The sequence below is a fragment of the Chiloscyllium plagiosum genome, unplaced genomic scaffold, assembly GCF_037043375.1.
Source record: "Chiloscyllium plagiosum isolate Xiang-an unplaced genomic scaffold, Cpla_swu_hap1 HiC_scaffold_40, whole genome shotgun sequence".
In the NCBI taxonomy this organism is placed as follows: Eukaryota; Metazoa; Chordata; class Chondrichthyes; order Orectolobiformes; family Hemiscylliidae; genus Chiloscyllium; species Chiloscyllium plagiosum.
Window position 1 is genome coordinate 10632865 of NW_028270178.1, and position 72089 is coordinate 10704953.

Below are 72089 nucleotides of genomic sequence, written 5' to 3' on the forward strand. Positions count from 1 at the left end.
GTTTTGGGTCTGCATGTGCAGGGGATAATGTGGAGGACTGTCCTTCTCAATCACGTCCCTCACCCTGAGGCATTACTCAGTGATCATCAAGATTAAACGCCACTAGTCAACTCCATCCCGATCGCTCAGCAGGACTCTGGTGACTTGACATAGTTGTCAAAGTTGAATGAAAAGCAATTCTAAACTTGTGTCAGGATAATGTCAAATATATTGGTTTTGTGCATCTTTATTCTGTTGCCTCAACAGTCTCCTGCACTACTACATTGTGGTATCATGTTATTTCATTCTGTGCAGTTGTGTATATGACTGAAGTGTTCATCAGCAGAATTTCTTCATCAATTCCTGAGGAAAAGCTTATGTTTGAAACATGGACACTCCTGTTCCTCGGATGCTGCCTGAATGGCTGTGCTTTTCCAGCACCACACTTTTAGACTCTGATATGCAGTATCTGCAGTCCTCACGCTCTCCTAAGTGATTAAATTGAAAAACGCTATTGGTGTTCCTTGTTTGGGGATACATTCCCAGGCAGAATGCACTTTAAGACTGAACCCTAACAACATTGTATTACAAAGTGCGACTTTGCCATTGAATGTGTTTTGAGTGGAGTTGGATGCATAAATTGGAAGCGTCAAAACCAGTTCCTTATGGTTCCTGTACGATATATCAGAGTACATCTATAATCATCCCATTCTCACACAGAGTAACATTTTCACAGATTAAGTCCTCAGATCATCTCTGATTTCTACCATATTTTGCTTTATTGTGAAGGTAGAAAACTTTGTTTTCTATCTAGAACGATTTGTTACCACATTACCATATAACATATTGAAAGTTATTTATTGCCACATTACTATATAATCTAATTGTAATTATATGTATTACCACATTACCATATAATATACTGATAATTATAACAGTTACCACATTACCATAATTTGAAGTGCCAGGCTTTACAACGTGCAGAAATGTATTTGATTGGTCTTCAAGTAATTTGTTCATTTCTTGCGATCCTTTATTTTTCTAACCCTATGTACGTATCCTGACCTTCATGTCATCATCAGAACTGAAATCACTTTAATGCTTCCCTCTCACATGGTAGCAATGTCCACAATACCTTGGAGAGAGTGAGAATAGCAGATACTGGAGAGTCAGCTGGGGGAAAAAACACAGCTGGTCAAGCAGCATCAGAGGCGAAGATTAGATAGCTGTACTTTGTTTTTTCTTTGGTGGTTTTGATGAGTCTTCTGTTGATGACATCCAGAATTCAAGAGGTACATTTATGAAGACAAAACTCTGGAAGTGGGTAACAATTTTCAAGAGACCAATTGGATCACTACTCGGCATTTTCTTATTCATGGAATAAATCCACCACCCATTGAATTGTCCCAAATGTGTAACCTCAAAGAAAGGGAGTTAGTCTTGTCAATACACTTGCCACTTGCAGTTTTATTGTTTGATGTGAAAAGCAAATTGAAATCATCGGCCTAAATACTGTTCTAAGCCTGTTCATGCAATCATCGTTCCATCATTTCAGAAGAAACAATTCTGAGTTTCCTGATTTCATTTGCAGCTTCATTAAACTTGTTTTGCTACCACGGATATCTATTGACATGTAATCTTCGGTCGCCCATTTCTGTGGCTATGGGGAATGATCCAAGAAGGATAAGGGCTGACAATGTGGTGCTGGAAAAACGCAGCAGGTCAGGCAGCATCCAAGGAGCAGGAGAATCGACGTTTCGGGCAAGAGACCTTCTTCAGGGCTCGATTCTCGTCGATTCTCCTGCTCCTTTGATGCTGCCTGACCTGCTGTGCTTTTCCAGCAACACATTTTCAGCTCTGATCTCCAGCATCTGCAGTCCTCACTTTCTCCTCCAAGAAGGTTAAGGGTCTATTACATGAGAAAGTAATGTGAATTTGATAAAATAAAATCTCCTGTACAGAGGAAATCAGAGTTTAAGATGGAATCAACCCTTTTCTGTTCTGCTGCCTAATATTATACTGCACTTGTGCTTCCTGGGAGCATTTTATACCAACGTCCCTTTTATATAGAAAATATTTAAAAGCAAAATGCTGTGATGATGTAGCTTTAAAAGAAGCACTGAAGCTGCTGTAGAAATTGCTCGGGTCTGGTAGCGCCTGTGGAGAGAGAGAAGCAGAGATAAACTTTTACGCTCAGATATGGCTTTTCTGCAGAACTCTGCAAAAGCCAAATATGATCCAGTGAGCTGTGATGCCCGCTAATATCATGGTTATCATTATTTAAATTCAGTCTTGTTTCCGACTCAAAAGTTCGAATTGCTAAAGTACAGCATTTGCCACCTAGATTCAGAAACGAACATTGTTTTATCAGCAATTTCCAACAAAATTCCTTTCTGTTTCTTCCAGTTAATTTATTCGCAATTGTGATCCTGTCCCGAGAAAAATGCGGAATCTCCACCTGTACAAGGCATTACATGGTTGCCATGGCAACGACAGATCTGCTGTTCGTTATTTTTGAGATCATACTCAGCAAAGTGGAAAATGATTATTTCCCGTCAACGTTCCTGAACATCACCTCTGTGTGTCGTGTATGTTATGCCCTACGTCGTGCAATCATCGACTGTTCTGTTTGGTTCAATGTCGCCTTCACCTTTGATAGATTTGTTGCTATTTGTTGTCAGAAGCTAAAATTGAAGTATTGTACCAAGAAAACTGCGGCTGTGGTTCTAGCGACATCAAGCATTCTGCTCTGTTTAAAAAACATTCCCATCTACTTTAGATTTAGACATTCAAAGATTATTGACCACATAGCATGGGGTTGTTCTAATTCGAAAGCATATTATACTGATCCTGTGTGGAGAGGATATAAATTATTTGAAAAGATTTTAACTCCAATATTCCCATTTGCTTTAATTTTGTTACTCAACACTCTAACAATCAGTCAAATTTTAGTGACCAATCGAGTCCGTAAGAGATTAATGTGTCAGAACAAGGGTGAGAATCACAGGGACCCAGAGATGGAGAGCAGGAGGAAGTCAATGATATTACTCTTCACCATATCCGCCAATGTCATATTTCTGTGGTTGTGGTACATTTTATATTATTTTGATGCTGATAATGCCTTGGATAGTGATGGTAAATATACATTTAAACATGTCGCATATATGCTCCGCAATTTAAGTTGCTGCACAAATTCTTTGATTTATGGAGTGACTCTGCCCAAGTTCAGAGAACACGTGGTGAATGCAGCGATATATCCACTGAAATTTATTGTTCAGTTTATTAATCGGAAAAGGAACCAAGGGGAGGTCAAAGATTAAACTTCAGGTAATGAAACTGATCTCTTGTGGATCTGATGTGAAGGTCTTGAAGGACACAATAATTGCTTTGCACGATGGGCATTTAAAACTGATGGGTTCGAATTGAATCAGCATCAATTCTGGAAAATAACAATTTGCAGTGCTCATCAGACAATGACGGATATACGAATTAATAGTGGGTGATGAGCAAAAGGAATCTTGTGGGATACCAAGTGGAATAAAGCTGGAGCTATTGACCATATTATAGTGTCGGTGTCTCTGAGCCACGTGACGTGGGATAAATCCCAACTGCTCCAGGACAATATAAAAGCATCTCTGAAAAGTTTGATCGGAAACAAAACAGTGATATGGGTAGGGTGGCTCAGTGAAAAGAAAGAACAGTTTGCATCGGGCATGATCTTTCGAAGGTGGGAAAGGTTTAGGTGGATGTCTCATTGCGTGTTCCATGGTAGCTCAGGAATAGACAGTCAGTCTCTATTCATCCTCCATGGACTGGGATTTCAGCTAATTTCATCTGGTAAGAAAGTAATTTACTTAGAAAATAGGAACATAAATATTCCTGGCAGAGGAGTAGGCAATCTGGCCCCTCGAGCCTGCTCCCCCAGTTCAGTCAGATCATGGCTGATGTTTTTGTGGCCTCAGCTCCACTTACCCGCCCCCTCACCATAACCTGGATTAGTGGTGCTGGAAAAGCACAGCAGTTCAGGCAGCATCCGAGGAGCAGTAAAATTGACGTTTCGGGCAAAAGCCCTTCATTAGGAATGCAGCATCCTCAGTCATTGTTTATTCCCCTCACCATAACCTTAATTCATTTACTGCTCAAACAATGATCTATCTTAACTTTAACAACATTTACCGAGAAAGCCTCAACCACATCAATGGGCAGGGAACGACACAGGTTCACAACCCTCGGGGTGAAGAAGTTCCTTCTCATTTCAGTCTGAAATCTGCTCCCACTAATTTTGAGGCTATGCACTTTTATCCTAGTTTTACCCGCCAGTGGAAACATCCTCATCTATTTCCTTGATAATATTATATGTTTCCGTAATATCCACTCTCATTCTTCTAAATTAAAATGAATATAATCCCAGTCTACTCAGTCTGTCCTCATAAGCCAACACCCTTAATTCCAGAATTAATCTCTTGAACCTCCTTAAAAAACTCTTCTTGTGCTAGTACATCCTTTCTCAAGTAAGGAGACCAAAACTGCACACAATATTCCAGATGTGGCCTCACCAGTACCATTTCCAACTGCAACATAACCTTGCTGCTTTTAAACTCAATCCCTTTGGCAATGAAGGACAACATTTCATTTGCCTTCTTAATTACCTTTTGCACCTGCAGACTAACCTTCTGTGATTCATGCACAAGGACACCCAGGTCCCTCTGCACAGCAGCATAATGCATAATGCAATAAGTGCATACGCTATTTCTCCCACCATCTCTTTTAACACCCTGGCCTGAATTGCATTAGGGCCAGGAGACTTGTCTACTCTTAGCTCCATTAACGTGCCCAACATTATCTCTTCGTGATAATGATTGATCAAGATCCACACTTACTCTCATCTCTTTGTCAATTTCTGGCGTGTTATTCATGTGCTCCACTGTGAAGACCAACACAAAATACCTGGTCAATGCCTTGGCCATTTCCTCATATCCAATTACAAAATCCCCCCATCATCCTCTAAAGGACCGATGTTTACTTCAGTCACTTTTTTTTTGTTCAGATGAAAGTACGTACCTCTCCTGTCACTGGCTTCTTTGTGTAAATGTTATTGACTTTCAGTCACGGACGTTTGCCTCCGTGGGCGTTCGGTTTCCATTTTCATACCGAAGCTCTCTCTCTCTTATGTTGCCTGACTGTCATTGTTAACATCTGGCAGATCCAGCTCAGAGGCTTACATCAGTTACCGGAAGACGAGGTCAAGATGGGGGATCTGGTGTGTCAGAGATGGGGATGAGAAATGGCAGGAGTAGTCCCATTGCTTTGAGGCTTCTCCGTGACTTCAGTCCTCTACGTGCAAACCGTACCAGGATGATCTGCTCCAAAGGCTCATTGTTCACATTTTGAAACAAGGTGACACTCCACAAAACACAGACACGGCCTCTCATTGATCCCTCTGTGACAACATGTAATTCCACTAGTTGCCTTTCGAAAGGCAACTCGAAAACTGAAAGAACTGCAGGTGCCGTAAATCAGAAACAAAGACAAATCGTGCTGGAAAAGCTCAGCAGGTCAGGCAGCATCTGTGAAGAGAAATCAGAGTTAACATTCAGAGGAAAGGCCATTGGAATCAGATCGTTTTCAGCACCTTCTGCTTCTGCTTCTGTCTAAAAGTGCTGCCCGACCTGACGGCTTTGATCTCCAGAGCACTGCCTCATAGATCATGACAGGGTCAAGTGCGCTCTTCATCTGGAATAGGATTGGATTCAAATGGATTGGATTAGATCAGATTAGATCGATTTGGGACTTGATTAGATTATATTGTATTAGATGAGGTTATATTGGATGTGATTTCCTGACGAAGGGCTTTTGCCACAACGTCGATGCTCCTGCTTATTGAATGCTGCCTGACCTGCTGTGCTTTTCCAGCACCACACAATTGATTCTAATCTCCAGCGTCTTGTAGTCCTCACTTTCGCTTAGATGGGTTTGACTTAGATTGGATTAGTATGAATTAGGTTTGGAATAGATTGGATAAGATTGGTTTAAATACTAGAATTGAGAAAGGGGAAAGGAGGATGCAGATGTGGTATGATAAACACACACAAAGAAAACTAACAGATTCGGGTCATGATTTAATATCAATATATGGTTTAATATTCAAAGAATATTAATAGATTCTGAGCTTGTTGAAAACAAGGCATTGGAAATAGCAAGAAATCCCAACAAATGGTAGATTTAAGTGAACTGTGAAAGTTCCATTTCATTGACATGGCAAGTAGCACTGAAATGCAGAGCTAGAAAGGCATGAATAACTTGAATTATTAGAACAATATTTATATTCGGACAAAATAGAAAGGAGACCATGAAAAACGAACTATCAGAATTAGGAGATATCCAGTCTTCATTGAGCATAGAACATAAAAGAATACAGCACAATCAAGGCCATTCGACCCTTGATGTGGCAATCCTTTATCCTGCTCTAAGACTGAATTAATTGACATACCATTCAATTTACTATCATCCTTGTGACTATCCAAGAATTGCTTAAATGTCGTGAGTGGTTCTGCCTCGACGTGAAATTAAGTCTCTCCATACTCTTTTGCCATCTTCTTGTAAGATTATAGCAACAACACTAAGGTCGTGTGCATCAATGGTCATCGAATACATGAATGGCTTTGCGCAATTGAGTGTTGCTCACATAGGGCAGTGGGGAATAAAGATTTTAGGCTTTGAAATTCATCCTCACATTCATTCATCCACTAAAAAATTCTGCATTTCTTCAAATCGACAGTCAGTGGAACATCTTTATGAACGATGTAGGGAACATTTCAATTAGATTTGTTCTCACATCCTACATATCCATGTGCAATGGTACAGCCTAGGAATGTTACTTGGGTTTTTGCGAATTCATTGTTAGCCAGGTCTATCACCAAACTTGTTTCCTGAAGTTGATTGAACAATTCTGCCAGATGCTCCAAATGCTCCCTCCATCTGTGACCAAAAATCACCAGATCATTGATGTACACCACATGATCAATTAATTCCAAATTTACCTTAATACTTAATCTTTGAAATGTGGCTTGTGCATTTTTCACATCAAATTGCTTGACTAAAAACTGGGTGAAGTCCATTTGGTGACATGAAACATGGCATATCATTTGCTTTTTCAGATAAAGTTACCTGTTACCATCCTTTGATTAAATCAACATGAGAAATATAAGTCACTTGCCTCTCCTTCTCAATACATTCTTCAATTCATGTACATAGGTTACAAATGCTTTGGATTTTCAAAGGTCCACACAAAACTGTTGGATCTCTTATGGTGAACTCCATTCACTGCAACTCACTTTGATTATGTCACCATTGAGCATGCTTCCAATTACTTTTGGAACATGTGTGAATTTTAAAGAGTTAAGCCTGTACAGCTTTTGCTTAATTGGAAAAGCACTTCCATATCTACATCATACACAATCAGTTTAGTACTTCCCTGTTCAGATAAATTCAGATAAATGTAGTACTCCCACAGAGGGAGCCATGAGATTCTCCTGGCTCTTTTTGGTGGTGTTGATTTTCCTCTGGAAGTGAATTCAACAACTTGTTCCAGTTTCTGAAAATGTCCTTATAAGAGACATAGAGTCATAGAGATGTACAGCATGGAAACAGACCCTTTGGTCCAACCCGTTCATGCCGACAAAATATCCCAACCTAATCTAGTCCCACCTGCCAGCACATGGCCCATATATCTCCAAACCCTTCCTATTCATATACCCATCCAAATTCCTCTTAAATGTTGCAATCGTACCAGCCTCCACTACATCCTCTGGCAGCTCATTCCATACACGTACCAAACTCTGCGTGAAAACGTTGCCCCGTAGGTCATTTTTATATCTTTCTCCTCTCACCCTAAACCTATGCCCTCTAGTTCTGGACTTCCGACCGCAGAGAAAATAATTTGCCTATTTACTCTATCCGTGCCCCTCATAGTTTCATAAACATCTATAAGGTCAGCTCTCAGCCTCCGACGCTCCAGGGAAAACAACCCCAGCCTGTTCAGACTCTCCCGAAAGCTCAAATCCTCAAACCCTGGCAACATCCTTGTAAATCTTTTCTGAACCCTTTCAATTTTCATAACACCATTCCAATAGGAAAAAGACCACAATTGCATGCAATATTCCAACAGTGGCCGAACCAATGTCCTGTACAGCGACAAGATGACCTCTGAATTCCTATACTCAATACTCTGACCAATAAAGGAAAGCATACCAAACGCCTTCTTCACTATCCTATCTATCTGCAACTCCACTTTCAAGGAGTTATGAACCTGCACTCCAAGGTGTCTTTGTACAGCAACACTCCCCAGGACCTCAACATTAAGTGGAGAAGTCCTGTTAAGATTTACTTTCCCAAAATGCAGCATTTCGCATTTATTTGAATTAAACTCCATCTGCCACTTCTCAGCCCATTGGCCCATCTGATCAAGATCCTGTTGTAATCTGAGATAACCCTCTTCGCTGTCCACGATACCTCCAACTTTGGTGTCATCTGCAAACTTACTAACTGTACTTCTTATGCTCGCATACAAATCATTTATGGAGAAAGTGAGGACTGCAGATGCTGGAGATCAGAGCTGAAGAAGGGCTCATGCCCGAAATGTCGATTCTCCAGCTCCTTGGATGCTGCCTGATCTGCTGTGCTTTTCCAGCAACACATTTTCAGCTACAAATCATTTATGTAAATGACAAAACGTCGAGGACACAGCATTGTTTCTTGTGGCACTCCACTGATCACAGGCCTCCGGTCTGAAAAACTTTCCTCCACCACCACCCTCTGTCTTCTACTTTGAGCCAGTTCTGTACCAAACGACTAGGTATCGCTGTATTCTGTGAGATCTCACCTTGCTAATCAGTCTCCCATGGAGAACCTTGTCAAACGCCTTACTGAAGTCCATACAGATTACATCTACCCCTCTGCCCTCATCAATCCTCTTTGTTAATTCCTCAGTAAAACTCAATCAATTTTGTGAGACATGATTTCCCACGCACAAAGCCATGTTGACTATCCCTAATCAGTCCTTGCCTTTCCAAATACATGTACATCCTGTCCCTCAGGATTCCCTCCAACAACTTGCCAGCACCGACATCAGGCTCACTGGTCTATAGTTCCCTGGCTTTTCCTTACCACCTTTCTTAAACAATGGCACCACGTTAGCCAACCTCCAGTTTTCTGGCACTTCACCTGTGACTATTGATGATACAAATATCTCAGCAAGAGGCCCAGCAATCACTTCTCTAGCTTCCCACAGAGTTCTAGAGTACACCTGACCAGTTCCTGGGGATTTATCCAACTTCAACCATTTCAAGACAGCCAGCACTTTCTCCTCTGTAAGTTGGACATTTTGCAAGATGTCACCATCTATTTCCCTACTGTCTATAACTTCCATATGCTTTGCCACAGTAAATACTGATGCAAAATTCTCATTTAGTATCTCTCCCAATTTCAGCGGCTCCACACAAAGGCCACCTTGCTGATCTTTGAGGGGCCCTATTCTGTCCCTAGTTACTCTTTTGCCCTTCATGTATTTGTGAAAACTCTTTGAATTATCCTTAACTCTATTTGCTGAAGCTATCTTATGTCCCCCTTTTGCCCTCCTGATTTCCCTCTTAAATATACTCTTTCTTCCTTTAAACTGTTCTAAGGATTCAATCAATCTTTCCTGCCCTTACCTGACATATGCTTTCTTCTTTTTCTTAACCAAACCCTCTATTTCCTTAGTCATCCAGCACTCCCTATACCTACCAGCCTTCCCTTTCATCCTGTCAGGAATATACTTTCTCTGGATTCTCGTTATCTCATTCCTGAAGGCTTCCCATTTTCTAGCTTTCCTTTTACCTACCCCCCCCCCCCCCCCCCCCCCAATCAGATTGTGTAAGTTCTTGCCTAATACCGTCAAAATTGGCCTTTCTCCAATTTTGAACTTCAAATTTTAGATCTGGCATATCCTTTTTCACTATTATTTTAAATCTAATAAAATTATGATCGCTGGCAAAGTGATCCCCCACTGACACCTCAGTAACCTGCCCTGCCTTATTTCCCTAGAGTAGGTCAAGTTTTGCATCTTCTCTGATAGGTACATCCACATACTGAATCAGAAAATTGTCTTGTACACACTTCACAAATTCCAATCCATCTAACCCTTAACACTGTGGCATTCCCAGTCAATGTTTGGAAAGTTAAAATCCCCTCCCCTACCACCCTATTATTCTTACAGATAGCTGAGATCTCCTTACAAGTTTGTTTCTCAATTTCCCTCTGACTATTAGGGGGTCTATAATACAATCCCAATAAGGTTAGCATCTCTTTCTTATTTCTCAGTTCCATCCAAATAACTTCCCTGGATGTCTTTCCGGGAATATCCTTCCTCAGCAGTGTTTTAATGCTATCCCTTATCAAAAATGCCCCCCCCCCCCTCCATTCTTCTGCTGCCTCCCTTTCTATCCTTCCTGCAGCATTTGTATCTTGGAACATTAAGCTGCCAGTCCTGCTCATCCCTGAGCCACATTGTCCGATTTAATTCTAGCAATGCCAAAATCAGTATCTTCTGAATTTAGTTCTTCACGCTATGTAGCAAAAATTAACATATTTTGCATTTGGTATCCTTCCCCATCAAAATACCATTTGAACAAAATCACACAACACACTCTGTGTGAGTTTTCCTTCTATGTTACACAAATCAATTTTTGTGAACGGTATGGGGAACTCGTCAATAAGATTTGTTCTGACATCCTCTATGAATATCTATCCATGTCCAATGTTACGACCTAGTAACATGACTTGGGTTTTTGCAAACTCATTCTTTGCCAGCTCTATCATCAAACTCTGTCCTGAAGTTGAGTCAACAATTATGCCAGATGCTCCAAATGTTCCTTACACCTGTGGAAGGAAGATCCTGCTCATATCTGGCAGATCGAATATGTTGTCTCATTACCATTATAATAACAATATGAGGATCTGCTAACCATGGTGGACACTGACGCTGGGCTAATCTTAGCTTTTCAAACAACCAAAACAAATCAGAGTAACACTGTTAAGGGACTAGAACAGTTGATATCCTGCTATGGTGAACCATCAGAAATTAAATTGTACACTGCCTCACACTTTACAGGTCAACAGGTGTAGCAATGGACAGCAGGCAGTGGGATCCATTGGATGTTCCACATTCTTTATTACCCTCAAGCAACTGGCCTTGTAGAACCATGCACATTTATTATGGATAGAAGCTTCTGCGAATGATTAATCAGTTGGCAGCTGCTGAACCTAATCTCACGAAACAGGCCACTGTAGTCAGTAATATCATTATGCACCGTATTTTAAAATTATTCATCTTGATGACGGTTATTTTTATTGCAGTTTTTAATTTTCTGGTGTAGGTTACATGCTTTCAGTATACGTTCTCATGCAGCTATCACTGATTTGTGCCTGCATTTGGAGTTGTAACGTGCACCGTCAAGTATCATCAGCAGTGCCATTGCGTTAAGGACTTCGATGGTGTGGAATTTGTGAAATGCATCCAGGAAAGTTTCGTCAAGCAGTATGTAGAAAGTTCAACTCGGGAAGGAACAAATCCTAAAAATAAGTTCGGAATGGTAATGATGATATTTGACAGTCGCATGACCTTGAAGGATTCATGTGAACATTCCTTTACGGGCCGAAGACAGCACCTTCGGTTTGGTTTTGTTTGATAGTTGTTTCCTGCGCTAGCTGTTTGTTACACTGTATAAGAGACAGAGAGAGTTTCATTTCAAGAGTTGGACTTTACCTCACACCAGCATGAGGAAAGGTGCCAGAAACAAACCTAACCCTCCAGATGAGCCATCAATCGAGGGGACCCCAACGACCAGCAGGTTGTGAGGGTTGTTGATTTTTCTCCTTCCTTCTCCATTTACTACTCTGACTAAGATCATTATTACTACTTAATAAGAACCAAGAGGTGACATGAGCAGTTGTTGGTGGATAGGGTCAAGGAAAGTCCTAAGGCTGTCTCTGGGTAATTCAGGAATAAAAGAATGACGAGAGTAAGATTAGGGCCAATCAAGGACAGCAATGGGACGTTGAGCATGGAGTCAGAGGAGATAGGGGAAGTGCTAAATGAATATTTCTCAGCAGTATTCACACCGGTAAAATGAAATGTTGAGGAGAATAATGAGATATAAGCTACTAGGTATATAGGATTGTGGTTCACAAGGGCGAGGTGTTAGCAATTCTGGAAAGTGTATAAATAGGTAAGTCCCTCGGGCCAGATGAGATTTATGCCCGGATTCTCTGGGAAACCAAGGAGGAGATTGCTGAGACTTTGGATTTGATCTTTATGTCATCATTGTTTACTGGAATAGTGCCAGAAGACTGGAGCATAGCAAATGTTCCCTTGTTCAAGAGAGGGAGCAGAGACAACCCTGGGAATTATAGAACCAAGTTCGAAATCACAGAACACCAGGTTATAGACCAACACGTTAATTTGGAAGCACTAGCTTTCAGAGCGCTGCTCCTTCATCAGGTGGTTGTGTCGGACACAGAATTTATAACTAAAGTTTACAGTGTGATTTAACTGAAAGTTTATCATGTAAAAGTCCTGGATTGTTTGTTAAATCTCTCATCTTTTAGAATGAGCATGTTGGTTTCTGTTCTTTCAGATGTAACTTCCACAACTTTCTTAAAGTTACATTCTCAAGTGAACTTTAACAATAGGTGACATGTATAAGGCAGTCTGTACCCCAATTTTCAGACTGATGCTAATCTCAAGAAGGGATTTACAGAATCTTGCATGGATTGATGCAGTTTTTGAGCAAAATAAAATGTAATTCCACAAGTGCAAATTCACCCCACAAACTTGTATGTGAGTTTGTGGCTGTGGCTGTGTGTGTGTGATGGGAGGTTATGTGTCTCTGTGAGAGAGTGTGTGTGAGTGTGGGCGTGTTTGTGTGACCGGATGAAAGTGGGTTTATGTATGACAGAGGGTCTGCAAGAGTTTGTTTGCGTGTGTGTGTGTGTGTGTGGAGTGCAGTGGGGTCACCTGTAGAGTGACATGAGCTCAAGGTTCGTTTTGAGACCATCCTAACGTGTACCAATACCGAACTTATCTATCAGCCTCTGCTCAGCCACTTCTCGCTGCTGCCTGCCCTGAAGTCCGCCTTAGAGAATACTCACCCAAAGATGTGAGGGGTCGAATGTCCCGGATCGCGGAAGTATTCTCCGACTGGATGGGAAACCTCTTGTCTGTTGATTGCTGTGTTGCGCCCATTCATCCATTGCTGTAGCCTCTGCTCGGTTTCCCCAATGTACCATGCCTCAGGGCATCCTTGCCTGCAACGTATGAGATCGACAACATTGGCCGAGTCACTTGAGTACCTGCCACGGACATGGTGGGAGGTGTCCCACACGTAATGGTGGTATTCATGTCCACACTCTGACACGTGATACAGCATCTATCATGACAAGGTTACATGGTGTTGTCCTGAAAGCTGGGCAGTTCGCTGCGAATACTGATCTTTTTGAGGTTTGGCATTGTTTAAATGCAAGCAGTGGAGGTGTGGGGCAGGTCCTGGCGAGGTGCTTAACCTCATTGATAATGTGTTGCAGGTCATGAAGAACATGGCATAGTTTTTTCAGCTCCTGGGAAGTACTGGACAATGAAGGGTACCCTGTCGGTTGCAGCTTGTATCTATCTCTTGAGGAGGTCATTACAGTTTTGTACTCTGGCAGGTCGGCACAGATGGTCAATGGATTGAGCATTGTGCCCCATTCTTATGGGGGCGTCCATGAGTATTGTTAACTGCCAGCCATGTTCCTCTTCATCTGAACAGATGCTGTGTGTGCGCAGGACTCGTCCGTAAGGGATGGCAGTTTCACTATATTTCAGGTGGAAGCTGGGGCAGTGTAGCATCATGAGGTTATCTGTGGGTTTGAGGTAGAGTGATGTGCTGAGGTGTTCATCCTTGATGGAGATGCCTGTGTCCAAGAATGAGACAGATAATAGAGATAAAGTGTTGGAAAGGGCTATAAAAGAAAGGATTTATAATCATCTCAAAATGATAAAAACAATTAGGGATAGTCAACATGATTTTGTGAAGGGTCGGTTGTGCATCATAAATCTTACTGACTTCTTTGAAAAAGTAACCACACAGGTGGATATGGGTAAAATGGTTGATGTGGTAACTATGGTTTTTCGTCAGGCATTTAATAAGGTTCGCCACAGTAGGCTATTGCACAAAGTGCAGAGGCATGGGATTGAAGGTGATTAAGCGGTTTGGATAAGAAATTGGCGAGCTTAAAGAGTGACAGAGGGTGGTGTCTGAAGGGTAATGTTCATCCTGGAGTTCAGTTACTAGTGGGGTACCACAAGGATCTGTTTTGGGTCCACTGCTGTTTGACGTTTTTATAAATGACCTAGATGAGGGCCTAGAAGGATAGATTAGTAAATTTGCACGTAACACTCAGGTCAGTAGATTTGTGGATAGTAGTGAAGGATGTTGTGGGTGACAGAGTGACATGGATAAGCTGCAGAGTGGGCTGAGAGGTGGCAAATGGAGTTCAATAGGGAAAAATCTGAAGTGATTCACTTTGGAAGGAGTAACAGGAATGCAGAATAGTAGGCTAATGGTAGGATTCTTGATCGTGGAGATGAGCAGAGACATCTCGATACTCATGTACATAGATCCTTGAAAGTTGCCACCCAGTTTGATAAGGTTGTTAAGAAGGCGTATGTAGTGTTAGCTTTTATTTGTATAGGGAACTATGAGGTCATGCTGCAGCTGTACAACACTCTGGTGCGGCCACATTTGGAGTATCGATTATAGTTCTGGTCACTGCATTATAGGAAGGATGTGGAAGCCTTAGAAAGTTTAAAGAGGAGAGTAACTAGGGTGTTGCCTGGTATAGATGGAAGGTCTTACCGGGAAAGGCTGAAAGACTAGAGGCTGTTTGCGTTGGAGAGAAGAAGGTTGAGAGTTGACTTATTTGAGACATAGAAGATAATCAAAGGGTTAGATAAGGCAGACAACGAAAGCCTTTTTCCTCGTATGGTGATGGCAACCACGAGAGGACATACCTTTAAATTGAGGGTGACAGACATAGGACAGATGTCAGAGGTAGTTTCTTTACTCAGAGAGTAGTAAGGATACAGAACACACTGCCTGCAACAGAAATGGACTCACCAACTTTCATGTCATTCAAGTAATCATTAGATAGGCATATGGACAAAAACGGAATAGTATTTGTTAGTGGGGCTTCAGATTGGTTTAACGAGCCAGCGCAACATTGAGAGCTGAAAGGCCTGTACTACGTTGGAATGTTCGATGTTAACAAACACCCACACTTAAGTAAATTGCTGTAGTCAAGTTTTCTCTTAACCATGTTTAACCATTTGGTACACACACTGATCCAAGACACTTTTGATTTTTACAATTACGTAAGTAGTTCAGAATCCTGTTTGGTCAGACCTTTCCTTCTACATTTTAGAACATAGAACATAGAACAGTACAGCACAGAACAGGCCCTTCAGCCTACGAAGTTGTGCCGACCACCGACCCTCATGTCTGCACCCTCAAATTTCTGTGACCATATGTATGTCGAGAAGTCTCTTAAATGTCCACAATCACCCTGCTTCCACAACTGCTGCTGGCAACGCATTCCATGATCTCACAACTCTCTGTGTAAAGAACCCGCCTGTGACATCCCCTGTATATTTTCCTCCAACCAGCTTAAAACTATGACCTCTCGTGCTAGTCATTTCTGCCCTGGGAAATTATTCGACAACAAGCATGGAATTGTGGCTAGACTCGGCCTGACAAAAATGTCCTAAATTTGAATGCTTATAAATTTTGAACGTGATGAACTTCCATAACGTTTCTTTCTGCAGAGATTCCCATCTTATCCAGTGTATCTAAATGGAGACAAGTCTAGCTGCGACCATCTGTATGTAACTATCATATCCTTTCATCCATCTTTTGTTAAAAAAAATGTCCCAAGTTGTCATGTTTTTAACATTGTCGTGGGCCGCTGGAGCATCTGCAACTACCCAAAGTTGTACAGGCTAGATGGAGTAACAATTAGCAATTAACGTAAAAGTGAGGACTGCAGATGCTGGAAATCATAGTCTAGATTAGAGTGGTGCTGGAAAAGCACAGCCAGCAGTTGAGGAGCTGGAAGATCGACGTTTCGGAATGAAGGCGGGGAACCTCTGGGATGGAGAGGTAAATGGGAGGGCGGTTGCCTGGGGAGAATGTAACAAAGAGTACAATAGTTGGATGGGGGTGGGGATGGAGGTGATAGGTCATAGAGGAGTGTGGAGCCGATAGGTGGGAAGGAACATTGTCAGGTAGAGCAGGTTGGGACTGGGATAAGGTGGAGACAGGGGAAATGAGGAAACTGGTGAAGTCCACATTGATGCCCTGGGGTTGAAGTGTTCTGAGGTGGAAGATGAGTGTTCTTCCTCCAGGCATCGGGTGGTGTGGGAGCGGCGGTGAAAGAGACCCAGGAACTCTCAATTCCCTCTCAGCCTTCTAAACTCAAGTGTACACAATCCCAGTCGCTTCAATCTTTCAGCATAAGATAGTCCTGTCATTCCGGGAATTGACCTCGTGAACCTACGCTGCACTCCCTCAATAATCAGAATGTTTTTCCTCAAATTTGGAGACCACACAATATTCCAGTTGTGGTCTCACCGGGATCCTGTACAGCTGCAGAAGAACCTCTTTGCTTCTATACTCAATTCCTCTTGTTATGAAGGCCAGCATGCTATTATCCTACTTCACTACCTGCTGTACCTGCATGCTTACCTTCATTGACTGATGTACAAGAACACCCAGATCTCTTTGTACTGCCCCTTTACCTAACTTGTCTCAATTTAGGTAGTAATCTGCCTTCCTGTTCTTGCCACCGAAGTGGTAACCACACATTTATCCACATTAAACTGCATCTGCCATGCATCCATCCACTCACCCAGCCTGTCCAGGTCACCCTGTATTCTCGTAACATCCTCCTCACGTTTCACCCTGACACCCAGCTTTGTGTCATTAGCAAATTTGCAAATATTACTTTTAATACCTTCATCTATATCATTATTATCAGCCTTCAGACTTAACAGTCTCTCCGACACCATTTCCTGCCTAATATAAACTCCCTTCAGTTCTGGTCCTTCAGTCACTATTGAATCTGGGAGATTGCTCGTGTCTTCCTCAGTGAAGACAGATCTAATGTGCCAATTCAACTCTTCTGCCATTTCTTTGTTCCCCGTAATAAATTCACCCGTTCCTGTCTCCAAGGGCCCAATTTTAGTCTTAACCATTTTTTTGCCTTTCACATACCTAAAAAAGCCTTCACTATCCTCCTTCATATTTTTGGCCAGTTTACCTTCGTACCTTATTTTTTCTTTGCGTATTTCCTTTTTAGTTATCCTCTGTTGTTCTTTAAACGTTGCCCAGTCCTCCAGTTTCCCACTCATCTTTGCTATGTTATACTTTTTCCCTTTTGTCTTTATATGGTCATTCACCTCCCTCATCAGCCACGGCCTCCGCTGCCTCCCCTTAGGATCTTTCTTCCTGTTTGGGATGAACTGATCCTGCATCTTCTGTATTATACCCAGAAATACCTGCCATTATGTTCCACTGCCATCCCTGCCAGGATATTGTACCCAATGAACTTTGGCCAGCTCCTCCCTCATAGCTCCATAGATCCCCTTATTCAACTGAAATATTGTCACTTCCGATTGTACCTTTCCCCTTTCAAACTGCAGATTATAGCTTATTGTATTATGGTCACTACCTCCTAATGGCTCCTTTATTTTGAGGTGCCTGATCAAATCCGGTTTGTTGCACAACACCAGATCCAGAATTACTTTCTCCCTTGTCGGCTCCAGCACAAGAATCCTTCTCGGAGGCACTCCACAAATCCCTTTCTTTGGGTCCAGTACCGTCCTGGTTCTCCCAGTCTACCTGCATGTCGAAATCCCCTGTAACAACTGTAGTAATATCTTTGCGACAGGCCAATTTCAGCTCCTTATTCAACTTACACACTACATCCAGGCTACTGTTTGGGGGCCTGTAGATAACTCCTATTAGGGTCTTTCTACCCTTAGAATTTCTCAGCTCTATCCATACTGACTCTACATCCTCTGATTCTCAGTCCCCCGTGCAAGGGACTGAATATCATTCCTTACCAACAGGGCCACCCCACCCCGTCTGCCAGTCAGTCTGTCCTGATGATAGCACGTATAGCCTTGCATATTCATTCCCAGGCCCTGTCCACTTAAAGCTGCGTCTCAGTTATCCCCACAACATCGCAACTGCCAATTTCCAAATGAGCCTCAAACTCATCCACCTTATTTCTAATGCTTCGTGCATTCATATATAATATTTTAAGTTGTTATTCCCCTCACCATTTCTATCAATCCCTATTTCACACAACCTTAGGCATGATCCCTTTTCTGAGTTTTCTGCTCCATTGACTCCGTTGACTTTCTTGACTTCTCTTGTTCTAACTTTCTCTTCAATTTCCTTCTTAAACTTCCAGTTTGATCCTCTCCCCCCGTTTAAACGCAGCTGTGTTGCAGTGGCAAACCTAACTGCCAGAATGCTGGTCTGCCACCTATTCAGGTGCAACCCGTCCCTCTTGTATAATTTATCTTTACCGCTAAATGTACCCCAGTGATCCAAGAATTAAAATCCTTGCTTCCTGCACCAGTTCCCAGCCACACATTCAACTCCATTATCTCCCTGTTCCTCCTCTCCAGCCCGAGGAACTGGAAGCAAACTGGAGATAACCACCCAGGAGTCCTGCTTTTCAGCCTTCTTCCTAGTTCTCCGAAGTCCCACTGTAGAATATATTTTCAAGTGCCTCCAAACATTTCTAGTTGTCACAGCGTAACATGACTTGCTGAAATCTGCCTGGGGATAATTACGGGAGGCCAAAATGCTACATAATCGCTGTCCTTCTGGCTGAAGATTGCTCCCAAATGCTTCAGCTTTATCTTTTCCATGAAGGTTTTGGACTCTTCCATCGTTGTGGGCGGGGATATTAGTGGAGCTACCTATTTTGCTGAGATGTTTAATTGTCCACCACCACTCACGATTGGATGTGGTAGGACTGCGCACATTAGATGTTATCCATTGGCTGTGGTTCACTTGGTTTTGTATCCTTGCGCTCTTTATGTTCATTCAAAACACAGAATTAGTTTCTAGTATTTCAGCGAAAGTGGATAAGGTCCCATTTCCCTCCATAATGTTCTATTCTGCCATATTTACAAACAGCGAGTTTTGAAAAGATTTGTAGCTCAGGTTGAGTTTCTGGATGTATGTTTGCTCGCTTAGCTGCAAGGTTCATTTCCAGACGTTTCGTCACCATCCTAGGTAACATCTTCCGTGTGCCCCGGTCAAAGCTTCACCTGAGTCCTACTGAAGGTGATACCCAGTAGCGTGACGAAACGTTTGGAAATGAAACTTTCAGTTCAACGAGCTAACCTGCATCCATACTCAGAAACACTCCAGCAGTTCAATAATTTCACGAACTGTCAACGTTCCTCCAGCCAGAACAATTATTGAGAATTCTATCGTCAACACAAATGGCAGTCGCCTTCAAAGTAAGTGTTAATCCTTTCGTCAGAACAGTCTTGTTATTCCTGCAATGCCCAACAATCTTTACAAGACCACTCAGCTCTAACAGTACTTTCAGCACCTACAAAATCCCCTTCCATTTCATGGTAAGTTATTGGTAAAATCGGCATCATCAGAGAGGATCATAGGGCTGCCCACATTAGACGGAGATAATTCAGGGTGATTTAATGTGAGGGTGACCATGTTACAGGTGAGGAAGAAATCTGAGATGGGAAGATTTTTATGGTAAACTCAACCGATGTGAGAATTGACACTGTCATCCCAAGTTACTGTATCCGTTCCCTGAGAACAACATCACACAGATAACTTTCAGTTTGGTGATAGAGTGAATTGAAAGTATCTTTCCAAAAGTGTACTTTATTTGTATTTCGCACCGAGTATCTGATAGTAATATGCTATTGTGCTATTGTAGTTGGACATTTCATCTGACTGAAGGTATGATATCTAAACACACGAACAACTCACAAGTTTGTTAACTGAAAGATTCATCGAGACTATGTTGTCTTTTATGGGTATGTTATAGTTCCAGCATATAAATGCAGGAAATCAGTGCGAGTTAAACGTGAATGCATCTTGAAAACAGAAATCTCATGCTTTCAAGGTGAGAGGTGGAAAGTTTAAGGGGGATACACGTGGCAAGTACTTCACAGAGAGGGTGGTGGGTGTTTGGAACGCATTGCCAGCAGAGGTGGTCGAGGCTGGCACAGTAGATTCATTTAAGATGCGTCTGGACAGATGCAGGTGTCGGTGGGGAGCAGAGGGATGCATATGTTTAGGAATTGGGTGACAGGTGTCTGCGTGGGTGGGCGGCACGGTGGCACAGTGGTTCGCACTGCTGCCTCACAGCGCCTGAGACCCGGGTTCAATTCCTGACTCAGGCGACTGACTGTGTGGAGTTTGCACGTTCTCCCCGTGTCTGCGTGGGTTTCCTCCGGGTGCTCCGGTTTCCTCCCATAGTCCAAAGATGTGCAGGGTCAGGTGAATTGGCCATGCTAAATTGCCCGTAGTGTTAGGTAAGGGGTAAATGTAGGGGTATGGGTGGGTTTCGCTTCGGTGGGTCGGTGTGGGCTTGTTGGGCCGAAGGGACTGTTTCCTAATCTAATCTAATCTAAAGAGGAATTAATGAGCTGTAATCGCGGAGAAGGGACTGACACATTTGCTTTCCTGAACTGCGGGACTGGATAAGGACTATCAGCCTGTGTTTGCCTCCAGTTGGTCCAGTACCTGAGTCCCCATCGAGTACAACACTCCAGCGCCACCTTTGCTGAGATGGAGACGTTGGTTAAGCAGATACCCCAGCTGATGGTCGTTTTCCCTGTGATATTGGTCCGCTCAGCTCTTGGTAAGGTCCTCACGGCCATCACTGACAATTTAACACATGATTCCTGAGATTAACTGGGAGGAATCTGATTTGTTTCAGCTCTCCTTCTGCCATTCTTAACTTTGCAATCCCAGAGATGACGAAATCATTGGCCTGTCTATATTTCAATCTTGTTTGAAGAGTTATGCAAATAATTTAGAGCTTCTCCTAAGATGACAGTCACAACACGGCGGGCACGGTGGCACAGTGGGCAACGTTGGTGGCACGGTGGCTCAGTGGTTAGCACTGCTGCCTCATCAGCGCCAGAGACCTGGGTTCAATTCCCGACTCAGGCAACTGTCTGTGTGGAGTTTGCACATTCTTCCCGTATCTGCGTGGGTTTCCTTCAGGTGCTTCAGTTTCCTCCCATAGTCCAAAGATGTGCAGGTTAGATCAATTGGCCAAGCTAAATTGCACGTAGTGTTAGGTGTAGGGGAATGGGTCGGGGTGGGTGGCTCTTCGGAGGGTCGGTGTGGACATGTTGGGCCGAAGGGCCTGTTTCCACACTGTAAGTAATCTAATCTATAACAATCCACAGATACCTCATCATTCACCAAATATATAAATATCCCATTAAGTGTTAACAACTCTCTGTCAAATGTGTGGGTTACATTTGTTTTTACCTGAATTCCATTGAAGTTAGTGAAATGACACGTTCCATTTACTTATTTTCTTTTCCTGTCTCTAATTAATTCCCCGGATGCATCAGTTCACAATAACTCAGGACTGCACTGAAATCCCATTCATTCAGTGAGTGTCTTGTTCCCAAGCTCACACGATCGTTTCGCCTCACATGCAATGGATTATCCAGTAATTTATCAGATCGAACTGATTTACTACCCAGTCCTTGTGGTGGTTGCTATGCCAGGTAATTATAATCATACAAAGCAGTTAGATATGCAAATCATTTTTGCTTCCTTTTGCGGTCCAGCTGCTTGCCTCACATTGTTTCTTGTTTGTTTTGAGTTCCTCGTTGTATTAGTTCTTGCTTACTTATTACCATTAGCTGTTTGTCATGGATCAGTACATCTACTCAACAATGTCTGCTGATTAAGGCGCAAGGCGTAATATGCATCTTCCCTTCAGAAGCATTACTGATCTTTTGACTTTGATAACGTTTTGACCGAACGGGTGTGTAAAATTGACAATGAATTGGAATACATTTGAATGTACACAGATCGTTCACATTTCTGATGATCCTATTGTTCGACTTTATTTCAAAGGAATCTGCCATGCAGTCGGTTATGCTCCATGTATGTTCAACATTTCTTCATATTATTTGTGGAGAGGAGCTGACAAACAACAAGGCTCCAGTCGCTAGACTGGGAGAATGAGAGAGAGAGAGAGAGAGGGAATATGCCTAGCTGCTTGTAAAATGTCAGTGTCGTTTCGAGAAACAGAAATGGAGAAAAACAAAGAGGGAGGGAGAAATAGTTTGAAAGAGACTTTGTGAGCATACTACCAGTCCTGCTAGAAATCAAAACTTTTCACTGTATTTTGGTTACAGGTGACAATAATAATAACCAAACGGTTTAATATTGATAAGTGTGAGGTCTTGCATTTTGGAAAGTCAAATCAAGGCAGGAGTTTCATGGTGAATGGTATGGCCTTAAGGAGTGTAGTGGAACTCAGTTCTCTGAAAGTACAGCCACAAGTAGACACAGGGCAGTGAAGAGGGTTTTGGCACACTGGCCATCATCAGACAGGGCAGTGAGTATAGAAGTTGGGAAGTTATGCTGTAATTGTACAGGACATTGGTGAGTCTGTACTTGGAGCATTGTATACAGTTTTGGTCACCTTGCTATAGGAAGGATGTTATTAACCCAAAAAGAATGAGGACGAAATTTACAAGAATTTTGCCAGGACTCAATGGTCTGAGCTATAGGGAGAGGTTGGATAAATTAGGACAAGCATGTGAGACCGAGGAGGGATCTTATGGAAGTGTATAAGATCAGGAGAGGCATGGATAGGGTTAATGTGCTCAGTCTTTTCCCAGGTTTGGGGAATCGAGGACTAGAGAGCATCAGTTTAAGGTCAGAGAGGGAAAGCACATAAGGAAACCTGAGGGGCAACAGGGGCTGGTATACATATGGAATGAGCTGCCAGCGGAAGTGGTTGAGGCGGGTAAACTAACAAGATTTAGAAGACATTTGGGATGAATACATGGATGTTTAGAAGGATATGGGCCAAGTGCAGGGAAATGGAGTTCACCTGGATGGACATTTTGGTTGGCATGGACAAGTTTGAGCTAAACGCCCATCTCAGTGCTGTCAGACTCCATATACAACCATCATATCCCCTTCCTCGAGTTTATCCGTACACACGCCTCATGTTCTTTTTGTAATTGTCATTTCAGTTTGGTTGCACCCATTGTTATGGTGTTGAGTATTGCATCACCACTGGATCAATTCATACATCAATGAAGTCTAAGTACACAGTTAAATGTATGTGTATAAAATAAAAGAATCCTAATGAAACTGTCGTCAGAACTTTAATTCAATTGTTCAAAACACAAATGTTTATGAAAGTGAGTTTTGAGAGATTTGTAGTTCATGTTGATAATAGGCATGTAAGTTAGCTCACTGAGCTGGAAGGCTTATTTTTATTTTGTTGGTTGGTTTGTGGGCTACCATGGTGCCAAGAGGTCTGAGAAGTCTGGTAGTCATTTCCAACACATTAAAACAGCCGCTAATGAACTTGAAAGGCCCTATGCAGACAACAAGCAAAACTAATGTAATTTACAAAATACCATGCAAGGACTGTAACAAACACTACATTAGACAAACAGGCAGAAAATTAGCCACCAGGATACATGAACATCAACTAGCCACAAAATGACATGAACCACTCTCACTAGTATACTTACATACAGATGAAGAAGGACACCACTTTGAGTGGGACAACATATCCATCCTAGGACAAGCCAAATATTTACAAAAGAATTCCTAGAGCATGGCATTCCAACAGGAACTCTACCGACAAACATATTGAGTCGTATCCCACCGCCTGAGAAGAAGAACAGGAAATGACATCAGCAGTCCATGGAAACGTGAACACATCAACAGAAAGCAGGTCATAACACCAGCGCTTCACCGGAGGTTCACTGATGATGTTACCTAGCATGGTGACAAAATGTCTGGAAATGAAACTTCCAGCTCACTGAGCAAACTTACATCCAGTTTATGAAAATATTAAAAGATATCATAACCCTGTTTTTACAGTCAACTTTGTGGCTATAGTGGTCCTATCACGGGGTAAGTGTGGTCTCTCTGAATGTATCTCGTACTACCTGTTGGCTATGGCAGGAGCTGATCTCGCTGTGATGGTGACTGATGTGCTTCTACACCGCATTAATAATATGTATTTCCCAATTAGTTTCTTGTTTTTAACTCCTGTTTGCTCTCTCAGACATGTTCTGTACTCTGTGTCTATTGACTGCTGTGTATAGTTTACAGCAGCTTTTACATTCAATAGAGGTGCAGCTTAGAGCAAAAGATAAAGTGCGCAGAGAAGTTTGGAACAGAGACAGAAATGGCTGTTATCCCGAAATGAAGAACCGGAGAAATTCTATGATTTTATTGTTTGCAATATCAGCCAACTTCGTACTGTTATGGATGACAAACCTTGTGCATTCATTGACCTGGCAATTGGTGAATTTTAATTATCAAAAACAAACATTTTAATGCACCAGTTTACATTGTTCAGCAGGTTGGATACATGCTACAGATTCTCAGTTCATCAACAAACACATGCATCTGTGGACTAACCCAAAGGAAATTCAGATTAGAGTTAAAACGTGGTATCAAATATCTCTTCACTAAATGGCAAATGTTTTAGTTCACAATAGAAATCTGCCAAAATGCAATGGATTTAGAATTCAGTTTTTGTTTTTTGATTGAATATTGAAGGGAAACTTCACTGAAAAAGAACGAATAAACCCAGGAATCTCTCATTAAACTATCCGAGTTACTGAATCTGTTGATGTTTGGAACCAGACAGACATTTTGAAATGTGTACAAATATTTGAGTCACACTGAAATTGGAACTGAAGTTATTGGTAAAAATGTAGAATTTACAAATAACATCCACTTGACAGTGATATTTATCAGCAAAATTTCTCCTTTCAGCAATGCAGTTTGACAGCTGATTATTACCAGGTACCCAGGGAAACACCTGTCTCGTTTTGCTATTTGCAAAGGGTATGAATTATGGAAAGCATTGGCTCAATTTTAAAACCATCAGACATAGCATAGCAGCAGAAGTTAGGTCATTTAGCCCATCATCTCTGCTCCACCATTCAATCATGGCTGATGTGTTTCACAACCCCATTCTCCCACTTTCTAAAATCCTGATCCCCTCGGTACTCAGAAAACTATCTATCTCCGCCTTAAATATACTCAATGACCTGGTCTCCACAGCTTTCTGTGGCAATGAGTTCCATAGATTCCCCAGACGCTGACTGACGAGGTTCCTCCTTATCTCTGTTCTGAAAGGTCTTCCCTTTACTCTAAGGTCCTGGTCTGTCCTCTCAAAGGAAACATCTCCCCAACATCCACTCTGTCCAGACCATTCAGAGCAGGGAGGTGAAGTGGAACTTGTACAATACCCTGGTTAGAACCCTGCTGGAGAATTGGGTACAGTGTGGCCATCACATTATGGGAAGGATGTGAACACATTGGAGAGAGAGTCTCGGAGCAATCTCCAAGAATGGTTCCAGGGATGAGGAACGTCAGCGATGAGGATGAAGATTGAAGATGCGCTGAGAGGGGCATCTGACAGAGGTTTGCAAAATCAGGGATGGGGGCTGGACAGAGCAGATAGGCAGAAGCAGAGAGAGAGAGAGTCAGGGAGTGGGAGAAGGCGAATAAGAAAAGTGGGAGGGAGTAAGAAGGCAGGAGAGAGTGTGAGAGAGAGAGGGGGAGAGAAAATTGGAGAACTTGTCGGGCGGAGGGATGTGAGATAGAGAGAGAAAGAGAGAGAAAGTTTAAAAAGTGGGAGAGAGTGAGACAGATCCGCAGAAAGTGGGAGAGAATGGCTGAGAGAGAGAGAAAGAGAGAGAGAATAAGACAAGGGGGAGAGAGACAGAGAAAGGGGGAGAGAGAATGAGAAAGGGCGGAGAGAGAGAGAGAGAGAGAAAGGGTGACTGTGAGGACGGAGAAGAGTGGAAGGGCTTTCAGATGGTAATTTGTTGTGAAGTGAAAGGTTTGAGCTGCAGGGAGAGCAGCAAAGACAGATCTGCCTTCAGCTGACACCCAGAGGCTGACACTGATATGGCAGTGTCGTGTCTCGTGGGACAGTGCACTGGGAAACAAATCCCTGTTAATCCCAGAGCCAGCACGAACTGAAACACTTCAGCAAAGGAGACACAGACAACCCAGTTACTGCTGAGAAAAATCGCAGACACCAGCAAACACAGAACAGGGGTCTGTACTGCACAGAAAAGGCTGCTTACTACAAACAGATCAATTCTGTCGACAGGTAATATACAGCCTACATTTAATGCTACTCATTAAATCACATAATCGCTTCAAATTTACCATCCCACCTCCCATACACACTCAGACAGACATGGGGAGAAATTACTGGGGTAATGGGGAGCAGGGCAGAGATGGAGAGTGACACAGAGAGACAGAGAGGTGGGCTGTGTGTGTCTGTGAGAGAGAGAGAAACAGAGATGGAGCGTGACACAGAGAGACAGAGAGAGAGAGAGAGAGAGAAACAGCGAGCGACACAGAGAGGCAGAGAGACAGAGAGATGGGCTCTGTGTGTATGTGTGTGCATGTGTGAGTGAGATAGACACAGAGAAACCGATAGAGACACACACAGAGAGCGACAGTGACAGAGAAACAGAGAGAGGAACAGAGAAACGGAGATGATCTCATTGAAACATACCGGATTGTTAAGGGAGACAGTGAGGACTGCAGATTCTGGAGACCAGAGTTGAGAGTGTGGTGCTGGAAAAGAACAGCAGGTCAGGCAGCATCCAGGGACCAGGAGGATCGACATTCTGGGAATAGACCCTTCATCAGGAATGAGGCTTGTGGGCCAGTGGCTCTAAGAGATAAATGGGAGGGGGGGTAGAGTTGGTGGGGCGGGGGGGGGGGGGTGTCGCTGAGAAAGAGATAGTTGGATGGAGGTGAGAGAGAAGGTGATTGGTCAGAGGGGGCAGTGATGGACAGGTACGGAGGGCGGTGCCGAGTTGATGGCTTGGGAGTGGGATAATGCCGGGGGAGGGGAAATGAGGAAACTGTTGAAATCCACATTGATCCCGTGTGGTGGCAGGGTCCCAAGGCGGAATATGAGGCGTTTCTCCTCCAGGCACCGGGTGGTAACAGTTTGGCGATGGAGGAGGCCCAAGGACCTGCATGTCCTTGATGGACTGGGAGGGAGAGTTGGAATATTCAGCCACGGGATGGGGGGTGTTGTTGGATACGGGTGTCCCAGAGGTGGCAGGAGAAGGTGTCAGGAGGGGAAGGTTGGTTCTTGGGGGGCGTGGACCTGACCAGGTACTCACAGAGAGAACGGTCTTTGCGTAAAGTGGAAATGGGTGGAGAGGGAAATATATCCCTGGTGGTCGGGTCCGTTTTGAGGTGGCGGAAATGTCGGTGGATAATGCGGTTAATGCGAAGGTTGAAAAGGTGGAAGATGAGGACAGCAGGTTTCTGTCCTTATTACGATTGGAGGGGTGGGGTTTGAGGGCAGAGGTGTGGGTTATGGATGAGATGCATTGTAGGTCAAAGGGTATCTGTCCAAGACACATTCCCCTTCCCCTATTATTCAGCATTACTCCTGATTAATGCACATGACTTACACATCCCTGAACACGATGGACATTTTCCCATGGCCAATTCATCTAACATGCACATCTTTGGACTGTGACAATAGACAATAGACAAGAGACTGTGGGAAGAAACTGGAGCAACCAGAGGAAACCCACGCAGACACGAGGAGAATGTGAAAACGCCAGACAGACAGTAGCCCTATACTGTAGTCGAATCCAAGTTCCTGGCACTGAGAGGCAGCAGTGCTAACCACTAAGCCACCGTGATCCTATGATCCTAGTGAGGCAGGAATATGGGAACAAAAGAACTAGGTTATCAAGTAAATTGGTTGAGTAAAATTCAAGAATTAAATCGAGTAATTCACTAGAAAGAACAAGCAGGAACAATTAATTAGCATGATATTAATGATAGTCTGAAGTATTCTTATTTTAATGGAAGGAGTAAGACAGCTCAGATAAATGAACAGGTCCTGGGAAAGGTCCTACACTGCAGATACCAAACACCGAACACCCAATTGCACAAGAACTAATTGCCATGGACATTACCCTCACAACTGTGCACTTTCCAGAGCACCAAGGTGGCTTGGAGCAATGGCCTATGCCAATGAATTTTATTTCCAGTTCATCACAGTTTCGCTTGCATGAGAAATCCCTCCAGGTCTACACAACATTTTTTAACATTTTTCACCGAAAAATACTCTTACATGACTATTGTTCAGCTGTCAAATAACAGATAGTATGGTTAGACAAAACTGCATGATGCACTGGAACTTGACGCATCATGGCCCTCACGTCACTATAAAACATGCCAAAGTATCCACCTTCTTAACCGAAAAGCTAAGTTTCGAAAGGGAGGGACATTGATCATAAACAAAATGGGGACAACCCAAGGAAATCGGGAAAGCCTTCTATTATTTTGTGGATGGTCCGATATAGTGGAGTACGAGAACAGGAAAATCTGATGTAGAAAAAATATGGAGAAGCAGCGAGCCAAACAAATGGTGGAATTAGCATTAAGGTATGAATCCAGATTTATATCTCCTCTCTCTCCCAACCCCATGACAATTAGTTTAAAAGCTGCCCAACAGCATGATCAAATCTCCCAGAAAGTACATTAGACAAATGTTCACTGTGGTGTGAATCGTCGGACAGGTACCAGTCCCACCCGATAATGATCCAAAATCCTAAGATCGACTCCATGCACCATTCACCCACACGGACCAACTGACCTATCCACCTGTTCCTTCATTCTGTTGTGTGGCACTGGATGTAATACAGATGCAGCAGTGGGTGCGGTGAGGGTGAGGCCGGGGGGGCTGCTGGGAAGGTAAACTCCTTCATTAAAAACTTACCTCATGAATAGGTGAAGTGGACACGGGACTGCTGAGTAAGTGAGGTTACATTTCTGGGCAGTTGCCTTACTACATACATAGTGTCTCCCACCTATCCTCCTCCAACCAACCAAATGAAAAATTTCTGTCCGCTGGATTTGTAAGGTTACTAGTTTTTTTTCAATCATCTCCTTGGGAATTCAGAACAATGGGAATTGATGTTAGGGCAGTTGCTCGATCCTCCTGTAGGGTGTGGCAGGTATGTTTGTATAGCCCTTATTGTAGAGGTGCACACTCACTGAGCATTCCATCCAGGAGGTGCTCAGTATTGCAGGTGATTTTTTTTGAGCCATCTGCAAATCCAGCCACTCCATCTAGTTAAACAGGAACTGCCAGTAAACATACTTGCTACATGCATGGACACTTCACTATTGGAAGTGTCCCTGACTTGTCACACAATGCAAGAGGAGCATTCAACAGACCCGAATTATCCTCCTCTCATACCGCCATCATCCTCACTAATAACAAACAATAAATTAGAAACAAACAGTTCACTCCTATCCAGCAGAGCAAGTCAGTATCTGTATTGCCATCTCGATATCTGAGCATATCTCTGTCGCTCCCTCACACACACTCCCTTCCCTCTCCATATTCTTAACAAACTACAATCCCCAAAATGAAGAACGATTCACTCTATCTCCCTCCCGATTCTCCTCTCTCAGTCCCTGATAGCAGCACCAAAGCATCCAATCTCCACATCATGTCCCTGTCATGAGAAACTGATTGATTGCCCGTGTTGTGAGTTAAACATTTTATAACCGCTAAGTGTAACCTGTCTCCCACAGGTTGTGTTTCAAGTGTTCAATATCCAGTGAGTGTCTCCACATGAGATTTGAAGTCATTCATTGCATTATGTTTTACCCCTGATCCAGGGTTACAATTCATTTTGTTGCTTGACTAACAAATTATGGACAAAAAAAGCTAAGGCAAACCTCTTCATTCGAAAGGAAACCACGTTGGCCCCCCTCCCGTACACACTGGGCCCACTCGTGTCCATGCTGGTCTCACTCACTACTGTGAACAGTCTGTTCTGGGCCAACTCACTGCAGTTGATGCGACCACAATGACTGTGCGCATCAACTAGAGGTATGTGTAAATATATAGAAAAGAAAAAAAAAGAAACAGAAGTTAGAGGGAATAAAAAGAAAAGAAATGAAGAGACATTTGAACACAGTGAACGAGCGCTAGGTTCAGAATCCCTGGATTCTGGATTAGTGGTGCTGGAAGAGCACAGCAGTTCAGGCAGCATCCGAGGAGCAGTAATATCGACGTTTCGGGCATAATCCCTTCATCAGGAATACAGGCAGAGAGGAGAAAGGGTGGAGAGATAAATGGGAGGAGGGTGGGGTGGGGAGAAAGGTGATAGGTCGGGGGTGGGGAAGGGTATAGTGGATAGGTGGAAAAGAGATGGGCAGGTAAGACAAGTCATGGTGACAGTGCTGAGTTGGAAGTTTGGAACTAGGGTGAGGTGGGGCAAGGGGAAATGAGGAAACTGTTGAAGTCCACATTGATGCCATGGGGCTGAAGTGTTCCGAGGTGGAAGGTGAGGCGTTCTTCCTCCAGGCGTCTGGTGGTGAGGGAGCAGCGGTGAAGGAGGCCCAGGACCTCGATGTCCTCGGCAGAATGGGAGGGGGAGTTGAAATGTTGGGCCACAGGTTGGTGTGGTTGGTGGGTGCGGGTGTGCCGGAGATGTTCCGTAAAGCACTCTGCTAGGAGGCATCCAGTCTTCCCAGTGTAGAGGAGACCGCATTGGGAGCAACAGATAGAATAAATTATATTGGTGGATGTGCAGGTAAAACTTTGATGGGTGTGAAAGACTCCTTTAGGGCCTTGGATGGAGGTGAGGGTGGAGGTGTGGGTGCAGGTTTTGCAATTCCTGCGGTGGCAGGGGAAGGTGCCAGAATGGGAGGGTGGGTTCTAGGGAGGTGTGGACCTGAACAGGTAGTCATGGAGGGAACGGTCTTTGTGGAAGGCGGAAAGAGGTGGGGAGGGCAATATATCGCTGGCGGTGGGGTCTGTTTGGAGGTGCCAGAAATGTCGGCGGATGATTTGGTTTGTGTGAAGGTTGGTAGGGTGGAAGGTGAGCACCAGGAGTGTTCGTCCTTGTTACGGTTGGAGAGGTGGGGTCTGAGGATGGAAGTGTGGGATCTGGACGAGATGCGTTGCAGGGCATCTTTAACCACGTGGGATGGGAAATTGTAGTCTCTAAATAAGGAAGCCATCTTGTGTGTTCTGTGGTGGAACTGGTCCTCCTGGGAGCAGATACAGTGGAGGCGAAGGAATTGGGAATACGGGATGGCATTTTTGCAAGAGGGAGGGAGGGAAGATGTGTAATCCAGGTAGCTGTGGGAGTCAGTAGTTTTGTAAAAAATGTCAGTGTCAAGTCGGTCGTCATTAATGGAGATGGGGAGGTCCAGCAAGGTGAGGGAGGTGTTAGAGATGGTCCAGGTAAATTTAAGGTCAGGGTGGAATGTGTTGGTGCAGTTGATGAATTGCTCAACTTCCTCGCGGGAGCACGAGGTATCACCAATGCAGTCATCAATGCAGCGGAAGAAGAGGTGAGGAGTGGTGCCAGTGTAATTACGGAAGATCGACTGTTCGACGTAGCCAACAAAGAGACCGGCATAGCTGGGGCCCATACGTATGGCCATGGCTACCCCTTTGGTCTGGAGGAAGTGGGAGGATTCGAAGGAGAAATTGCTTAGGGTGAGGACCAGTTCGACCAAACAAATGAGAGTGTCAGTGGAAGGGTACTGTTGGGGAAGTTGGGAGAGGAAAAGATGGAGGGCTTGGAGGCCCTGGTCATGGCGGATGGAGATGTAGAGGGATTGGATATCCATGGTGAAGATGAGGCGTTCCCACATACTTTGGAGAAGTAACTCCCCACATACATTCGAGCCACTCTCTCAGAATCCCTGCTCTACCGTCATCTTGCTGGAAGCATGTGCAGGATTTGTCTTAATACAAATTTAATTACCAACGGAGAAATAAAATAAGATTGAACTTCAAGTCTGGATATATTGTGATGCATTAAATCTGTGAAATCAGCAACAGAACTAATTTATGGAGAGACTTTAAAGCAGAGTTATGTCGGAAACAGTGTCAAAAACAGCAAACCAATCGAGAAAGGTAAAAACAATGACTGCAGAGGCTGGAAACCAGATTCTGGATCAGTGGTGCTGGAAGAGCACAGCAATTCAGGCAGCATCCGAGGACAGGCAAAATCGACGTTTCGGGCAAAATATTCCAGATGAAGGGCTTTTGCCCGAAACGTCCATTTTGCCTGTCCTCGGATGCTGCCTGAATTGCTGTGCTCTTCCAGCACCATTGATCCAGAACCAATCGAGAAAGTCGAGTTGCTGTCATTTAGGTTCAGAATAGATATATATCATGCATATTCCGACTTTAAGAAGAACAGTTTTGGTATAGAAGTGATGGGGAAATGAAACTGACTGCAATGAAGTTGAGATGATAAAGGAATGCATCTATTTCCACGTATTGTGTATCTTCTTATTACGGATTGAGGACAATCCAATGTATCCACTTGCCAAGATATGAAAAGTTCCTATTCGGTCATCTAATGGAGACAACAGCCAGATGGCAGAAACCGAGTATGATAAAGTGATGATGAATGGACAAAAATGCGTCTGCTAGATGTATTGTCAATGTCTCAAACGGGAGACTGTTTGAGAAGCTTAAAAGATTAAGCTTGAGAGAAACTTGGCGAGATGGATCAGAAACTGGCTAAGTAGTGGCAATGAAATGTATTCGTAGAAGGTTGTTTGAGCAACTGGAGCCCGATGTCCAGCCACATATCACTCGAATCAGTACTGGAACCCTTATTGTTTGTTACAGACAGATGCGACATAGATGCAAACATGTGGCGATGTTAGGAAAATTAGCAGGGGAGTTGTTAACAGCAAAGAAGAGGGTTGGAACTTACAGAAAGATAGACATGGGCTGATCACATGGGTAGAACATTGACAGATGATATTTAACTCTGATAAGGTCAGGATGAAGCACATTCAAAAACAAAACAGGTGAGTGATTATTTAATAAACGGCAGGACGTTTGGTAGTTTAGAGGAACGGAAAGATCTTGGAATAATTATTCACATATCTCTGATGTCAGAAGACACGTGAATAGGATAGTTAAGAAGGCATATCAAATACTTGCTTTCTTCAGTGATGGCATACAGTATAAGGGCAAAGTCGTTATGCTGCTGTAGTAGAGAGGGTTGTGAGGTCAGGACTGGTTCTGGTAACCTCACTACAGGAAGGCTGTGATAGCACCAAATGAGGTACCGTGGGTGTTCATCAGGAGTTTGCCTCAGGTGTCGAAATTGAGTTGTAGAGAGAGGCTGCATAAGTTTGGAATGCTTCCTTCCACATGGTAGAGGTATATCAGATTTTGAGGGGTATGGACAAGGCGAATAAAGTGCAACTAGTCACCTTGCTTGAGGGCTCAATCACGAGAGGGCATGCTTTAGGGCAAGGGGCAAGAACTTCAGTGTGGATTTGAGGAGAAATATCGTTTTCATTCATCGTGTGGTGAGAATTGGGAAGCACTACCTGGGAACGTAATGGAGGCTGGAATCGTTACAAACTTAAATAATAAAATGGAATGAGTCTTTCAAATACCATAACTGTCAAGTGCAGAAATTGGTGTTATTCTACTACACGTTGTCATTACATCAGTGCAGATTCAATGGGGAAAATGACTTGGTTTGCACGATATGAATCGATGAATCTATAAGAATGGAATCACTGCAGCTTGTGAAAAGACAGCATTCCCGACCCCAACTCTGTCATTCATGGGCTGCTCTGCTTCTCCCCATGCCCGTTTAAATGACTTCCTCCTAGTTTTCACCTGCTACCCAAAGGTGCACTGCTATATTTTATCCATGTAGCAACATGGAGGTATTAAAGCAAACATCATTTAAATATATTTATGAAATAATGCAATGATTGAGGCAATCAAATATGTCACCATACATTTTACCTGTTCAAAGGAGAAAATAACGGTACAGCAGACAGAACAGTCAGTGGCTACCTGATCCAGGACAATAATGACACGACATACAGGCGTAATTTTAAGGAATGACCCCAGAAAATTATAATTACTGATTCACCAGAGTATGACCTCAGTGAAAATGACAAGGAGATCCGACATTGCCATAGCCACCAGATAGCGGTGGTGCAGGTAGAAAGATTGCATTTTCCTTGGGAAAGGATGCCAATCGCCAGCAAATTTACTGCAACAGATTAAAAGGATATTTTTTGTCAATGAATTGTCAAACAGTCTCCTTGTATGCAACAGAGTAAGACACGATTTTGGCAACAAAAGTCGGCTAGCTGTGCTTTTGTCCGGAGTAAACTTTTATACATATGTGGATTCAGCGCAATTGAATTAGTGTCTGTTCATTTCCAATTTGACTTCAGAGAGCATTAATGAGCTGCTGTCCAACATTGCCGAGTAACGTCCGTAATCCGTGTGTGTCGACAATGCTATTTGTAAGGGATTTCCATGTTATATAATGCAGTGGAATATTGGGATACAGTAAAAATGACATTCGTCGAAACTGAATTTGAAATCAGAGAAATAGGAACTAGTTATTCTGGAATACATGCATAGGGCGTGACATTTCATAAATGTGCAGTAAAATAAGTAGACTCCAATAGTTATGAGCAGTGATGTAGAAAGAAAGGTTTTTGTGCTGGGCGGGTGCATACGATCTTAATATTATTTTGCATTCTGCTGAATGCATATATGTTATGAATTTGTCCATCCTAACACCATCATCATCCAATTTCGCCTGCAGCGATTCTACTATTTCCATTTTCAATGATCAACGCAGACTGGCTTAAAAAAACATTTTCTGTCGTGTATAATCTCGAGTTTACTTTCAATATTGGCTCACAAGATAAATATTGTGACTTCCAAGCTTAGTTTTGGTTAATACGTTTCATTTGTCAAATTGGAAGTCGGATTTAGACCGAAAAAGACCGTTATTCAATTTAGCAGTTCACTTTAGAATCTCCATTCCAAACTGATTGAACAGTCATAACATTAAAGCTGCATTTTCATTTCGTTCTCTCTAAATGTATAGGCAACTTGCACGTGAGCAGAGAATGCTGTGACCGAATTGTCAGGAGCGATGGGAAATCATTGCAATTTGGGTGGCACGGTGGCACAGTGGTTAGCACTGCTGCCTTACAGCGCCAGAAACCTGGGTTCAATTCCCGCCTCAGGCGACTGACTGTGTGGAGTTTGCACATTCTCCCCGTGTCTGCGCGGGTTTCCTCCGGGTGCTCCGGTTTCCTCCCACAGTCCAAAGATGTGCAGGTCAGGTGAATTGGCCATGCTAAATTGCCCGTAGTGTTAGGTAAGGGGTAAATGTACGGGAATGCGTGGGTTACGCTTCGTCGGGTCGGTGTGGACTTGTTGGGCCGAAGGGCCTGTTTCCACACTGTAAGTAATCTAATCTAATCTAATCTTGGAAACAGCAATCGGAAGTAGTATATGTGTATCGATTGCACATAGGGGAGTTAAAAGTGCTGTTACAAGAAAAGTTTGTGTGCAGAAAACTGTGCCCGTCGGTTTGGTTGTCGAAATGAGTGCATTATAATTAAAAAGGGTATAGTGGGCGAGAAGCAGAAGTTCAAGTTGGTGCTGTCACCCAACATCGACATCTCCACCTCCTGATGCTGACTGACTTGCTGTGTTCTTCCAGCCTCCTCCCTGTCTGTTTTGTAAAAGCTGGAAAGGCAGAAATGGCAGAGGATGTTGTGTTCACTGTAGCCGATGAAGGGGAAGACACTGACAGAAATTGGGTCATAATTTAGATTCTTGGAAGCATTATACAGACGTATTGCCAGTGTAATGTATCATTACTGACTCAGAAATTGCACTTCACTTTCTGATCCACGCCATATGTAAATATAGATTTCCAAGTAAATCTAATAATACCTTCAACTGAAATATATATGCAAATATTTCTAATTGTACAATTTACAATGTTCTACTTGAGACAATGCTAGATAATTCAGAGAATCTGTAAATTATAGAATAACAACAATTCATATTCACTTGCGAAAATTGAATAATCTTATAAGATTATGCTATTTTATATTAGCTGTCACATCCTTGTGTACAATTATCCATTTAGAATCAGTATAAGTTAAACATAACTGGAATACAGACTCTTTATTTTCACTGTGTGCTCAGAATAACTTACCGGGAACACAAATAACAGGGATAACATATTTTCACAACACCATGAAAACGTGCACGCAATTTCAAGTGACAAGTGGCTTGTCCTTCAGTGCTTTCAGCAATGTCTCTGTGTCAAACTCTGATTTGATATCTTACCAGAGCCTTTCCTTTATATTGTGACTCTAAATGTTTCAACATTGGGCAATTATTTTAGGTGAATTAACAGATTACGACAAAATATTAAGATCATGTTGAGATAGAAAACATTGTTACGAATTTGAGCTGGATTGCTTGAAAGAGTGAACAATTCTGATTGCATCAGTTACTGGTTAAACATTAGAACCAGCAATGAAGTTGCATTTTCTTTCAGTAACATCTCGCCCTGTTTAATTTTTCAACAACAATGTACTTCTGCCCATTCAGAACTATGTGGCATAGGTTTATGGTGAGAGAGGGAAACCTTTAAAAGGGAACGAAGAGGCAATTTCTTCACGCAGAGAGGGTGCCTGTCTGGAATGAGCTTCCAGAGGAAGTTGTAGAGGCTGGAACAAGAACAACATTTAAAAGCATCTGGATGGGTATAAGAATATGAAGTGTTTTGAGGGATTTGGGCCAGGTGCTGGCAAGTGGGACTGGATTTAGGATATCTGTTCAGCATGGACGAGTTGGACCGAAGGTTCTGTTTCCATGCTGTACATCTCTATGACTCCATGACTAACTAACTGACAGATTCTTGATATCTTGTTCATGACTTATCAAATTCACTGACAGTTGTAGTTGCTCTCTTTCATCATGAACATTCGGTTAAGTGATGAAAGAACCAAATCTGTTATTACGCATAATCTAACATGCGATTAGAGTCAAATTCAAATGAAAATACGAAAATTTCAAAAGATTCTGCAACATAAAGTAATGTGAATAAGTGTATGAGGTTCGGTCACTAGAGATTGATCCACCATTCAATGGGACCATGGCTCGTCTTGTCACGTCCAATTTCCTGCACTCTCCCTATACTCCTTGACTCCCCTACTTATTAAAACTAAATGTATCTCATCTTCAATTCTGAACACAGACTCTGTCCACACAGCTCCCTGTGCAAGAGATTGCATGAAATCACAAAGCTCTGAGAGAAGATGGTCCTCAGTTTTAAAGAAATGCCTGTTTATTCTGAAACACTGCTTCCTGCTCCTGGGCGTTCCCATGGAGGTAACCACCATTTCTCCTTGAAGTGGATGAGATCCAGTGCTGTGTATGTTTCAATTGGAACACTTCCCATTCTTCCAAATTCCATCAATTAAAATCACTTAAACCAACCTATTTAAACTTTTCTCAGGAGACAATCTCTCCAAACTGGAATTTCTCCTCATGAACCTTCTCTGAATGGACTTCAGTGGAATGATGCATTTCATGACGTTATCAAACTGGACTAGTTAAGAGAACCAAAACTGGTCAAACCACTTCTGCTGTGCCTCACCAGTATCTTAGATAATTGCGATAAGACTTTCATACTCTGTCACTTCAATGTCTTAAACTGTGTTAACATTCCAACAGTTTCTTGATTACCTGTTGTACAGTATCATAAAGCTTATGCATTTCAAGAAACCGTCATATAAATCTGTCTCATTGCAATGAGATGCAATCAAGAAGGAAATATGCAGAATATAGGACTGAAACATTGCAAGAAAGAAAAGAAATGAGACATCAAATACCAGCAACCCAGAATGTTAAGGTATGCACAAGATTGGATTAAAAGTGAAATGGGTGCTTATGACAGATACTGAGCTCTCAAAACAGCAAAAGAATGAGGAGAAATATGAAATGTGCAAGAGGGTATCTAAATGGAAACTTCAGGATGTTAAAAAGTGATATGAAATGTTACTGGCGGCTGCAAATGATAGAAAATCAAAAGTTGTATTTTAGGATACACTAGCGCTAAAAGAGTAACTGGAAATTGAGTGGGGCATATCCTTAACCACAGCAGTAAATTGTCCATAAAAGCAGAATAAATGTGAGTGGCACGGTGGCACAGTGGTTAGTACTGCTGCCTCACAGCGACAAAGACCCAGGTTCAATTCCCGCCATAGACGACTCACTGTGTTGAGTTTACACGTTCTCCCAATATCTGAGATGGTTTCCTCCCACAATCCTAAAACGTGCAGATTAGGTGAATTGGCCATGCCAAGTTACGCGTAGTGTTAGGTAAAGGGGTAAATGTGTGGATTTCGGATCAGTGTGGACTTGTTGGGCCGAAGGGCCTGTTTCCACACTGTAAGTAATCTAATGATATACATACCGTGTGGAATAATATGTTGGATAGTTGTTCACAAGTCAATGTAGGTACAGAAATTAAGGCAAATATCTGTGATATAATTAAATATGCTAGCGGTGATTCTGAGTGGTTTGGCAGGCTTAAAAATAGATGCATTACCAGAGCTAGATGAAATATATCCTATACTGTTGAGTGTATTCAAGGGAAGAAAGGAAAACAGTTTCACTTGCAATGGGCAGAGAAGATGTGCCAACGTCCTGGAGGACAACCGATTTGGTGCCTTCAGTCGTGAAGGAAGGAAGTGATGAAGCAGAAACCTACTGGCTGATCCGTCTGAACTCAGTGGTAAAGAAACTGTTGGAAGCATTTCTGAGCGACAGAATTACACTGCATTTGAAGAGGCAGAGGTTAATCAAGGACAGTCTGTATTTTATTTTAAGAGGAGGTAATTTCTGACCACCCTGACTGTCTTATTTGATGACGTGGCAGTCGCATAGATGAGGGCACGTTTTGGACGCCGTCAACTTGGACTTCAGCAACGTTTTTTCTTTCATAGATCCCAGACAGGAGACTGATCACAAAACTTAAAGCCCATGGGAAGCAAGGGCATTTGTCCATTTGGATCCATAATTGACGAAGTGGCAGGAAGCAGAGGACATGAATAAAGGATGCTTTTCTTACTGAGTCCAGTGGGAGTCGGACAGGCGTCAGTGTTGGAGCTGTTTTTGTTTGTGGTTTAGAATTGAAAGCAGAAGTGCTGATCAGTAAGTTGACTGCTCACACAAACATCGGAAGACACGTTAATAATGAGGACTGTAACGTTGAACTACAAGTACAATAATAAAGGCTGGTCAGGTAGTCTGATCAATGCAAATGGAATTCAATTTTGGTAAATGTGAGGCTTCAGTGTTGTGGCCATTTCGGAGGCATGGATAGAGCAAGGTCAGAAATGGATGCTGCAGGTCCTCGGATGGAGATTTTTCATCAAGAACAGGGAGGCCATTAAAAGAGAGTGATGCATGGTTTTGTTAGTCAAAGACAGTATAATGGTGGCTGAAAAGCATTTGATGAGGGCTCGTCTACTGAGGTTGTATAGGTTGAGGTTAGATGCAGGAGAGGAGAGGTCACACTGCTGGGACCATTTTATAGACCTCCACAGACTTCCATGGATGTGAAGGAGAGGATTGGCAAATCGGTTCTGGGCAGGAATGAAAGGAAACGGGTGGCCAATATGGGAGATTCTAACTTCGCTCATATTAACTGGAAATGCTATAACTCCAGTATTTTTGATGGATCATTTTTTGTCCAATGTGAGCAGGAGGGTTTCCTGACACAGTTTGTCAAAGGGCCAAGAAGAGGGCAAGCCACACTGAGTCTGACACCTGGTCATGAACCAGGCCAGGTGATTGATTCAGTGATAAGTGAGCACTTAGGAGAGAGTGACTTTAATTCGGTTACAATTAGTTTAATGAAGAAATAGGATAGGCACAGGCCACAGGGAAAGAGGTATAGATGGGGGAAGGGCAATTACAATGCGATTAGGCAACACTTCGGAGGCATAGAATGGGGTAGCAAAATACAGCAATGGAGACAATCAAAATGTGGAGCAGATTTTAGGAACAGATATTGCATGTCTTTGAAAGATAAGTCCCTGTCAGGCATGGAGTAAGTGATAAGGTTGGGGAACCGGGTTTTACTGATAAAAATTTATCTCTTGTTAAGTGGAAGAGAGAGGCTTATGTGATGATGAGATGAGATGGTTCAGATGTGTTGATGGAAACTTACAGAGGAGCTAGTAAGGATTTATAGAGGCAATTAAGAAGAACAAGGAATGAATATGAGAAGTCTTCAGCAGATAGAGTAGAGGAGAACTGTAAAGCTTTCCATAGGCACGTGTGGAATAAAAGGATGACGAGTGTAGGAATAGGGCCTATAAAAGACAGAAGTGGCCAGTTGTGTGTGGATCATGTGGAGACGGGATTAGACTTGAAAGGGCTGAGGTTAGTAAGGAGGAGGTGCAATCAATTCTAGATGGTGTGAAACTCCGGTGTGGTCACATTTGGAGTATTGCATATAGTGCTGGTCACCGTATTATGGGAAGAATGTGGAAGCTTTGGAAAAGGTGCAGAGGAGATTTACCAGGATGTTGCATGGTGTGGAGGGGAGGTCTCAAGATGAGGCTGAGGGAAATGAGGCTGCTTCTTTGGAGAGATGAAAATTACGAGGTGACTTCATTGAGACATATAAGATAATCAGAGGGTAGATAGCGTGGACAGTGAGAGCCTTTTTCCTGGGATGGTGAAGGCGAACGCAAGGGGAAATAGACTTAAAATGAGGGATGATAGATATAGGACAGGTGGTTTCTTTACTCAGAGAGCAGCAGGGGTATGGAACTCTCTGATTGCAACCATAGTAGATTCTACAACTTTAAGGGCATTTAAATGGTCACTGAATGAACACATGGACAAAAATGGAATAGCGTAGGATAGATAGACTCCAGATTGATTCCACAGGTTGGTGCAACATTCGAGGGCTGAAGGTCATCCAATGCGCTATAATGTTCTATGGTGTGTGTGTATTGCACTGCCAACAGTAGTGGTAGAGTTAGAGACATTAGGGACATTTAAGCGACTGCTGGACAAGCAAATGGATGGCAGTAAATTGAGGGGTGTGCAGGTTACATTGATCTTAGATTAAGATAAATGATCGGCACCACATCGTGGACCTAACTGTGCTGAACTGTTCTCTGTTCTGTGTTCTGCACTCTATATTATGAAGTTAGTAATCCTCCTCTTTATTACACTTCCTATTCTCTGAAATCTTCTTGCAGGATCTCACTTTTTTTTTTAAAACACTCATTGCTGTTACCGACCTGGACCACAACTGCTGGCTGTTACCCATTCTCTTAAGAATTCCCTGCAGCTGCTGTGAGACATCCCCGATCTTAGCACAAGAGAGTCAAAGAACCATTCAAGAGTCCTGCTGCAGTCATAGACCATTGTCCTTTAATATTCATTCGCAGGATGAAGGTGTTGCTGCCTAGACCAGCAATCATTGCCCATTCACAATTGCCCAGAGGGCAACTGAGAAATAGCCACAATCCTATGGATCTGAAGTCACATGTAACCCAAACCATATAACGATGGCGATTTCCTTCACTAAAAAGCATTAGTGAACCAGTACCCATTACAATGGTGACTTTATCACTTAAGATTTCCTCTTCTTTTTCCACACCTGCTGTGGAGCAGAGACAAACATGGAGCCACAAGCATGGCTGCTGTTGCTTTCCCCTGACAGGTCATGCCTACCCAATATGATTTGGAGATGCCGGTGTTGGACTGGGGTGTACAAAGTTATAAATCAAACAACAACAGGTTATAGTCCAACAGGTTAAATTGGAAGCAAACGAGCTTTCTGAGCGACGCTCCTTCATCAGATGATTGTGTCTTCATCAGGTGACACAATCACCTGATGAAGGAGCGTCGCTCCGAAAGTAATGTGCTTCCAATTTAACCTGTTGGACTATAACCTGGTGTTGTGTGATTTATAACTTTGTATCCCCTAATATGATCCAACACGATATATTTGATTTACAGTGGGATATCTGTACTCTATGCTCATCTTACTTGTGGTCACTCAGCACATTTCTGCTTGTATAGCCCTTATTGTGGTGTTGCAAACTCCCGAAGCATTCTGTCCCGGAGGTTCTCGGTATTACAGGTGCTCTATATTGAGCCTATCTTCAGTTCCATCCGTTCCATCTAGTTAATCAGGAACTGCAGGTAAACATACTTGCTGCATGCATGGACACTTCGCTATTGGAACTGTCCCTGCTATGTCAAATAATGCAACAGGAGCATTCCACAGACCTGAATTCTCCTCCTCTCATACCGTTGTGATCCTCAGTAATGACAAACAATAAAATAGGAACAAATTGTTCAAATCCTATCCAACATATCAAGTCAGCATCTCTATCCACGTCTCTAGATCTGAGCATATCTCTGTCTGTCTCTCACACACGCACAATTCTTTCCCTCTCCATATCCCTAACAAACTCCAAACTCCAAAATTAAAAACTACTCACACTATCTCCCTTCTGATACTACTCTCTCAGGCCCTGAAACCAGCACCTAAGCAAGCAATCCTCACACTATGTCCCTGCAATCTCAATCGGATTGATTGCCCATGTTCAGAATTAAGCAGTTTATAACCGCTAAGTGTAACCAGTCTCCCACAGGATGTGATTCAAGAGTTCAATATCCAATGAGTTCCTCCACAATGTGGCTGACATCTGATTTCACTCATTGCTTTCTGCTGGGCTCTGACCCTGGGTTTCAATTCATCTTGTTGTCTGACATTACACGTTTTGAACTTTAAAAAGCTAACTTAAAACACTTGATCCAAAAGGAAATCCACGTTGGGCCCACTGGTGTACATGCTGGGCTCACTCGTGTCCTCACTTGGCTCGCTCACTGACTCTCAGTAGTCTGTGCTGGGCTGACTTACTGCAGCTGATGCTATCATAGCGAACGAGCGCTTCAGTGAGAGGTAAGTATAAATGAATATTTAAAAAAAGAAAGAACGAGAAGGAAGGTCGAATATAAAGAAAAGAAATGAAGAAACAATCGGAGTCAGTGAACGAGCCCTCGGCTCAGAATCCCTGTTCCACCGCCATCTTCCTGGAAGCATCTGCAGGATTTGCTTTAATACAGATTTTATTACCGAGGGAGAAATAAATAAGATTGAAGTTCAAGCTTGGATATATTTTGAGGCATTAGATCTGTGAACTTAGTCACAGAACTAATTTGTGGAGGGATTTTGAAGGAGAATTGTGTCGTGAACAGTGTCAAAAACTACAATCCGATCGAGAAAGTCGAGTTGTTGCTATCATTTATTTTCAAAACAGATACATATCATGTAATTTGCAAATTAAGAAGAACCGTTTTGTTACAGCAAAGATGGGGAAACGAAACTGACTGGAATGAAGTTGAGATGATAAGGGAATACATCTATTTCCACATTTTGTATCACTTCTTATTACAGGTTGAGGGCAGTCCACTTGGATCAACTTGCCAAGCTCTTTCTCGGGTCATCTGATGGAGAACACCAGGCAGATGGCAGAAACCGAGAAAGTTAAAGTGGTGTCTAGTGGACAAAAATGTGCCTGATAGACTAAATTTTAAAATCACATGCTAAAATAATATAAAGCTTTTCATTCTTAAATGGGTTTATTACTGCATAACAAAATTTGGTGCAATAGGTGTGAGGGAGATTGGAGCATGTTTAATATGGTTCCCCTTTTTCAGAGGGGTGATTGACATGAACGAGGAAATTAAGGCTGGTGAATCTCAAGTTATTGGTATGAATGAAGAAAGTTCTCAAGGAGCTTGTTAATACCCATTTGGAATGGGATGGGTCAATTCGGGTCATGCAGCATGGTCTTGTCAGGGAGAGTTCATGCTTAACAAATTTGTTAGAATTTGTTTGGAAGTGTGATCGAGGGTGTGGATGAGGGTTTGGTGGGAGATGGAGTCCAGGTGATGTAGTTTATATGGATTTTTTTGTCAATGTGTCGAATGGGAGACTGATTGAGAAGGTTAAAACATTTGGATTTGAGAGAAACATGGCGAGATGGATCAGAAGCTGGATAAGTAATAGCACAGAACAGTACTAGTAAAGTGTTGTTTGTGCAACTGGAGCCCCCTGTCTGGCGATATATCACTCGAATCAGCACTGGGACCCTTCTTCTTTGTTACATACATATGCGATATCGTTGAAAACATGTAGAGATGTTAGGAAATTTAGCAGACGAGTTGTTAATAACAATGTAGATGGTTGGAAGTTACAGGAAGATAGACATGGGTTGATCACACGGGTAGACTATTGGCAGATGATATTTAACTCTGATAAGATCAGGGTGAAGCACATTCAAAGACAAAACAGATGTGTGATTATTTAATAAATGGCAGGACGTTTGGTAGTTTAGAGGAACGGAAAGATCTTGCAATAATTATTCACATATCTCTGATGTCAGAAGACACGTGAATAGGATAGTTAAGAAGGAATATGGGACACTTGTTTTCTTTAGTGGTGGCATACAGTGTAAGGACAAGAAGGTTATGCTGGTGTTGTAGAGAGGGTTGTGAGATCACGACTGGTTCTGGTCACCTCACTACAGGAAGGCTGTGATAACACGAGAGGAGGTACCGAGCGTGTTCAGCAGGACTTTGCCTCAGGTGACGAAATAGAGTTATAAGGAGAGACGTCATAAGTTTGGAGTGCTTTCTTCAGAGCAGAGCATTCTGACAGGATACATGGTGGAGGTATATCAGATTTTGAGGGGTATGGACAAGACGAATAAAGTGCAACTGGTCCCCTTGGTTGAGGGCTCAATCACGAGAGGGCATGCTTTAGGGCAAGAGGCAAGAAATTCAATGCGGATTTGACAAAAAATGTCATTTTCATTCTGTGTTTGGTGAGAACTGGGAAGCACTGCCTGAGAATGTAATGCAGGCTGGAATAGTTGCAAATTTAAAAAATAAAATAGAATGAGTCTTTCAAATACCATAACTGTCAAGTGCAGAAATCGGGGTTATCCCAGTTCGAGTAGTCATTACGTCAGTGCAGAATCAATGGGGAAACAAGACATTGTCTGCACGATATGAGTTTATGAGTCTATAAGAATAGAATCACTGCAGCTTGCAAAAAGACAGCATTCCTGACCACATGTCTGTCATTCATGGGCTGTTCTGCTTCCCTCCGTGTCCCTAAAAATTACCTACTCCCAGCCTTCATCTGTTTCCCAAAGGTGCACTGCTATACTTAATCCGTGTTGCACAATGGAGGCATTGGGACAATCTTCGGTTTAATTATATTTATGAAATGATGCAACAATTGAGGCAATCAAAGATGTCACCATACCTTTTACCTGTTCTCTGAACTTAGACTGAGTCACTCCGTAAATAAAAGTGTTTGTGCAGCAACTGAAATTACGGAACAGCCACCCTACTTTTTGAAATATATACTCAGAATCGGTGTAGTCCATTGGGTCAATTCCTTTGACGGTATAGTATATGAATTCTATGACCGTTGTCAACCAAAGAAGAATTAAACTGCCAGATATTGTGAAGATTATTACCTCGCGTTTGCTTTCAATATTGGCCAACTAAGAAAATTATTTGGCTCACAGAACAACTATTGTGGCATTCATACTTAGTTTTGGTTCATACGTTTCAGTTGTCAAAGTGGAATTCCGATTTAGACTGGAAAAGACAATGGTTCACTTTAGCAGTCCACTTTAGAATCTGCATTCCAAACTGATTGGACAGTCGTAAAATTAAAAGCTGAATTTTCATTTTGTTCTCTCTAAATGTATAGGCAACGTGTACGTGAGCAGAAAATGCTGTTACCGAATTGTCAGCAGCGAGAGGAAATCGTTGCAAATAGGAAGCAGCAATAGGAAATCGCAAGCAGTATATGTGTATCGATTGCGAATATGGGAGTTAAAAGCAATAGTATGAGAATACGTTTGTATGCAGAAAACTGTGCCCGTCGGGTTTGATTGTCAAAATCAGTGCATTGTAATTAAAAGGGTAAATTGGGCGAGGTGCAGAATTCTCGTTGGTGCTGTAACCCGACGTCAACCTCTTCATCTCCTGATGCTGACTGTCTTGTTGTGTTCTTCCAGCCTCCTCCCTGTCTGTTTTGTAAAAGCTGGAGAGGCAGAAATGGTAGAGGGTGCTGTGTTCACTGTAGCCGATGAAGGTACCAGCAGTGACAGAAACTGGGACACAATTTAGATTCTAGGATGTATTATACAGACGCATTGTCACTGTAATATATCATTACTGACTCAGAAATTGCTCTTCACTTTCTGATCCACACTATATATAAATATAGATTTACAAGCAAATCTAATAATATCTTCATCTGAAATATATATGCAGCGATTTCTAATAGTACCATTTGCAATGTTCTACTCGAGACAATGCTAGATAATATAGAGAATCTGTAAATTATAAAGAAACAACACTTCATATTCACTTGTGAAAATTGAATAATCTTATAAAATTGTGCGACTTCATGGTAGGTGTCAGATGCCTGTGTGCAATTATCAACTTAAATCGATTTTAACTAAACATAACTGGAACTCTGACTCTTTCTTTTAACTGTGTGCTTAGAATAACTTACCGGGAACACCAATAACAGCGAGAATCAGATAGCATATTTTCTCAACACCATGAAAGCTTGCACGCATTTTCAAGTGTCAAGTGACTTGTCCTTCAGTGCTTTTAGCAATCTCTCTGTGTCAAACTCTGAGCTGATACATTACCAGAACCTGTCCTTTATACTGTGACTCTAAATATTTCAACATTGGGCAATTAGTTTCGGTGAACGAACAGATTTGGGCGGCACGGTGGCACAGTGGTTAGCACTGCTGCCTCACAGCGCCAGAGACCCGGGTTCAATTCCCGCCTCAGGCGACTGACTGTGTGGAGTTTGCACGTTCTCCCCGTGTCTGCGTGGGTTTCCTCCGGGTGCTCTGGTTTCCTCCCACAGTCCAAAAGATGTGCAGGTCAGGTAAATTGGCCATGCTAAATTGCCCCTAGTGTTAGGTAAGGGGTAAAATGCAGGGGTATGGGTGGGTTGCGCTTCGGCGGGTCGGTGTGGACTTGTTGGGCCGAAGGGCCTGTTTCCACACTGTAAGTAATCTAATCTAATTACGACATCACATTAAGCCCGTGTTGAGATACAAAACATTGCTATTAATTTGAGCTGGAAAACTTGAAAGACTGAACAATTCTGATTGCGTCAGTTATAGGTTAAACATTAGCACTAGCAATTAAGTTTTATTTTCTTTCAGTGACATCTCACTCTTTTTTTCAACAACAATGTACTTCTGCCCATTCAGAACTATAGGGCCTAGGTTTAGAGTGTGAGAGGGAAACAATTAAAAGGGAACAAAGTGGCAACTTTTTCATGCAGAGGGTGGTGCCTGTTTGGAATGAGCTTCGAGAGGAAGTGGTAGAGGCTGGTACAATTACAACATATAAAATAATTTGGATGGGTATATGAATACGAAGGGTGTAGCGGGATTTGGGCCAACTGCGGATTATATCTGCAATAAATACTATTGGTTGCGAATCTAATCAGATTGAATGGATCGGTTGGAGCGACAGTTAGAAGCAATCAGGAATTTGCAACAGTAACAGTATGTGATGGATGGCAATGAAAAGAAGGAGGAAAGTCACAGATACAGTCACATAGATCGGTTAACTCCAGGAAATTAAAAGATGTCGGCACTGAGTGAAGGAGTCTTCTGTGGCTATACCTATTTCAAACAAGTATGTTGTTTTGGAAAATGTAGCTGGTGATGGATTGTCAGCACGAACAGCCAAGTTTCTGGTATTGAGACTGGCTCTAATGCAATGAGGTTTACGTTAGTTTCCAATTGTATAAGGCAATTCTCTAGTCCGAGGTACAGACAGACATTTCCGTGGCCAGAAGCGAAAAATCAGAATGTGCATTGCTTCCCTGGTGCCAGGTTCAATGATGTCTCAGAGAGGGTGCAGAATATTCTCAAGGGGGAGAGTGGCCAGCAAGAGGTCATTGGAACTAACGACAGAGGAAAGAACAATATTGAGATTCTGAAGTGTGATTACAGATTGTTAAGCAGGAATTTTTAAAAGGAGGTCCTCCAGAGTAGTAATATCTGGAATACTCCTGGTGCTACGAGCTACTGAGGGCAGGAATAGAAGGATAGAGCAGATGAATGTATGGCTGAGGAGCTGGTGTATGGGAGAAGGATTCACATTTTTGGATCTTTGGAATCACTTTTGTGCTAGGCGTGACCTGTACAAGAAGGACGGATTGCACCTAAATTGGAAGGGGGCTACTATACTGGCAGGGAAATTTGCTTGAGCTGCTCGGGAAGCTTTAAACTAGTAAGGTGAGGGCGTTGGGGGGCCCCAGGGAGATAGTGATGATTGAGATCAATCTGAGACTGGTACAGTTGAGAACAGAAATGAGTCAAACAGTCAGGGCAGGCAGGGACAAGGTACGATTAACAAATTAATTTGCATTTATTTAAATGCAAGGGGCCTAAAGGGGAAGGCAGATGAACTCAGGGCATGGTTACGAACATGGGACGGGGAGATCATAGCAATTACAGAAATAAGGCTCGGGGTGGGCTGGACTGGCAGCTTAATGTTCCAGGATAGAAATGCTACAGGAAGGATAGAAAGGAAGGCAAGAGAGCAGAGCGAGTGGTTTTTTTGATAAGCGATGGCATTACAGCTGTACTGAAGGGGGATGTTCCCAGAAATACATCCAGGAATGTTATTTGGGTAGAACGGAGAAATAAGGAAGGGATGATCACGTAATTGGGATTGTATTATATACCCCCTAATAGTCAGAGTGAAGTTGAGAAACAAACTTGGAAGGAGATCTCAGCTATCTGTAACAATAATAAGGTTGTAATGGTAGGGGATTTTAACTTTCCAAACATAGACTGGGACTGCCAGAGTGTTAAAGGTTCAGACGGACAGGAATTTGTTTAGTGTGTACAAGACAATTTTCTGATTCAGTATGTGGATGTACCTGCTAGAGAAGGTGCAAAACCTGACGTGCTCTTGAGAAATACGGTAGGACAGTTGACTGAGGTGTCAGCGGGGAAGCATTTTGGGGCCAGAAATCATACTTCCATGAGATTTAAAATAATGATGAACAAGGATAGACAAGATCTAAAAGTTGAAGTTCTAAATTGGAGGAAGGCCAATTTTGATGATACCAGGCAAGAACTTTCAAAAGCTGATTTGAGGCAGATATTCGTAGGTAAAGAAACGGCTGGAAAATGAGAAGCCTTCAGGAATGAGATAACTAGAATCCAGAGTAAGTATATTTGTGTTAGAGTGAAAGGAAATGCTGGTAGGTATTCGGTATACTGGTTGATAATGAAATTGAGGGTTTGGTCAAGAAAAAGAAGGAAGCATGTGTAAGGTATAGACAAGATAGATTGAGTGAATCCTTGGAAGAGTATAAAGGCAGTAGGAGTATACTTAAAAGGGAAATCAGGAGGGCAAAAAGGGGAAACGAGATAGCTTTGGCAAATAGAATTCAGGTGAATCCAAAGGGTTTTTAAAAATACATTAAGGAAAAAAGGGTAACTCGGGAGAGAATACGGCCCCACAAAGATCAGCAAGGCTGCCTTTGTGTGGAGCCGCAGGATATGGGGGAGATACTAAATGAGTATTTTGCATCAGCATTTACTGTGGAAGAGGATATGGAAGATACAGAACGCTGTGAAATAGATGGTGACACCTTGCAAAATGTTCATATTGCAGAGGAGGAAGTGCTAGATGTCTTGAAATGCATAAAGGTGGATTAATCCCCAGGACCTGATCAGGCATACCGTAGAACTCTGTGGAATCTAGAGAAGTGAATGCTGGGCCCTTTGCTGAGATATTTGTATAATATATAGTCTCAGGTGAGGTGTCAGAAGAATAGCGGTTGTTTAATGTGGTGCCACTGTTTAAGAAAGGTGGTAAGGACCAGCCAGGGAACTATAGACCAGTGAGCCTGACGTCAGTGGTGGGCAAGGTGTTGGAGGGAATCCTGAGGGACAGGATGTACAAGTATTTCGAATGGCAAGGACTGATTAGAGATAGTCAGCATGGCTTTGTGCATGGGAAATCATGTCTCACAAACTTGCTTGAGTTTTTTCAAGAAGTAACAAAGCGGATTTATGAGGGCAGAGCGGGAGATGTGATGTATATGGACTTCAGTAAGGCGTTCGACAAATTTCCTTGTGGAAGACTGTTTAGAAAGTTGAGATCTCACGGAATACAGAGAAAAGTAGCAATTTGGATACAGAACTGGCTCCAAGGTAGAAGACAGAGGGTGGTGGTGGAGGGTTGTTTTTCAGACTGGAGGCCTGTGACCAGTGAAGTGCCACAAGGATCGGTGCTGGCTCCTCTCCTCGTTGTCATTTATACAACTGATTTGGATGCGAGCATAAGAGGTACAATTAGTATATTTGCAAATGCCACCAAAATTGGAGGTGTAGTGGACAGCAAAGAAGGTTACTTCAGATTTCAACTGGATTTTGACCAGGTGGGCCAATGGGCTGAGAAGTGGCAAATGGAGTTTAATTCAGATAAATGTGAGGTGCTGCATATTGTGAAAGCAAATCTTAGCAGAACTTATGCACTTATTGGTAAGGTCCTAGGGAGTGATGCTGAACAATAAGACATTGGAGTGCAGGTTCATAGCTCCTTGAAAGTGGAGTTGCAGGTAGATAGGATAGTGAAGAAGGTGTTTGGTATGCTTTCTTTTATTGATCAGTGTATTGAGTACAGGATTTGAGAGTTCATGTTGTGGCTGTACAGGAAACTTCTTAGGCCACTGTTGGAATATTGCATGCAATTGAAAGGGTTCAGAAAAGATTTATAAGGATGTTGCCAGAGTTGGAGGATTTGAGCTATTGGGAGAGGCTGAACAGGCTGGGGCTGTTTTCCCTGGACCGTCGGAGGCTGAGGGGTGACCATTAAGAGGTTTACAAAATCATGAGTGACATGGATAGGATAAATAGACAAAGTCTTTTCCCTCGGGTCAGGGAGTCCAGAACTAGAGGGCATAGGTTTAGGGTAAGCGGGGAAAGATATAAAAGTGACCTAAGGGGCAAATCTTTCACATAATTGATGGTACATGTATGGAATGAGCTGCCAGAGGAAGTGGAGGAGGCTGGTAAGCCTACAAGGTATTTGCATAGGTATATGAATAGAAGAGGTTTGGAGAGATATGGGCCTGGTGCTGGCAGGTGGGCCTAGATTGGTTTGGGATATTTGGTGGGCATGGACGGGTTGGACAGAAGAGTCTGTTTCCATACTGTACGTCTCTATGTCTCTCTCACTCTATGACTCTATGTCCAAGTAACTAACTGACAGATGCTTGATACCTTGTTCATGACTTATCAACTGCACTGATAGATGTGGTTGCTGTCTTTCATCACGAACATTCGGTTGAGTGATAAAAGAACCATATCTGTCATTACATAGAAATAGAAAAGTATAGCACTGAACAGGGTCTTTGGTCCATGATGTTGTGCTGAGAATTAATCCTAATATAAAATAAAATAACTTAACCTACGCACCTCTCAATTCACTGCCATCCATTTGCATATCCAGTAGTCACTTAAATGTCTCTAATGAATCTGCTTCCACCACCTCCACTGGCAATGTTCTCCATGGATTCATAACTCTCGGCATAAAGAACCTTCCTCTGATGTCTCCTCTGTACCTTCCTCAAAATATAAAGAAAATTTACAGTCCAGGAACAGGCCCTTCGACCCTCCAAGCCTGAGCCGATCCATATGTACTATCTAAACCAGTCGCTCAATTCCTAAGCATCTGTATCCCTCTGTTCCCCAACTACTCATGCTTCTGTCCAGACGCATCTTAAATGAATCTACCGTGCCTGCCTCTACCACCTCTGCTGGCAACGCGTAACAAACGCCCACGACCCTCTATGTGAAGTACTTGCTGCGTGTATCCCCCTTAAACTTTCCACCTCTCACCTTGAAAGCGTGACCTCTCGTTATGGAATACTTAACCCTGGGAAAATGTTTGTCTCTATCCACCTTGTCTATACCCTTCATGATTTTGTAAACCTCAATCAAGTCCCCCCTCAATCTATTTTTTTCTAATGGAAATAAACCTAAGCTACTCAAACAATCATCACAGCTAGCATCTTCCATATGAGGCAACATCCCCGTAAACATTCTCTGCACCCTCTCAAAAGTGTCCACATCCTTTTGGTAATGTGACGAACTGAACTGGACACACATCTTAAAACTATAACCCCTTGTACAAGCCAATCCTGCCCTGGGGAAAACTCTGGCTATTGACTCTATTCTTTCCTCTCATTATCTTGTATACCTCGATCAGGCCACCTCTCTTCCTCCTTCTCTCCAGAGAGAAAGGTCCAAGCCTAGTCAGCACCTCTTCATGAGGCAAGGCAGCATCCTGGTAAACCTTCTTTGCACCCTCTCCAAAGCCTCCACATCTTTACTGTAGTAAGGCGACTAGAACTGGACACAATATTCCAAGTTTGGTCTCACCAGGGACTTGTAGAGCTGTTCAAAACCTCGCGGATCTTAAACTCGATCCCCCTGTTAATGAAAGCCAAAACACCATGTGCCTTCTTAAAAACCCTATCCACTTCGGTGGTAACTTTGAGGGATCTATGTACTTGCACACCAAGATCCTTCTGTTCCTCCACACTGCCAAGAATCCTGTCTTTAATCCTATGTTCAGCATTCGAGTTCGACCTGCCAAAATGCATCACTTCGCATATATCCAGGTTGAACACCATTTGCCATTTCTCAGTCCAGCTCTGCATCCTGGCTATGACGCGCTGCAGCCTGCAATAGCCCTCGATACTATTAATGGCTCCTCTAATCTTTGTGTCATCTGCAAATTTACTAACACACCCCTCAACCTCCTCATCCAAGTCATTTTTACTGTATCCTGATAGCCAAATCTCCCTGTATCCCATACCTCCTGACTTTATGAATGAACGGACCAATGGGAACTTTAACAAATGCCTTGCAAATATCCATATAACCCACAAACTCTACTCGAACTTCGTCGACCTGTCTTGTCATCTCCTCAAAGAACACAATAAAATTTGTGAGGCATGACCTGCCCCTCACTTCGCCACGTTGACTGCGTTTAATCACGCTATGCTTTTCCAAATAGTCATAAAGCCTATCCCTCAGAATTCTTTCCAATACTTTACTCATAATCTAATATGTGATTAGAGTCTATTTCAATTGAAAGTACTACATTTCCAAAAGATTATACAACCACAAGAAATATGGATAGGCGAACCAGGTTCAGTCCCTTGAGATTTATCCAGCATTCAATGGGACAATGACTCTTCCAACACTTGTCACGTTCTCTTTCCTACTCTTTCCCTATAATCCTTGACTCCCCTACTTATTAACACTAAATGTACCTCATCTACAATGCGATTAGGCAAGACTTAGGAGGCATGGAATGGGGCCGCAAAATGCAGGGGTGGTAACAATCAAATGGTTTGAGGAACAGATATCGCGTAAATTTTATTGGTATCTCCCTGTCAAGCAGGGAGTAAGTAATAAGGTTGGGGGACTGTGGTTTACTAAATAAATTGTATCTCTTGTTATATGACGATGAGATGAGATGGTTCAGATGAGGTGATGGAGACTTACAGAGTAGCTAGGAAGGATTTAAAGAGACAATTAAGACGAGTAAGGTCGGGACATGAGCAGTCTTCAGCAGGTAGAATAGAGGAGAACCGTAAAGCTTTCATTCAGCACGAGTGGATTAAAAGGATGACTAGTGTAGGAATAGGCCTTGTCAAAGATAGAAGTGGGAAGTTGTGTGTGGAACCTGTGGAAAACGGAGCGGTGCTAAACGAATATTTCTCACCTGTTTTCAATCTGGATAAGGAGAATATTGTAGAGGAGAAGACTGAGAGATGGTTATTAGCTTGAAAGGACTGAGGTGTTATCAATTCTAGAAGGTGCAAACGTAGATAACTCCACTGGGCGGAATGGGATTTGTTCAATGATTCTCTGGGAAGCTAGGGAGGAGATGGCGGAGACTTTGGCCTTGATCTTTGAGTTGTCATTGTCCATAGGTTTCCTACCAAAGGATTGGAGGATTTTAAATGTTGTCATGATTTGGAGATGCCGAAGTTGGACTGGGGTGTACAAAGTTAAGAATCACACAACACCAGCTTATAGCCCAACAGTTTTGCTTGGAAGCACTAGCTTTCTGAGCGCTGCTCCTTCATCAGGTGGTTGTGGAAGAAAAATTGTAAGACGGAGAATTTATAGCAAAAGTGTACAGTATGATGTAACTGAAATTATACATTGAAAAATACCTTGATTGTTTGTTGAGTCTCTCATCATTTGGGATGAACATGAAGTTTCACTTCTTTCATATGTAAATCACAAAACATTTTTAAAAAGTTACATTCCCAGGTGAACTGTAACAATTGGTATCAGCCAAATAAGATGTCGAAGGTGCACACCCCTGTGTTCCCTGTCTGTGCCATAATGTTTAGCCTGGTTCTAATCCAATATGAGAGTTAACAGAGTCTTACATGGATTCATGCAGTTTTCGACCAAAGTACAGTGGAACTCTGCAGATAAATATTCACCCCACAAACATACATGTGTATGTGTGCATGTGGGTTTGTGTGTGTGTGTCTGGGGTGGGGGTCTGGGAGTGTGTGAAAGAATGTGTGCGCGGGTGTAAAGTGTTGAAGTCTATGAGAGGATGCATGTGTGAGTGTGGGAGTGTGTGTATCTGTAGGAGTGTTCGTGTGTCTTTGGTGGGAGGCTTGTTAGCGTCTGTGCAAGAAAGGCTATTTGTGTGTGTGAGATAAAGTGGTCTAAGTCTGTGAGAGGATACATGTGTGAGTATGGGAGTGTGTCTGGTTGTAGGTGTATGTGTGAGTGTCTGTGTGCGTGTCTTATATACATGTGTCTGTGTATATGCGCGTGTATAGGAGAGCCTGTGTGTGTGCTTATCTGACTGTCTGTCTGGGATAAGGGTTTGTGAGTGCGAGAGAGTGTGTATATATATATATACTCGTGTGTGTGTGAGTGTAAAGAGTCTAAGTCTGCGAGAGGATACATGTGTGCGTGTGAAAATGTGTGTGTCTATAGGAGTGTGCGTATGTCTGGGGTGGGTTTTGTGAGTGTCTGTGAGAGAGTGTGTATGTGTGTGTGAGTGTAAAGTAGTCTTAGTCTGTGAGATGATACATGCGTGAGTGTGGGAGCGTGTGTTTCTGTAGGAGTGTGTGTGAGTGTCTGTTTGTGTGTCTGGACATACATGTGTCTGTATGTATACGAGTGCCTCTGTGTGTGTGTGTGTGTGTGTATAGTGCAATGGTGGTCACCTGTAGTGTGACATCAACTCAATCCTCACCCCAGACTCACAACACACTCCTACAGACACACACACTTGCACACACGCACATGTATCCTCTCACAGACTTAGACACTTTACACTCACACAGACAGATATATACACTCTCACACTCACAACCCTCACCCCAGACAGACAGTCAGACACACACACAAGCACGCATAGGCATATACATTTGTGGGGTGAGTTTGAACTTGCAGAGTTACATTGTAGTTTGCTCAAAAACTGCACGAACCCTTGTAAGACTCTGTTAAGTCATTTTTTTAGATTAGATTCAGTCTCAACATTATGGCACAGAAAGGGAACACAGAGGGCGAACACCTTCAGCATGTAATCTGGCTCTCAACATTTGTTACAGTTCACCTGAGAATGTAAATTTTAAGAAAAGTTTTGTGATTTACATATGAAAGAAATGAAACTATCATGGTCATTCCAATAGATGAGAGACTCAACAAACAATCAAGGTATTTTTCAATGTATAATTTCAGTTACATCGCACTGTAAACTTATCTATAAGTTCTGCGTCTTAAAATTGTGTCCTCCACAATCACCTGATGAAGGAGCGGTGCTCCAAAAGCAAGTGGTCCCACCTAAACATGTTTGGCTATAAACTGGTGTTGTGTGATTTTTCACTTCAAATGTTGCACCCTTGTTCAAGAAGGGCAGTAGAGACTGGCCCAGGTAATCATAGACCAGTGAGCCTTATGCCTGTTGTAGGAAAAGTTTTGGAAAGGATTATAAGAGATAGGATTTATAATCATCTTGCAAGCAAGAATTCGATTGGTAATAGTGAACATGGATTTATTAAGGGCAGATTGCATGTCACAAACGTCATTGAGTTTTTTGAGAAGGCGACCAAGCATGTAGATGAGGATAGGGCAGTTCATGTGGTGTTAATAGACTTCAGTAAAGCCTTTGATAAGGTTCCACATGATGAGATTTTGAAGAAAAATCAGAGGTATGGGATTGAAGGTGATTTAGCATTTTGGATTAGAACCTGATTTTTTTGTTATGGAAGTTATTATGGCAGTAATGCAGTAACCTTAGGGTACAATGTATGTCCGTGATCATGTTACAGGGCTACACTAACAGATAGTGGAATTGCATTGTGATAGGTTAGTTAAATCACTAGGAGATGAGCTAATGCCGAAGATGATGGTGTTATACTCTGATAGGTTAATTGTGATGGATGGCACCAATATGGCAGACAATGATTGGTTTAGAAAGTAAAAGCAAGCTCGTATGATTGGCTATGCTGATATTATGTGAGAAGCATGGGAAGAACATCTATATCAATTGAAAAAGAACAAAGAGTTTGTGAGGACTCAAGGAAAACATTTTGCTGGCTGCCACAACTTTGATTTTGCAAGATTAAAGTTTAATTTTGTGAAGGAATTTCTATGTCTCCTGCTATTTTTTTTATCGCACAGTGAGTAATTCTCCCACAACACTGTAAGAAGGCAGCGAGCGGTGGTTGTTAGAAGATATTCAGCCTGGAACCTGGTTACTCGTGGTGTGCCACAAGGGTTTGTTTTGGGACTATTTATGTTTGTCATTTTTATAAATGACTTGGACAAATGCATAAGTGGGTGGATTAGCAAGTTTGCAGATGATGCTGAAGTCGGTGGAGTGGTGGAAAGTATGGAAGAATGTTACCAGTTGCAAGGAAACTTGTGTAAACTGCAGAATTGGACTGAGAGGTAACAAATGGAGTTCAATGCTGATAAATGTGAGGTGATTCACTTTGGGAAGAATAATAGGAAGGCAGAATCCTGGGTCAATTGAAAGTTTCTTGGTAATGTAGATGTGCAGAGGGACCTTGGTATCCATGTACATAGATCTCTGAAAGTTGCCAGCCAAGTTGATAGTGCTGTGAAAAAGGTATACAGTGTGTTAGCTTTTAATGATAGAGGGATTGAGTTCCAGAGCCGTGCTGTCATCCTGCAAATACGCAAAACATTAGTGTGGCGTCACTTGGAATATTGTGGCCAGTTCTGGTCATCCTATAGCAGGAAGGATGTGGAACCATTGGAAAAGTGCAAAGGAGATTTACCAAGATGTTGTCTTTTCTGGAGTGAAGATCTTAGAACATAGAACATGGAAACATACAGCACACAACAGGCCCTTAGGCCCAAGATATTTTGCCGAGACGTAATCCTAATGTTAAACATAGTAACTTAACCTACACACCCCTCAATTTGCTGCTATCCTTGTGCATGTCCAGCAGTCGCTTAGATGTCCCCAATGACTTCACTTCCACCACCTCAGCTGGCAACGCATTCCATGCATTCACAACTCTCTGTGTAAAAACCTACCTCTGATGTCTCCTTTATACCTTCCGCCTAACATTTTCAAACTATGACTTCTCGTACCAGTCAATCCTGCACTGGGGAAAAGTCTCTGGCTATTGACTTTATCTATTCCTCTCATTATCTTGTACACCTCGATCAGGTCTCCTATCTTCCTCCTTCTCTCCAGAGAGAAAAGTCCGAGCTTATTCAAACTTTCTTCCTAAGGCAAGCCCTCCAGTCCAGGCAGCATCCTTGTAAAACTTCTTTGCATCCTCTCCAAAGCCTCTGCATCTTTCCTATAGTAGGGTGATGAAAACGGGACACAATATTCCAAGTGTAGTCTCACCAGGGTCTTGTAGAGCTGCAGGAAAACCTCGCGGCTCCTACACTCGATGCCCCTTTTAATGAAAGCTAAAACACCATAACAACCCGATCTACTTGTTTTGAGGAAAGGCTGAAGGAACTGGGTCTGTTCTCATTGGAGAGAAGAAGGATAAGAGGGGATTGAATAGAGATATACAAGATGATCAGAGAATTAGATAGGGTAGACAGTGGAAGTCTTATTCCTAGGATGATGATGTCAACTTGTATGAGAGGGCACAGCTACAAATTGAGGGGTAATAGATTTAAGACAGATGTCAGAGGCAGGTTCTTTATTCCGAGAGTGGTAAGGGCGTGGAATGCCTTGCCTGCCAATGTAATTAACTCAGCCAAATTAAGGAGAAAGTGAGGACTGCAGATGCTGGAGATCAGAGCTGAAAATGTGTTGCTGGAAAGGCGCAGCAGATCAGGCAGCAACGAGGGAGCAGGAGAATCGACGTTTCGGGCATTCCTGAAGAAGGGCTCATGCGCAAAACGTCGATTCTCCTGCTCCCTGGATGCTGCCTGACCTGCTGCGACTTTCTAGCAACACATTTTCAGCTCAGCCAAATTAAGGACATTTAAACAGTCCTTGGATAAGCACACCGATGATGATGGGATAATGTAGGGTGATGGGCTTGGATTATTTCACAAGTCGGCGCAACATCGACGTTCGAAGCGCCTGTTCTGCGCTGTATTGTTCTATGTTCTTTGATTATGATGCCATGCTCATTTAACCGCACCTGCCAGAACGTGGTCTGTAGTCCTCTATTGCCTTTCTGTTCATGTGTCTGTCGAAATGTATCCTCAATGTTGTTAACTACTACAATCACCTTCCTTTCAGCATATTACAAACAACTACCACCCTTGACATAAAAAGAAATCTAATCTCGCACATTTCCATTAGAGTTAACCATTGCAATATTAAAGCTGTCCCCAAGTATTATGACTTACACTCTCGAAACAAAACTCTGACACTACACCCTGTCTATGTTGTCAATACGTTTATGTACTTCTGTCAGGCAGTCTTGCAGCTATGACAGTCACACACACAGTCAATCCAAACTTGCCAAGCTAATGCACCCCAATCCAGGTGACACCCTTTGAAACCTCTTTTGCACAGTATCGTAAATCTCCACATACTTCCTACAGTGTGGAAAGAAGAACTGCACAAAATGCTCCAGATATGGTCAACTAACATTTTATACAGCTCCAACACGACTTGCCAACTTTAACATTCAATGTCTGCACCAAGGGAAGCAGGCCATATGCCTTTTTTGTGATCTTATCCACTTGCATTGCTCATTTCGCAGGCCTATTGAATTGCAACACAAGGACCCTCCGTACATCAATGCTGCTAGGTTCCTGCAATTTACTGTCTACTTTCCTGTTGCAATTAATCACCTAAAGTGCAATGTGACTCACTTTTCTTGATTAAAAACCATCTGGCATTTCGCTGACCAAATGCCAACTGATGTATGTCTCGCTGCATGCTTAGATCATATTCCTTACTATCCACAACTCCACCAATTGTGATGCCTGCAAATGTACTCATCAGACAACACACATTTTTGTCCAGATCATTTATATACATTGCAAACAGCAGAGGTCAGAGAACTGACAGAATTCCAATCAGAAGAACACAGCCACAACGGCTGTCTTCAACGTCTAAGGCAAGTTTGTGTCCAATTTATGAAATCACACTTCACCTCTGTGATTTAATCTTCTGGACCAGATTACCAATAGAGACTTTGTGAAATACTGAGTAAAATCGATGTCGACAACATGCACTGACTTACCTATGTTCTTCCCACTCGTTGTCTCCTCAACGCAACTCAATCACATTTTGCACACATAATCTCCCACGCTGAAATCTATGCTCACTATCCAAATGTGAATACGTTGGTTCCCGCAAAACTTTAACAATAATTTCCTTATCATGAATGCAAGATTTACCAGCCTATAAATTCCTCAATTATCCCTCCTGCCCTTCTTAGTCAAACGAACAATATTGCGTTATGGTACGTGGTAAACTCTCCTGCTCAATCTAAAACTACCAACATAGAAAATGATTTATCCCGTGCAGTAATCTGTGAAAATTCGATAGGCCAAGAACTAGTTAAAGTGAAAATTAACAACTTTATTTCTTAAGTTTAACAGAGAATTATTAACTGACAACTATTCATAAGTCCTTACACTAACCTATCTTTAACGCTCCCTTCTATAATACTGGTCCGATAAAACTCACAATTAAGATTTATAAAACAAAACCAGGCAGATTTCAGTTCTTCTATTTAGATCTTCCTGTGTCTTCTTTTCATCTTAGGGATTCTGCATCACAGGTTACTGATCAATAAAGGAACTTTTTAAGAGAGCTGTTTTTCATGCAGTCTTTTACATGCTGGGGCTTGGTAGATCTGCTCTCAACTGTCAATTTTCCTCAGTCTTATACCCCGAAAGCATTGAATTGTGACATTAGCTTTTTCGATTGTCAATATACTAAATTCAAAGTGGATTGGGATTTGGTATTTTTGGGGTATAATTTCAACTGATTGTCTGAATTCAAATTTGCTTTTGTCTCCAGGCAACGAGCTAATTGAGTTGGTCGAACAAGTGTTACATTGTTACCTTATTGGGAACACTTGATGCTGTATCCGGTAGTTTTGGTGCTTTTAAATCTCTTAAAGTGCACCCACTTTTTCATAACAATTGGTTGTTCTTCAGTCTGTTTGGATATCGCTTGTGGCTAAAGAGAATACAGAGGTTCTGTCGAGGTCTCAGCAATCTCAACACGTGCCTCCTTCACTGTGCTGCGACGGATCCTATTAGGCCCAGGATTTTAGCTTTTTTGTGTATTCGTACATGGGATTTAGATGTTTCAGTAAGATCAGAGAACATGGTAAAAGAGGGGGAGGTGTTGCATTGTTGGTCAAGGACATTATGACAGTTGCATAATGGATGTTTGGGATTCGTCACCTGAGGTAGTATGGGCTGAAGTTAGAAACAGGGAAGGAGAGGTCACCCTGTTGGGAGTTTTCTATAGGCCTCCGAATAGTGCCAGAGATGGAGATGAAAGGATAGCAAAGATGATTCTCGATGGGAGTGAGAGAGAGAGACAGGGTACTTGTCACTGGGGCTTCAATTTTCCAAATATTGATTGGGAACACTATAGCGTGAGTACTATAGATGGGTCAGTTCTTGTCCAGTGTGTGCAGGAGAGCTTTCTGACACAGTATGTAGACAGGCCAACAAGGGGCGAAGCCACATTAGATTTGGTACTGCGTAATGAGCCCGGCCAGGTTTTAGACTTGGAAGTAGGTGAGCACTTTGGTGATAGCGAACACAATTCTGTTATGTTTACTTTAGTGATAGAAAGGGATAGGTGTGTGCCACTGGGCAAGGGTTACAGCTGTGGGAAAGGCAATTACGATGTGATGAGGCAAGATTTAGGAAGCAGAGGATGGAGAAGGAAACTGCAGGGGATAGGCATATTAAAAATGTGAAGTTTATTCAAGGAAAAGCTCTTGTGTGTCCTGGGTAAATATGTACCCATCAGGCAGGGAGGAAGCTGTAGAGCACGGAAGAGCCAGGAGGAGACATGAGATGTTGTTGGGGGATAGGATCAGGATAAAGCCTAATGCTTTCTATCGGTATTTAAGGAATAAAAGAATGACAAAAGTAAAATTAGGGCCAATCAAGGATAGTAGTGGGAAGTTGTGTGTGGAGTCAGAGGAGATAGGGAAGCACTAAATGAATATTTTTCGACAGTATTCACTCTAGAAAACGACAATGTTGTCAAGGCGAATACTGAGATACAGGCTACTAGATTAGGTGTGATTGAGGTTCACAAGGAAGAGGTATTAGAAATCCTGCAGAGTGTGAAAATAGATAAATTCCCTGGGCCGAATGGGATTTATCCTAGGATCCTCTGGGAAGCCAGGGAGGAGATTGCCAAGCCTTTGATATACATCTTTAAATCGTCATTGTCTACAGGAATAGTGGCAGAAGACTGTATGAGAGCAAGTGTGGATGCTCTGTTCAAGAAGGGGAGTAGAGACAATTCTGGTAATTATAGACCAGTGAGCCTTACTTCAGTTGTTGGTAAAGTGTTGGAAAAGTTAATAAGAGATAGGATTTATAATAATCTAGAAAATAATGATTTGATTAGGGCTAGTCAGCACGGTTTTGTGAAGGGTAGGTCATGCCTCACAAACCTTATTGAGTTTTTTGAGAAGGTGACCAAACAGGTAGAAGAGAGTAAGCCGGTTGATGTGGTGTATATGGATATCAGCAAGACGCTCGATAAGGTTCCCCACAGTAGGCTATTGTACAAAATGCGGAGGAATAGGATTGTTGGAGATATTGCAGTTTGGACCAGTAATTGGCTTGCTGAAAGAAGACAGAGGGTGGTGGTTGATGGGAAATGTTCTCCCTGGAGTCCACTTACCAGTGGTGTACCGCAAGGGTCAGTGTTGGGACCACTGCTGTTCGTCATTTTTATAAACGACCTGGATGAAGGTGTGGAAGGGTCGGTTAGTAAATTTGTAGACGACACGAAGGTCGGTGGAGTTGTCGATAGTGATGAAGGATGTTGTAAGTTACAGAGAGACATAGATAAGTTGCAGAGCTGGGCTGAGATGTGGAAAATGGAGTTTAATGCGGAAAGGTGTGAGATGATTCGCCTTGTTCGGAGAAACTGGAAAGTAAATTACTGGGCTAATGGTAAGATTCTTGTTAGTGTAGATGAGCAGAGAGATCTCGGTGCCCAGGTACACAGATCATTCAAAGTTGTCATCCAGGTTGACAGGGTTGTTAAGAAGGCATACAGTGTTTTAACCATTATTAATAGAGGGATCGAATTCTGGAACCATGAGGTTATACCACAGCTATACAAAACTCTGGTGCGGCCGCACTTGGAGTATTGTGTACAATTCTGGTCACTGCGTTAAAGGAAGGATGTGGAATCCTTGGAAAGGGTGCAAAGAAGATTTACTAGGATGTTGCCTGGTCTGGAGGGAGGGTCTTATGAGGAAAGGCTGAGGGACTTGAAGCTGTTTTCGTTGGAGAGAAGAAGGTTGAGAGGTGACTTTACAGAGACATATAAGATAATCAGAGGGTTAGATAGGGTGGACAGGGAGAGCGTTTTTCCAAGAAAAGTGACGGCGAGTACGAGGGGGCACAGTATGAGGGGGCACAGCTTTAAATTGAGGGGTGATTGATATAGGGCAGATGTCAGAGATAGTTTCTTTACTCAGAGAGTAGTAAGGGCATAAAATGCTTTGCCTGCAACGGTAGTAGATTCGTCAACTTTAAGTTCATTTAAGTCATCTTTGGGCAAGCATATTGGCGCACATGGAATAGTGTAGGTTAGATGAACTTCAGATTGGTATGACAGGTCGGTGCAACATCGAGGGCCGAAGGGCCTGTACTGCGCTGTAATTTTCTATGTTCTATGATTGCCCATCGCTAATTGCCCAGAGGGGTGTTAAGAGTAAAACACATTGCAGTGAGTCTGGAGTGATATGTAGGCCAGACCGGGTAAGGATGGCAATTTCCTTGCCGAAAAGGCATTAGTGACCAAGATGGGTTTCAATGACAATTGACAATGGATTCATGGCCCTCATTAGACTCCGAATTCGAGACAGTTATTATTGAATTGAATTTCCACCATCTATCATGGCGGGATTTGATCCTTTATCTCCAGAACGTCACCTGGATCTCTGGATTTGAGGATTCAATTTTTGGATTTGTTGTCAGAAGCAACAAATATACGTATGCTTTTCAATTTAAAATAACACAACAAAATGGCTGAAAGGTTTGATTTGACTTTGTGAACCTGTACCGCTGCTTGGCTGAATTAGCTGAAATAGATGACAAGGCAAACAACAGAGTTTTCATAAAATGAATGCTGACACATTAATTGACAATTCGAACTAACCATGAACTGCTCACATAAGATAGTAATTTAAGTGAAACAAGAAATCTTTCCCAGGAAATATCATTGAATTAGCCTCCAGTCAGTCATATCACTGTGTTACAGTTGATTGGACTTTTCTTGTAATTAAGATCTCTTTCCCAAGGAATATCATTGGATTAGCCTGTTGTCAATTATCACACCACGTTGCAAATGTTTGCTCTTTTGTGGTAATTAAGGCTGGACTGCCCCTCAAAAACACGTAAAATGCTTATGTTTGATTTGTAATTGCACAATTTCGCCACGGTGCTGTTCACCACCTCTGCGTTGCTGGGCAGAATTGCATCAGACTGCCTTACCTTATTAAACTGATAACCTTGCTCTGTACAGACCACATTCCGTTGATTCTTTGGCCGACCTCGAGACCTAAAGGTCTTGAATGGGATCCAGATCTTCAGATTCACAGTCTATCAATAACACCACTGGGCCATTGCCTCTCCTATTTTCCTAAATGTTTCTTTAAAAGGCCCTCAACACTTCCCTGATCTTAGCATCATTCACATCCTTCTCCTTGTTGAATACATATAGGAAGTATTCAATTAAGAATCTTACCAATTTACTCTGGCTCCACTCATGCAATCGGCCCTTTGCCCTAGAATGGAAAAATCTGTTCTCTACTTACTTTCTGTCTCCTAACATACAAATAAAATATTTTGGGATTCTCTATAATCTGACTCGTCAAGGACAGAGCGTTGTGCTTCCTGTATATCCCACAACAGCTTTGTCTGAATTCACATTCCTAAATATTACATATGCTTCGTTTTTCTTTCTGAAATAACATTCAATATCACTTATCAACCAGGATTCCCAACTTTAGTTATCTGCTTCTTTCATCATCACAGAAGAATAAGAACATGGGAACATAAGTAATAGGAGCAGGAGTAGGCCATCTGACCGGACAAATCTGCTCTTTCAATAAGATCATGACGAATCTTATTGTGGGCTCAGCTCCATTTACACATCGGTTCACCAAAATCCTTAATTCCTTTATTGTTGAAAAATCTATCTTTGCCATAAAGACAAGCATTCAATGCGGCAGTCTCGACTGCCTCGTTACACCGGGAACTCCAAAGAATCACAATTCTTTAGGTGTAGAAGTTCTTCCTCAATTCAGGCCTAAATATGCTTCCCTTTATTTTGAGGCTATGCCACCCATTCTGTAGTTTCACCCACCCTCGACTGCAACATTCCTGCTTCGACCTTATCTATTCCCTTCATAGTCGAATATGTTTCAAGAAGATTCCCCTTCATTATTCTCAATTCCAACGAGTGCAGTCCCAGTCTACTTAATCTCTTTTTGTAAGCCAACCCTCCCAAATCAGGAATCAACCAAGTGAACTTCCTCTGCATCCCTTTCAGTGCGGGTACATACCAGTCAAGTTCTCCAAGTGAGGTCTCAATAGCACCCCACGCAGCTGAAGCATAACCTCCTTATTTTAATCTTCATCCCTCTCGCAATGAAGGACAATATTCTATTTGCTTTCTTAACTACCTGATGCACCTGCAAACCAATATTTTATGATTCGTATACAGGGATACCCTGGTCCCTGTTTAAGTTTCTTTGCAAAAGGCACAGCAGACTGGCAGACCTGCGCTGTGATCAACTGACCTTTAAAAGACTCCCACATGTTAGATGTGAACTTATCCTCAAATACGTTCCGCCAATCTAGTTTGTTTTTTTTTAATGGAGCCTTCCTGCAATCTAACATTTTCACTCAAGGACTAGCCTTATCCACATTATCCTGATGAATGGCTCTTGCCTGAAATGACGATTTTCCTGTTCCACGGATTTTGCCTGACCTTTGTGCATTTCCAGCACCACTCTAATCTTATCCACATTAATAACAATCTGAATATTTCTGTTTAATTGACCACAGTATCGAACATGACACCCCTCCCTATGCCTCCTACAGTGAAAGGTCGATCTTTTGTGCAGGTGCAGTCGACAAACAAGGTCTAGAGCGGCCCAATTACAAAAGGGCCTCCCTCTTACCAGAGCACATCAGACACGTATTCAACCAACACCAGCTCATTAGTAACGTATGTGATGCACTTGCTTTGATCAGTCTGGGCATAGAGATGAAAAGCAGGATGTTTATGGTGGAACTGTTGTAAACCATTGCTTCGGGCTCACCCAAGATATTCTGTGCAGGTCTCAATCCACATGATAGGCAGAATGTGATCAATCTGGGGAGGGTGCAATGGACATTCACCAGTCCGGTGTTCCTGCTGGAGATGGCTTGCTTTGGGGATAAAGTGGACAGACCTGGATTGTTTTCTGGAGAACAAAGGAATTGAGAACATAGAACATAGAACATAGAAAGTTTGTGAGAATATTTGTCGCTCGGGTGCTGCTCATTGTTGTGGTTCTGTTCACCGAGCTGGGAATTTGTGTTGCAGACTTTTCGTCCCCTGTCAAGGTGACATCCTCAGTGCTTGGGAGCCTCCTGTGAAGCGCTTCTGTGATCTTTCCTCCGGCATTTGCACTGGTTTGAATCTGCCGCTTCCGGTTGTCAGTTCCAGCTGTCCGTTGCATTGGTCGGTATATTGGGTCCAGGTCGATGTACTTATTGATTGAATCTGTGGATGAGTGCCATGCCTCTAGGAATTTCCTGGTTGTTCTCTGTTTGGCTGGTCCTATAATAGTAGTGTTGTCCCAGTCGAATTCATGTTGCTTGTCATCTGCATGTGTGGCTACAAAGGATAGCCTATCGTGTTGTTTCGTGGCTAGTTGGTGTTCATGGATGCGGATCGTTGCTGACTTACTGTTTGTCCTATGTAGTGTTTTGTGCAGTCCTTGCATGGGATTTTGTACACCACATTGGTTTTGCTCATGCTGGGTATCGGGTCCTTCGTTCTGGTGAGTTGTTGTCTGAGATTAGCTGTTGGTTTGTGTGCTGTTTTGAGTCCTAGTAGTCGCAGTATTCTGGCTGTCAGTTCGGAAATGCTCTTGATGTACGGTAGTGTGGCTAGTACTTTGGGTTGCGGCAGTTCCTCGTTCCATTGACTTTCCCTTAGGCATCTGTTGATGAAATTGCAGGGTTATCCGTTTTTGGTGAATACATTGTATAGGTGTTCTTCCTCTTTTTGCAGTTCTGGTGTTCTGGTGTTGTGACCCTTTTGAATAGTGTCTTGATACAACTTATTTTGTGTGTGTTGGGGCGGTTGCTTTCGTAGTTCAGGATTTGGTCTGTGTTTGTGGCTTTCCTGTATACCTTTGTGGTGAATTCTCCGTTCGGTGTTCTCTGTACCATCACGTCTAGGAATGGGAGTTGGTTGTCCTTTTCTTCCTCTCTCGTGAATCGGATTCCTGTGAGTGTGGCGTTGATGATCTGGTGTGTGTTCTCTATTTCTGTGTTTTTAATGATTACAAAGGTGTCATCCACATATCTGACCCAGAGTTTGGATTGAATTTGCGGTAAGACTGTTTGTTCTGATCTTTGCATTACCGCTTCTGCTATGAGTCCAGAGATGGGTGAGCCCATGGGTGTGCTGTTGATTTGTTCATATATTTGGTTGTTGAATGTGAAGTGTGTTGTGAGGCACAGGTCCAGTAGTTTGAGTATGCCATCTTTGTTGATAGGTTCAACGTCCTGTTGTTTGTTCTGTATGTCCAGCAGGTTGGCTATTTTTTCTCTGGCTCGGGTTTTGTCGATAGAGGTGAACCGTGCCGTTACATCAAATGAGAACATAGTATTCCCAGTCAATATTGGGGAGATTAAAGTCCCCCATAACAACTACCCTGTTACTCTTGCTCCTATCGAGAATCATCTTTGCTATCCTTTCCTCTACATCTCTGGAACCATTTGGAGGCCTATAGAACCCTCCCAGCAGGGTGACCTCTCCTTTCCTGTTTCCAACTTCAGCCCATGCTACCTCAGTGGCTGTTTCCTCAAACATTATTTCAGCTGTTGTAATACTACGCTTGACTAACAACGCCACACCCCGACTTTTACCATCTTCTATGTTCTTGCTGAAACTTGTAAATCCCAGAACCTGTAACAACCATTCCTGTCCGTGCTCGAGCCATGTCTCTGAAATGGCCACAACACCGAAATCTCAGGTACCAACTCATGCTGCAAATTCCCCAGCCTTACCCCGGATGCTCCTGACATTGAAGTACACACATTTCAAACCAACATGCTGATTGCCGGTGCCCTCTCGTGAACTTGTAAACCTATCCCTGAGCTCATTACCCTCAACCTCCGGTACACTGGAACTGCAATTCAGGATCACACCCCCCTGCAGCATTAGTTTAAACCCCTCGAAGAGCATTAGCAAATTCCACCACCTCCCCACAAATATTGGTACCGGTATGGTTCAGGTGAAGAACATCCGGTTTGTAGAGGTCTATTCTTCCCCAGAAAGAGCTCCAATTATCCAAGAACCCGAAACCATCCTTCCTGCACCAACCCTATAGCCATGTGTTCAACTCCTCTCTCTATTCCTCGCTTCACAAGCACATGCTCGGGCAACAAACCAGATACAACAACTCTGTTTTGTCTAGCTCTAAGCTTCCACCCCAGCTCCCTGAATTTCTGCCTTCGATACCCACCTTTCTTTCTACCTATGTCATTGGTGTCTATGTGGACCAGAACTTGGGGCTGCTTTCCCTCCTCTTCAACAATCCCAAAAATATGATCAGAGACAATACAAGCACTGGTAACTGGCAACAAACTAATCCTGAGTCGCTCTGATTCCCACAAAACCTTCTATCTGTCCCTGTAACTATGGAGTCCCCAATGACTAAAGCTCTGCACCACTTCCCTCCTTCCCTTCTGAGCAGCAGGACCAGACTCTGCCTCAGAGACCTGTGCCACATTGCTTACCCCTGGTGTGTCTTCCCCAACAGTATCCAATATGCTACACTTGTTTTTGAAGGGAACCACCACAGGAGATCCCTGCACTGCCTGCCGGTTCCATTTCCTACTCCTGACGGTAACACATCTGCCTTTGTCATGTGGCTGTGGAGTAACTACCTGCTTGTAACTCCTCTCAATAACCCCCTCCACCTTCTGAATAATCCGTAGATCATCCAACTCCAGTTCCAGTTCCATAATGTCGTTGTTGTGGAGCTTAAATTGGGAGAACTTCCCACAAATGAGATCAGCGGGGACACTATAGGTGACCCTTACCTCCCACATACTGCAGGAGAAACATTCAACTCTCCTAAACTGCATTCCCACTATTTTAAATTCCCAAACAATCCGCTGACAAAATGAAACACAAAAGAAAACACTTACCACCTTACCAACCGACGCACAGAACTTTTATTTTGGAAAAAGGAGGAGGATGGGTGAGGGACACTACCCGAGTAGTGTTTCAGGTAAGGCAACCGCCAAATATGTAATCTTGTGATGAACCTCCTACTCGACGCTATCACACTTCCTGCTGCTGGAACAACATTGGCCTTCCTGACTCAGTGCTAGTCATTGACGAACTACTTGGAGAATTAGAGTAAACGGATAATCTACAGCTGCTCTCTGAACTTTGTCTGGGTCATGATATAAATCCCAGTGCTCATACAGCAACTGAGGAGCTGCAGCATGAAACTGAGTTCCAACCCAAACCAAAAACCCATAATGACATCCCAATAAACCACATCTGGTTCCATATGCAATACAACATTAACATTGCACATGATATAAGGAAGTTGACTGAAATAAGCAACAGTAAAATAACAGATCTTTGTCGATTCTCCATCTCTGCAGCACTGGGGCTCTTCCCTTTGCTACTCCTCACTGCTCATTATCTTTCAAACTATTCTGTTCCATGTTGTTCCAGGTGACTCAATTGCTCTTGGTAGACACGGGTTATTTTTGGCTGTTTGGTAGCGGGGAGTAGGAGGAGCTGGATGTTGTCAAGGGAGACTGTACACCTCAGCGAAGCCTCATCTTGGCTCTTTGAGGAGGTCTGAAGGTGGTTTTAGCTAATACTGCAGGGGGAGGGAAACCAGCTCAGGAAGTCGGAGGGAAGGAACACGGTAACATAAACCAAAGGCAGTAGGGGAACGGTAAAAATGGAAGGCAGAGCGATAAAAGATAAAATCCAAAAAGGGTCACATTACAACATTACTCTAAAAGGGCAATAGAAGTCAAAAAGGAAACGTGGCTGAAATCCCTCTGTAGGAGAAAGTGAGGACTGCAGATGCTGGAGATCAGAGCTTAAAAATGTGTTGTTGGAAAAGCGCAGGAGGTCAGGCAGCATCAAAGGACCATGAGAATCGACGTTTTGGGCATAAGACCTTCTTCAGGAAGAAGCCCTGAAGAAGGGCTTTTGCCAGAAACGTCGATTCTCCTGTTCCTTTGATGCTGCCTGACCTACTGCGCTTTTCCAGCAATACATTTTTAAAGTCTGAAGTCCCTGTGTCTCAATGATAGTAGCGCTTTTAATAAGGTGGAAGTTTATTAAATCACTAACAGTTATTAATGATTTCGAGTAATTGGGATCACAGAGACCAGGCTCTAGGCTGACACAGGATTGGAACTCGACATCCACAATCTTCAGGAAAGATCGATGGAAATGAAAGGGGGTCAGTGGAAGGTTGTTGGTTAAGAAAGAGGTTAACACAATTCTAAAGACGGTCATTGGTCTGGACGATGCTGAATCAGTGGTGAAGAAAAGACGTTTGTGGGAATTGTGTACAAACCATCAAACAATAGTTGTGCATATGGGGATTGCATCAAACAGGATATTACAGGTATTGAAATAAGGATGTGGCAGTTATGGGGAATTTCAATCTAATCAAACTGGTAGCAATGAGATGGTGGAAGATTTCCTGGAATATATAGGGGATGGTTTTCTCGACTAATGTGTTGAGAACCAATGAGAGAGCAAACCATCCGAGACTGGGTGTGGTTTAAGGAGAGAGGATTAATTAGCAACTTTGTGATGGGAGATCCTTTGGGGAAGCATGATCTTACTATGGTAGAATTCTTCATTAAGACAGAGAGTGACATAGTTACATGTGAGACTGGACTCTTGAAATAAAGAGATCTAACTTTGATGGTATGAGGCATGGATTGGCTGGGATCAACTGGCCAAGGATACTTAAGAGTTTGATGGTGGATAGGCAATGGCAAACAGTTGTAGAACATGTGGATGAAACTCAACGATTGTGCACCCCTATGTTGAAAAGCATAAATCTGGGAACATGGCTTAACCATGGCTAACAGGGGAAATCACAGATCGTGTTAAAGAAAATGAGGAGATGTACAAATTGTTCAGAAAAGTTATCCGCAAAACTGAGGACTTGGAGAAATTTAAATTCCAGCAGATGAGTACAAAGGATTTAATTCTGAAAGAGAAAATAGAATGCAAGTGTAAGCTTTTGGAAAACATTTAAAAAAAACCTGACTGCACAAGTTTCTGTCGATATGTGAAAAGAAAAAGGCTGGTGAAGACACGTATGAGTCCCTTGCCGTTAGAGTCATGTGGATTTATAATGGAAATCAAAGAGATGACATACCGTTGGATCAACTACTTTGGGCCAGTCTTCACCAAAGACGAAGCAAATAATCTTCCAGAAATGCTATGGGATAGAGGACCAAGCATGTAGGAGGAATTAAAGGAAATCCTTAACTGTCAGGAAATGGTATTGGGGAATTGATGGAATTAAAACCCAATACGTCCCCAGGGTCTGATGCTCTGTATCCCAGATCCATCCTTCAAAACAAAAAGGAGAAAACAAGCAATTACAGACGGGTTAGCCTGATATCGGTGATGGGGAAAATGTTGGAGTCAAAGATTGTGGATGTAATAACAGAGGATCTGGAAAGCTGTGTCAGAAACAAATGAAATCTGCATGGTTTCACTAACCGGCAATCATGACTGGCAAATCT